Source organism: Sesamum indicum, linkage group LG10 (genome assembly GCF_026168435.1).
Source record: "Sesamum indicum cultivar Baizhima isolate 11 linkage group LG10, ASM2616843v1, whole genome shotgun sequence".
In the NCBI taxonomy this organism is placed as follows: Eukaryota; Viridiplantae; Streptophyta; class Magnoliopsida; order Lamiales; family Pedaliaceae; genus Sesamum; species Sesamum indicum.
Window position 1 is genome coordinate 1481338 of NC_142666.1, and position 53096 is coordinate 1534433.

Sequence of the window (53096 nt, forward strand, 5' to 3'; positions counted from 1 at the left end):
AGCTTAAAATAACAGTTGTCAAATCAAAAGGAAAAAAAAAGGAATAGCAGCCATGAACTGCAGACCGTGGTTGCAAAATACTTTACATGGCAACTGTAGCACACTTGGCTTGCTTAGCCACCGAAGTTATGCTGGACTAGGAAATTTCAATCTTGCAGATCCTAGCCACAATTCAGACACCTTAATGGTCTCATATTCTAAATATATGAATGCAGACACCTTTATTGTCTCATATTGTAAGTACACGTTACAGCTGTGCCAGGAGAAAGAATGCTACTTTGACAAGATGAGGGCAAGTCATTAAAAACTGTCTGAAAGATGATGCAAATCTGATAAAAGTCTAGTTGGATGAAATCAAAATTGAGAAAGAAGTGGAAACCATCAAAGACCCCTACAAAAAATCAATTAAAAAAGCAACTGCTCTGTACCTATAAGAAAAGCAGAGTGCTGCTTGGGTAGTCAAAGATACAAAAGAGTACCTGCACATAGAAACTGTCAGAACTACACAAAGGCGAACAAAGAAACTGAACCCAGCAAAAGATATTACTGAAGATACGTATTGAAATTTACTTTCTCATTTCCGTAAGTTAGGCTTATTCAGAAAGTACAGACTTATCCAAAATGTTATGTCTTAAACAACCCAAGTTCAGGTATTGCCCATGAAACCATAAATTCTGCCCCCCAAAAAAGTGTTATTATTATTGTTGTTTTTGTTACTATTATCAGCACAACTACTACTTTGCTCGTTTCAGTTGTAAGTTTTATCTCCCATAGCTCGTTCTTTATTTTGTTTCTCATAATCTCCAGAACCAAAATGACAACCTTAGTGTCAATACAATACAACTTCTCCCATCCCATTAAAAGGCAAGTACTAACTGTTGATAATGAGCGACTTTCAGGAGCTTTTTTGTCTGCAAAAGAACCAGAAAAATCCAGTGCCCAACTTCGTGGTTTACTTCTGATAAAAAAGATATGATTATTTTTGGTTGTTAGTTCCTCATCAACGACGTAAATACCCCTAGAAAGTATCATAAGACATCAAAAGCAGGACCAAAGCAATGATGTTGCTCACCAAGGTGATGACTTACCTATGATATGGGGCTAAATTCCTGGAGATAGAGGCAGGTAATAACCAACAAGGTAACTCTCAAACACCAGCACTGTAATTATGCTGTTCATCCCTGGCCGGTAAAGATCAACAAACTAATTCTTCATAAATGGGATACTAAGAGTTCCTCCATATTTTTCACCTACCAACGCCTGTAAGGAAGTGCAAAAGAACACAAGCCAAATTTACGACAGTGTATAAACCAGAAGAACTCTCCCTCTCAATCCCAGAAAAATAAAATGATAATTAATCCTGAAAATCTGGAAAAGCACCATTGCTATCAAATTTGCTTCTTTTCTTTCCTTTTTTCTTTTGGGGCGGGGTTGGGGTTGGGGTGGGTGGGGGAATAATGAAGGAGAGGAATGCAAGGAGCTAATTTAACCTGCAAGTAAGGAAGTATGTCATTGTAGACTTGAAAGAACAATTCAGACCTCACAGTTAACCTGGTACAACAAGAAATAATTAGTCATCAACATAAACTGAACAAAGGGATACAAAAAATGAGGTCTAAACAACAAGAATCAACATGGGTGAGGAATCATATATTCGACAGTACATAAACTAAAGATTTTGGTATGGATCAACCAGAGCACTCATACATAATATACCAACAAGGAGCAATAAAACAGAACATATCACCACCGCTGCATCATTGTAATAATAAGCAATTTGTTCATCTCACTTACCTTCTCAAATGGCATATACAAAAATAGATCTCCTCAATATCTGTTGAAATTTTCAGATCTACGTATTGCTTCAAAAGCTCAGATAGCCAACTAACAGCATCATCAAATTCGTGGGTCGCCACCTCTGTTGGTAGAGTTAACCTAGAGATCATATGCTGCAGTAGAGAAGACAAACCATCCCCACAGACAAGGCGATACATCTCCGCAAAATTGTTCAATATGCTGCAAGGGCTGATTCTGAACTTCTCAACCCACTTTGGAGGACTTCCAATCCAAAGGTCACTCAAATCAGAAGCTCCAAATTCATTCTGTTCATCAACCACATTACTGAAAGCACCTTGAACAAATTCTTGTTCTCTGTGCAGTGGAAGGAGCTCAATTATGTCTTTTCTCAACTCATCCGGAAGTTGTTGCAACACTGAGCAATCTACTTGACTCAGAGATGAGGGCATTACATTTCCAGAGGAAAATGAAGCAGACACAGCAACAGCAGCAGGTGCTTCCTCGCGACATTGCATTTCCTTAAAAAACATGAAAAACCACATTTAATAAGCAGATAAAAAGAAAGGACTATGCTTGCACCCAAATAATCCACCTGAAGTGAAATAAATGGAAAAATATAGTATACAAGATACTCCTTTTAAAACAATTGTCCCAAATCACAGTAAGACCGTAGAGTGCACCAATACCTCAGTGGCAGCAGCAACTGTATCAGGTTCTACACTATGGGCCAGAAGAAGTTCTGTTCCCTCAACTGCTGCAGTTAAATCTACATGAAGCATTTACATAGTGAAATAATAACATTGACAAGAACAAGAAGCAATTACAAAAAAGATCACCTTCACCACTTCTGGGCGGTACAGCGTAGGTGGTATCGACGGTCTTGCTTTTATGTTTGGAAATGAAACCTAATAACCTCCCGCCATACATGTCATTAATTTCTGAAACCACTTCTGGAGGAAGAGATTCAATAACAGCGACATCCAGATCTTGAAGAGGAGGGAGGTTTGCAGTCTGGGAAACACCAATTACAGATCTGGACAAACCAGCACCTACTTCAACAGAAGATCCTGTAATATCTGAGCACGGTTGACCGGAAGCTTCATCATCTCTCATCTCCCCGGTACCTAAAATAAAGTGAACAGCCAATACTTGGAATGTAAGCAATACATGGAGCAGATGTACTACCTATATGCAAAATCATGTAAAATCTACGAGCAAGCATCTAGTACACTTCTTAGTTGACTCGGAACAATGGTTCAACTTATCGGCTTCCATAGGCGCAATGCATTCAAACCATAGAACCAGGAATATGACATCTTCAGACCCCTTCTAATTATAAATGCAGCACTTATCAAAAGCAACAAAACCTCAATCATGTTCCTGAAATCTCTGGCAAACCACATGAGGCCGGTGCATATAGGATATTAGGGGGAAGAAACTATAATAAACTTTGCATGGAGTTGATAGCTGGAAAAGAGAAATTCCCCAACAAAAGAAGATACGGTGATCATTTTTCACAGCAATCTTGCTATGTGAAGTTCCATATTACACCATATAAAGATCAAACTAAAAGAAGAAAGCAAAGGAAAAATAGATCCACAAGCTTAATAATATGCTCATTGGAAGTACTATTCGCAAATTCAAAATTCTGCTCTGGGGCTATTAAAACCTGAAAGTGTTTTCTCGCCAGCTGCATCACCATGGTTGGGGGGATCATTAACTTGGTTTTGGTCTCTGGTCTTTGTCGAAGCGAGCCAAGGAAGGATGGTGTTTCTTTTGTGAACTTCAAGGCCGAATTAAGGAATTAATTAGTAAATGCAACAAGAAGCAACCAAAATGTTTGAAAAACAGTAGATATCTAGTTTATAACTCGAGACCTGGTTTGCTATCTTCAGCACCTTCAAGTTTCGAGACCTGCAAGCCCATACCTCGAATATCTTTCACATCTGATCATAAGAATTCACCAATTTCAGTACACTCCAACATAAAAGAGATGAGATATGATATCATCTAGTGGTTTATTCCAACCCACTAGCTCATAAGCTGATCACACCCTTGCTACCTCATAGCATCTGTACAGACATTTCATCCACCCCTAAAAGTGCTGACATCCAACTTCAAATGGCAATCTCAAAGCATTATAATCTCACCTTATGCAAGAGAAGAACATCAAGGAGATCGAGAAAAGAAATGCAAACACACGCCCAATCAAGATGATGATAACAACCAAAGAACAGCAACAGTAAAATTAGGAAAAGGGGAATAACAACAGCAGCAAAATTCATGGTAGTGAAAAGAGAACTGAAATAACAGAACCATCGATAATGTCCAAATACACATAACCGGAAAACATATAATATAATATGCATAAGAGCACATCAACAAAGCACAAGCACAGTATGCACCTTCACACCTGACATGCTGATTCCCACTAAAAACTACATCCGAAGTACCATGTTAACAGAGCATCAACTACCCCCCCCCCCCCCAAAAAAAAAAAAAAAAGAATGTTGACAGAGCATCCAGGCAGAGTGAGCATCATAAAAATTAAATGGGGTGAAATGAGACATTTCAATAAAACAATCTTATCAAAGGAGACAAGATGTCAAATAAAAATGGAGTTCAGTGAGCAGACTCCAGCTTATTATTTCATCAAAATGGATCCAACCTCAGACCAAATATCAGAAGATAAAATTTAATTTCAGGTATATACAGGAATCCCATAATGTTCAAGTTAATACCAATCAAAATAAGACATAAAAGAAAACATTTGATGGAAAAATAGAGTTGTAAATAGATTTGATTGACTACCTATGCGGAAATACCCAAAAAGCTGATTGGCCAACCTTTGAAGCACATCTACATGATCTGTGGCCATCGGGATCTGTTATTTAGGAAAGCTCTTATCTGTAAGACCGAGTGCACGGATTTCTCGCATGAGTCCACTATACAAGCAAAGGTGGACGGGAGTTCTATATTACCGTTATTGTATGGCTAAGATTCTCGCAGTCTCCACAGCCCATATACTTCACTGGCTCTCCAGCGTCACTTCTCTTCTTCTTTATCTAGAATAAAGATTGAGCAATTGTTTAAGCGTCTAAGATAAAAATGGATGGCCTGAATAATCCAAAAATTGTATAAGGTTCGAAATGGCAGCAGCATTATGCCCACTGCTGCATGCAAACAGATACTTAAGGTACTGAGAAAACACCTTCAGAGTAAATGACCGCCCTTGCATTCCACACCCCTGCAACCGAAGTGCAACCTCCTTGCATATATTTATCAGAAAATGCTGAGTCTGAAACCAGAAAAAACAGACGACAAAAAATCAATTTTCAGATGTAAGAAATGAATATTAATTCTAAAATGGATCACTAACATCATTTAGATTCCTGAACCTCACTCCCCAATTTACTTCAGCACCAATGGACTTGCTTTCCTGCAAAAGAAGCAGACAACATATGCACAAGGTACAATAACAAAGATGACAAAACGAAATATGATAAAGCAGGGAAATTTAGATCTGATGAAATACTTGCAGATAACATCTGAATACACGTGTTGCCAATTCTTTAACAAATAGGAAGTACGAAGTGGCACCAAAATGATTTAAGTAGACCGAGTGAATAAGACCTCACAATTCACTGAAACCTTATGAAGAGACACTTCTTGAGCAACATTTATCTACTCAATGGTTCTGTCAGATTGTGTAATGAACTGAAGTATGAAGCAGACTAATACAACTGCTAAACCATGAGGAAGGATACATGTAAAATAAAGACCTTAAAAGTCCATCCGCAGTCTGCATCAACCAGTTTGACGATGCAACAGAGAGGAATACAACTTCCTCATTACGAATGTAATCCTACACTATCACACTCATTTAGACAGGCCTAGCTAACGCTGCATGACAATTTCTGATTGAACATATTAGCCATCATATCTCATACACAGTATACCACCACCAGCAAAGGCTCCATATTCCTGATATCGACTGCAACAGGCATGCAACACGACATAGAGTTGTAGAAACATTACCTCAGCAAAAACCAAAGATCAAATATCAAGGCTACTCCATAAGACAATGAAGCTTCAACCTTTTCTTATAAACTGACTGAGAGCAAGCCAAAGCATAGTACTATTGCCCACTCACCTGAATCACTCCAACCAGTCGGTTGTCTATCCCTCTACTATAGTTCCATAGCATCTCTCCAGTTTTCATTCCAAAATCATTCTGAAGAGACTCCTGCCAATGTCAGGAAGTGGAAAATCAGGAAGACAGAAAACTTATATTTGTTCTTTGGAGTAATGATTTCTTTTCTTCACTGCATATTTGAAACATAAACTAAAAAGAAATCAATGATGGGACACATGCAGATCAATTTAGATTTTAAACGTAGCCAATAAACATGAGAAGTGGAGGTAATGGGATGTAAGAACAATGGAAGTCTGAAATAAACAACACATTTCACTATTGCATGAGCAAATGCTGCATGAGTCACTTACAATCTCAAAGGAAAATTTATACAACAAATTTTGAAGGAACTAATAAAAACATAGTCATGTTTATCTATATTCTGCTAGCCTGCTCGGGGAGTGAATAACTACTATAGCTTAGTTCCATAGCATCTTCCAATTTCACCTGCTTGGGGAGTGTAACTACTATAGTTGCATAGCATCTTCCAATTTCCATTTCAAAATCCTTCCGAAGAAACCCTGGCCAACGTAAGGAAGTGGCAAATTTATTTATTTTTTGGTAGGTAATGATTTCTTTTCTTCATCATATATTTGAAACAGAAACTAAAAAACAGTCAATGATGGGACACATACAGATCAATTCAGATCTTAAAAGTAGCAAATAGAATGTAAGAACAATGGAACAAAGAACACATTCTATTGCATGACCAAATACTTCCTGAGTCACTTACAATCTCACAGGAATATTCATACAAGCAAATTTTGAAGGAAACTTATAAACATAATCATGTTCAAATTATATCCCATTAGCCTGTTTGGGAGCAAATGATTCCATGCTGAGAAAAACGATAAGACATTTCTCCATCTGGGACAATACACAGTGCAAAGCCAAGACATTGTATGTGTCCACCCCAGGGAAAACAAAAAATGCGACTAACTATGATGACCTGAATTCAAGTATATTTGTCTTCAACAATCATGATACTTTGAAAAGAAAACCTGCTTGCAAAGCCTTCACAATTTAGAAGCATAAACTCACTAAGTCAGCTAAAACTTGTTCTACGCTCTGGACTACTATTTAGTAATCCGTTATCTTCTTAAATGCATATGACATATTTCTTAAGAATGTAAAGTATCTTTAATAATTAAATATGTACAGATCTAAAATATGTAATATGTTCCATGCACACATGTATAAATACAGGCAGCACTGGAATCTGTACTACATATAGTTGGGCATGTTTTTATCTTTTTTGTTTCACCTACTAATTTCCACATTTGTTCCCACTATTCCACGTAATAAAACTACCTTTTTAAATAATTATTTATTTTAGCTAATTTTATTTTTTTCTCTCTCTTTTCCATCATATTTTCTCTTTCAAAATTATTTATTCCTATGTCAATGCCTTTCATATTATTATTTTCTCAATTCTCATAGATCTTGTTTTCTCTATCTATTTCAAATACTATATCCATTCTTCTTCATTTATGGAAAGTTAATACGTACAGCAAAAAGTAGTGAACACATTCATTTCAAATATTTTTGGACACACATTGAGTGTGCCACGTACAGCTAGTTCTAGAACTATGACAATCAACAAGATTATGGTCAATTTCCACTAGAAAGTAGTGAACTAAGGGGGGGTTTGAATCAGAGTACATGTAGGAAATTTTATATTTGTCACTCCCAGTCTTCAGCATTATAGTAATAACTTTGCTATCTGAAATGTATATGATATATAGCTTTGGAATATAAATTATACTCAATATTTCAATATTAAACAAGTAAATGAGATTATATTTTATTTCGAGTAGGTACGATCACAATTCAATTGTTTCTGAGCATCTGGGTTAGCTGTCAACAACTAAAAATAGTAGTACTTAGTGAACTGAGGGTGCCTTTGAGTCAGAGTATAAACTAGAACAAAAACTAAACAGATATACAAATCATCAGCGACATGTTGGGTTACAACATATAAATACTAATCAAAGCAATATTTACCAAACCAATAACCACAGTGCAAATCCGTGGTACAACTCTTACATGTATGTATGCGCAGGTGTATAACTATATATCCAGCCTTCTAGGGTTTCCTGCAAGCAATATCCAACTTGCTATAACTTTTTGAGATTTGACCAGGAAATTGACAAGAATTCTGCATTATTGAGGGTGAAATAGAATGCAACGGTATTCTTATGGGCAATGTACTAAGCCACAGATATTGGACAGGAGGAATATGAAAAATCCATTGTCTAAAATTTCCACCAAAGTTATCCTTGCCAGAAGTTTGTATCTTAGATCAAGCAAAACCCTGCCATCCACATGAGCAAGTGAGAGGGACAGCAAGCCGCAAATATTTTTTTCATGTAAATCGAGTGCCAGTTAACTTCCTAAAAGGAACCTTATATTGATTTGGAGTCATCATATCCATATCAATGAACGTGCAGAAGTAACCTAAGATCTGTCGCTCAGAAGGACAAGGCAGTAAATATTTTAATAGAGTCAAAGAATAACTAGGTATAAATTTACTCTGAAAAAATAATAATTCTGTGAGAAAGAGATGTAACAAACAATACGACAGCATCAAACCAAGACAAAGTATGATAAAAGATCACCTTGCTGATCAAACGCAACTGGCCACAAGTTTTAATTTGCCTTTTCTTCAATTTTGCTTCCAGAACATGCCCAATACCTGGAAGTGCCTTAACGGGAAGTGCACACAAATAATCATCAATCTGAAATATCAACAACATTGGGTCGTCAGCAAGTTATCCAAAATCGAAGTGAACATTAAATTACAAATTCCTGGAAGTTTCATAAATTGATTGCAACTTTAGAACCTTTTCTGAGCAAATACTATTTCAAATATTGCACAGAGAACTTCATCATTTAGTAACATATTCCGAAACAATAAAATGAAATATATACCTTTTCAGGAGGTATGTAACACTGGCCATCTGGTTTTGCAGTTTTGGTAGCAAGGCGGGCCATAAGCATATTTACTGCAATTCCTGCACTTGCAGTGCATCCTGTAGTGTCTAAAATCTCCTTTCTGATTATTGAGGCTAAAAGCTGAGGGTCCCCCACTTCTGATTCTGAGACATCCAAAAATGCTTCATCACAGCTGACAGCCTGCAAGGAGAATTATCATTTTAAAAACCACGAGAGTTAGCAAACCACAGCTCTTCATTTCCAAGGCCAGACCTGCACTTTGTTGCAATGCTTGTGCAAAATGTCATAAAATTGATCTGCCACCTGCAAATGGAGAAATCATAGTGCACCAAGTGCCCACATGAACAATGATACGACATAACGGAATTATTAACAATTAAAAACTCAAATTAGCAAAAACTGAAGAGATACCTTCTCATAAGCCTCAAAATCATATGGGACTATTACAAGCTGAGGGCACAGAATCTTGGCATCTTTGACGAACATTCCTGCCTTCACTCCTGGGAGCAGACAAGGTATCAACTAAAGCGCGTATGGAAATAACTAAAATTTAATTAAGGAGATGAGGCCAACCATGATCTCGAGCAGGATAATTGGCAGATGAAATTTCGGCAGTACCACGGGGATTATCTGAGTGACAAACGGCAACAGGTTTGTCCAGTAACTCAGTACGGTTCCTGATGACCACGGAAACAAAGAAGGAATCCTGGAAACATTTGAAAATTTAACATTTTCTTGGCAATCAATTGATAAGAATTAAGAATATTAATAACTAGGTCAACCAACTGAGATAAAATTACTATTTAACTTAATATAAAATAATGAAGCGGATCAGAGGAGAAATAGAACAACTAGATTCATCGAGGCAAGAACATGGAGTTACCAACAAACCACAATAGTTGCAAGCACAGACTTACCATGTCTATGTGTATTATGGCAGTCTTCTCATTCACTGCAGCACTACTGACACTAGAACTTTTGTAACCAAACCCATTAGACGAGCTGGGAAAGCGCTTACGGTAACGGTTTCTCCAAGTACCAATAAAATGCAGCCTAGAACTCTGAAATGGATCAAAGATAGTTAGGACGCTATGGATGCCCCATCCAGAGGCCAATATCATTTGGCTACTGTGAATGTTGCATAAAAAGACTAGATCATTACAAGACAGCAAGAACTGTTATCTGAATTAGAAAATTATGTCTCAACAGATAAAACAAAATTAAAGTTCATTCTGAACCAGTGTCAGCAAACAAGATCATGACTTTCAAATTTAAAATAGACATCCAATGGCAACATGTGATACTGCCTCCCTACTACTTTGGAGATGAGATATGCATGCTTGTCCGAACTCACCTATTAAGTAGATAGGAAGAGGCAAAACGATATACTAAATTGAAACATATATTATATAGAAAGGGCATTAGTCCATTAACAAATTGAACGATGAGTCTCATTGTAACATATAACCATGAGAATCAGGTTAGTACCTAGTCCACCCCTCTGGGAACCACAAGTTAGCAGGCAGAACATACCATTCAACACTTTCGAATCAATCAAACAATGGTAGCTATTCTTCAAAAACAATGAAAAGAAAGCGCACTCAACATAAATTATGGAGGGGGTGGGGGGGAATAAACATATCTGGAGAAGCAAACAAGGACTTAAAATCTAAAAGAGAAGAAAATGCTATCCCATTAAGCTCCTATATCATACATGGAAAGAAAAGCTCAACTATTGTTCATTTTCGGGCAATAGTCAAGTGGGCAAGAAATAGTGAAACCTGCTTCTTGTTGTCTTCAGATTATATGAGCATCTTCAAAAGCTTACATATATAAGATCTTCAATTTTGTATGAACCAAAGAACAAAAAACAACAGCTCACAAACTATTACCAAGAATTTCAGAGTATTTACCTTAAAATAATTTTCTACAAAATTGGGATCCGCAAGAGTTGAGTGGTGCTTTTTGGGAGGACAACTGATTCTTGAGCTCGAAGCTTCACTGGGATTATGATTATCCAGAGTATTATTGCCAAGTGAAACTGAAGACTGACATGTATCATAACTTTGCTTAAGATCTGGATCCTTCCCATCCGAAGATAAAGAATCTCTCAATTCAATCCCTTTTGATTCACATGAACTTTCCACACAGCATGCTGCCTCTTCAAACATCACTTTATCAATGTTCCGCTGCAAAGGATCATTAAATTCTACACTGCATCTATCTGCTTGGTCTAAAGATGCATAATCCTCAGATAAACTTGAATCCACCTTGACCATTGATTGATCATTATTTTCAGAATGTACTTGACCACCAACAATTGGATTTGCAATTTCAGATGCTACACCAATTTTTGGAGTAAAGAACGTGGATAGTTTTGGTTGGTTGTCATTTTCAGTTGCAAGTTGATCAAGCTGATACGGAATCCCTGGCAAAACAGAAGGATCAAAGTCCCACAATGGGTTACATAATATTTATTGCGAAACACAAACTTCTCCCTAAAGTTACAATGCATTCAATTGACGTAACTCATAAGAAAAGGTGAACTAAATAGAACCTTACGACATAAGAGTCATAAAGAACATTATCCATATCATGGATCTCTTGGATCGAGAATGACCACTTTGAATGAAACTGTTAGTGTACTAGGCAAATTGTCCAATAGGTGCATTTGCGACCATGGCATCATAATCAAAAGAAACAAAGAAAAAGAAAATTAAATGAATTCCTACTATGCTCTATAATGTTACATTTCATTTTTTTATACACTACAATGAAAGGACAAAATGGAAGGACAAGTATACAATTAATAAAAAGAACCATATTCATAGGAGACACTACAATCCACTTAAGACAGTGATAAGTGTACAAATGCTAAAACATCGATACTTCTAAAATGAAATATTTATTTTAAAATTGTAGCTCAAAAAGTGTCATGTCAGATTAAGAAATTTAATCTTCTGACAACTTACTTGGTGCTGGTAACACTTTTAGAAGTCATCCAATGTTTTCATCAAGAAAATAGGCACCAGTACTGCATTGATCTAAAACTTCCTTTTACATAGTGACTACAGAGATGAATAAGAAATGCACTATTAAACAAACCAAAAGAACCAAAATGCCTCCTAAAGCGCTTACAACTAAGAAGTTTATTGGCAGCAACAGAATCCAGCACCCATGCGGGTTTAACCACTGGAAGCCCACCACTGAATGCCCTATATCAAGGACAAATAATGTTCAGTATGCAAAATGAAAACTATTTTGACAAGATAACTCTTCAAAATGGTAGAAACGAACCTCAAATTCTTGATTTTACTATCAGGGAGATTACTGCATATTATATGTGTCACATGATGCCTTGAAAAATAATTTTCAAATCGTCCCCCATGCTTCAACATGTATCCTCGAAGCTCCTGGAAAAGATTGCATCCAAAAACACAGAAACATAACAATGTCTCTTAAAAGGAAAGCAGCTATAGAAGCAGAAAAAATTGAAAAAAGTATATATCATATACTTAAGATATCATACATTGACTGATTGTTTCATTCCAGACAAGAAAATTATAACACGCTGGAAATTAGGTAGAAAGGTCAACTCATCTTCGAAGTGAGAATTAAAGGCCATTAGAGCATCAGAATTCAGAATAAACCTGACTTGAAGGAACGGTATATCCATCAACAAAAATGGAAACCCCGCAAAATATAGAATTCCCAGAACTGGACCCACTGTGCGAAGAGCTTGAAGCAGCCGCATCAAACTGTTCGTGTAGTTTCTGATTCTTCACAACCATGTAACTAAAGCAAGTAGGCAGAACCATCAAAAATAGAGGAAAAAGTTAATTTTGATAATAACGAACCACCAACAGGAGCGAAAACTGGTTGAACCTTTGACAACAACAAATACCTAAATGCATCAAATTCAAGAGAAAAGCAACCAATAGATAAATAAATAAATATATATTCCAAGATAATATTTCAGAATCCTCTGATTCTTGAATTTCATCCTCTCACTGATACTTTCACTCACCTCATATCACATACATCACAACAGAAGTGCAACGCCAGAGAATTATACATATATTCAAGAAAGCAAACGTATATCTACTACAGATGTAACAAGAGAAAATCAGACACCTGCCAAAATCAGAGAATGGCGAGTTGCGGAAGGCGGAGCGAGAGGAAGAACGTGAATTTGAGCCCCAAGCCATGCCTTGGGGTTTCTGAGCTGTCTTCTTCTTCTTATTCGAGTTTCTACCATCACTGCTGTAATTGCTAGAAGAAGAAGGGTTTGAGGATATCGACTTGGAACTCCTTTTCGATTTCGAATCCGAATTGAAACTCATCTCTCTAGAGAAAATACTTGATTCCTTGAAGAAATCAGAATGAGAATTCAGTAGAATTATGATCGGTAGATTAAATTGTGCGAGAAACGTGCACAGGAATAATTTGAACGAAGCGCCAAAAGGACGCTCCTCCGGCTTGACCAGTCTGCGATATTTGATTCCGGTTCCCGTGCCTAAACTTCTCTCCGTTGGTAATTTTTCGACTAAAGTCGCTATTACTTTATTATATAACCGCCTTGGAGTAATGACGACTCTAGGTCAAATTGGCCTAGTAGAGCTTGCCAACTACTGTACAGTTTAGTGAGATAAAATTTACATCTCACTTTTCCAGGTAAAATTCATAAAACTCTACTGTGCTTTTAATGAAAATGCGAAAAATTCTGATATGGAAATGGTCTAAAATCTCATTTGTATTAAAACAAATTGCAAAAAGATACATTTTTTTCACTACATTTAAAAATAATTACACCGTCCTCTCTTAAAATGTGACGAAGTTATACGTATGCAATTATAAGTCAATTTCTTGCTATTTGAAAATTTATATTTAATATTTTTGTATTTGTTTTTTTAATAAAAAGTTTTATTATTATTAAAATTTATTGAATTTACTAATATTAATAAAAAATTAAGTAAAAGTATATTTTTACTCTTTATTGACTTATTACTAACTTATTATCAACTAAATAAATATTTTCTTATCAAATTACATATATACATATTCACAGTGCTAACGCATGTGAAGTTCACCCTTATAAGAGTATTTTTGCTAGAAAATATTTGTTGGATCGAGTAATAAGTTAATTAAAAATAAATATAAATATTCGTTCAGAGAAATATATTTGCTAGACAATTAATTAATAATTCAAAATAATAAAGGTATTATTTATTAATATTTGATTAATAAACTATTATCTATTAAAGATATAATTTACTTTACAAATATATATTAAACAAAAAATAAATTCTTTTGGTAATATAAAATCATCTATACAAATCAAATAAATTTATTACAATGAATTTAAAATTCTTAACATAAAATCACAAAAAACAATCCAAGTATGATTACATTGTGCTTGAATTATGCATTTAAAAATACGTATTTTAGTTTAATGACAAATCATATAAATATGTTTGAATAATTTTATATTAAAAAGAGTAAGTCTTTGCCGATCATTCTAAACCGGATTATATTGATAAATTTAAAATTCTTTTTTCATATCCAAATCATTTAAACTTTGCCAAAAAGTTCAGTGAAATTATACATATATTCCCATTCTTGTTGTACCCCAAACCACTTCCTCCTCTCCTTCCTTGCACACAAAATTTAAATGGGGCCAAAATACCAAAAACACTAAACAACTAACTCCTTTTTTCTCCTACTTACATCTAATATTTACCACTATTTTTTTTTTTCTTTTCTTTTCAACATTACAGCCCCTGCAACTTTCTTTCAGCACACTGCAAAATTGGAGTAAATTTTAAGAACTAGAAGAGATGGGCCGATCAGTTTAAGGAAACACTGTCGACCATGGCAGCCGACGACCACAAATCAGCACCGTTAGAGTCTGCCACATGTAGGGTGAGCTCCACGGGAACCAGGCACAATCCTCGGCTCCTCAGGTCGTCTCTTTTCTGCTCGCCCTCCTTGCTCTCTCCGTCGTCCTATCAAGTCCGCGAATGATGAGTCATGTGAAAAACTATTACAAATTCACATTACATATATCTCGTATTGCACTTGATAAATACACAACATATCACTTGACAAATATTTTCTAAATTAGAGATGACGAAAATTTTGTATAAATATAATTAACTGCAGCTATCACATGACTAAGATATGAGAAGACGCCGTCTAAGTCCCTTGCTAGGTTCGGATAATACTTACGAATATTGGAGAATTATATGCAAATCCACAATATGGGAGAATTATATGCAAATCCACAAACAAGGATACGTGGAAGAAAAGAACTTACCGGCCCCTGGAGGGCCTCAGAGGAAGACGTCGAACGTTGCAAGTAAGGAGAACACAAGACCTGCACCTGATCATGCAAAAATCTGATATACCCTAATGCTTCGTGAAGCACAGATGCCGTATCCGTCTGCACCATCCACGAACCCAAGTTAAATTTCATGGGGTCCAAATTTATTTACGGAACAATAGCTTTATCCCGAAAATTATCCATGTAAGACCCAGATTGAATTTTCTATTCTAAATCCTATTGTGTCATTTATTCCATTCAATATCCACACATTACATGTGTAAAGATTGCATCGTCTGTTTTATTTAAGGCATTAGTATGTATGTATTAAATTAAATAAAATATGCAACAGAATATAAAATAAAGGGTATTCAACCTAGCGAAACGCAAGACAACCACATCCCAGTATCTACGAATAATGATTTTGGAGCTTAAATTTTGTGATTTTATTGTATTCTAAAATTCAAAATTTAGAAGATTTTAAAATTCCGATTTTATAATTTTAATATTCATTTTGGAGCTTGTATGATATTAGAATTTTATTGTTAGGTCTTAATTAATTTATTAAAATTAAGCAAAAAATAACTTAGAAACTCTTTTTTTTTTTTTCAAATGAATTTATGAGCATTTAATATTTTATTTCAAAAAATTATTAAATATTCCATGATGCTTTATAAATTCTAAAATATATGGTAAAAATTATAAGCAGAACAAAATTTTCAGACATAGTTGTTAAGGGAAATTTGGCAATTCAATTTTTTACCCCAAAACTCATCATAACATATAATCAAAAACCCATTTTACAATTTTTTCAGTACATCAAATTATCGATTATGATACATAAGCAAAAAGCCCTTAACTGCTTAAGTGAAATGAAAAGTGGGAAAATTCTAACACAGTCGTGTTTGGTCGAATCTAAATAACTTAAATTATATAGTAAATGCAATATACTTGTAGTATAATGAATGTACAAGAAAATTGAACAATCAAATGACAAGCATATTACATTTGTTCTATAATTGATTTAATTCGACCACACATGATTTAGACGAGAACTTTCATTTCCACTTTCAGGGAAGGGTAAAAGAGTAAAATCCAAATTTTATTACCTTGCCAAAGGGGGAAACAAGCTGCTGCAACGCTGTGATTCTTTCCCCGAGCTTCTCTTTCTTCACAACCTAAATACAATTAATTATCAAAAATCCCTTTAAAATACAATTAATTACCAAAAATCACTTAGAATATTATTATTAACAAAAATCAAAACAAGGATCGTCGAAAATCAAACATGCAAATTCACCTTTGCATGGCCGCCCACGGTAAAACTATTTGACTTTGACTTTTTACTGTTCCTCTGGCTTCCCGCCGGAGCTCCCGCACAGCCATCCGGGTTCTGAATACCCGACCCGTTTCTCTTTCTCTGCACCATAAAGAAGAAAAAATAATATATTAGCAAATAAACACTTGAACAAGCGAAATTAAAAAAAAAAAAATGATTCTGATTATTACTGACAGTGGAGTTATGCAGAGAGTTCCTAATCTTGGTGGTGTTGGTTGAAGAAACTGAGGAAGGATCCGAGCATGAAGCGGGTCCGGATCTCTGACCCGTTTTCCTGGCATTTTCCCCCACCACCTTGGCATTACTTTGCTTAGCATAATCACCAAAACACAGCATTTTCGGAGTGTGGATGTTGCTATTATTACTATTACTATCGTCAGAGGGAAATGAGGAGGTGAAACCGAAACACCCATCCGGGTCATCAAGACCCGAAATGTCATCGCTGAAAAGAAGCTGCGAGTAGCACCCGGGAGCCATCGGGTCGTCCTCGAACCCGGCGCCATTACCCGCCATTGTTGGGTCCGGATAGTGAAAAGGGAAGAGGAAAAGAATTATGGGAGTAAACGACGGAACCTTCTTCTTATTCGGATTTTGGAGCGTTAAAAAAGGAAAAGACAAAGGCTATAAGCAGCTAATCTAAGGCTAAGCTATTCTATTTATGTGTTGTGTTTTTCAACTGCTGCTGCATGGCCTCTCTCTGTCTCTCTCTTCAAGCCCAGTTCTCTTTCTCTCTCTATATGTATATGTATATATATTTATGAAACTGTGGTTTCTCTCTCTCTATCTTCACACACCGACACAGTGTCTTTCTCTCTCTCTCTATATATATGTTTATGTATATAGATATGAAAGTGTGGATTTTCTCAATCAGTTACTGCATTTCAAGAAGAAGAAGAGACGACAGAGAGACAGAATTATAGAGAGAGAAAGAGAGAGAGAGAAGGCTTTGGTATTGTCGTCGTCTCTCGGTCAAAGTTTCAAAGCCACCCGAGAAAACCGTGCTTTATTTGTCCAAAGCAAGCAAAATGGCGGACCGTACCCGATAACCCGACTTGGAGACCCGGTTGGGGTGGAGGGCGTGGCAGAAGCTGTGGCCGGATCCAGTGAATGTGGCCCATTCGTCCTGCATGCATGCCATGACTCATCAACGCCCATATATGTGTTGCTGCTGCTTCATTCTTACATGACATTACATGCTCTCTTCTCCATCTCTTAGTTCAACCATATTCAATTTCATTAATTTGGTACAAAATCGTACAGAAAATAGTATAAATAATAATAGTTTTTAAATGTTTTATGTTGTTGTTATTAAATGTATTAAATTGAATAGATTCAAATAATTGTTTTAAATGAAATTCATTTAGGTCGAAAATCGCAATAACCTTAAAGATAGACCAATTCGAATAAGTGTTTGGCCTGAGATGCAAGTTAGTTTTGTTTGAAAATCTCCATCTATGACCTTCTGATACTTAAATTAGTCGAGTGTAAGATTGAGGGGAAAAAAATTAATATTTTCTTAATAAATAACGTACTTTAGCCTCCCAAAATAGCACATAAATATTTATAAGATAAAAAAATCAGTACTTGCAGGGGTTCTCATATCGTGATTTTAGTCTTTTAGGTGTTGGGTGACCTGTGATGTTGATTTCGGTGATCAAATCAGGTCAAATTGGTACAGCCTAAACGGGGTAAAAGTACGCAGAACTCAATCCTATTCGAGCATTTTAAATCTTATATTTTAGACTTGAAAATAAAGGTTGTGTCTTGTTTCATTTTTTGGTTTTCATATTTATTTTCATGTGAAAATAGAATAAAAATATGTTTGAATGGACTATTGAATACTTTTAACAATCTCATAATTATATTTATTTTTATCTCTTGATTATCCACTACTCCCACATTCCTTTTTCACCTTACTTCTCCATATTTATTATAATTTGTTCTTTTTATAATTTTTTTCCCGCATCATGTAACACCAAGGTTTTTTTTATATGCTCGCGCGGACCGCGTACGGTAATAACTATTTAATATAAAAAGAAAATGGCATCCGCACTCACAAACGGCGGTTAATGATATTGTCGCATCAATTTTTTTATAAAATTAAGAATGTCCTTCAACTAATAAGATATCTAACTTATATAATTTTTCAAATTTTACATTAACTGATAATTAATTTTCTTTACTTTTTTTTTTGGATATAATGTATTAATTTATATATTTCACTATTATTTATAAATATATAGAGAGAGAGGAATGACGTGGTATAATGAATAATAAGTATTAATTAGTGGTGGTGATGAGTAGTAATTAAATGGTAAAAAGCATTAGCAGACATCTTTGCAGCTCCATGCCCCTATGTCTATTTCTCCACCACCCCACAACCACACGCACTCCTCCTCGTCCTGCGTTCTTCTTCTCTCCAACTCCAACTTCCAATGCAATTACCATTTGACCACATTTCTAATTTTTTATTATATCTTAAGTATTTAAACAATTATTTATTTTACATAATATAATTTTAATTAATATATACCTCAAATGTATTTGTGGGTATAAGGAAAAAAATCCCTTTATAACAGTTTCATAAGGTAATTAGAGTGGACCACATTTTATTTTATTTTTTCTAATTCATCTTGATAGGATTGATGTTCGAAGTGCACGATGAGTCGGGCCGACCTAATATTAGCACGAACTATTTTGAAAAAATTCGATTCAAGATCAACCCATCATCGCTTTAGGCCTGTCCTAAATTTTTAAATGAGTCTTAATTGGATTTATTGGGTTCATTTTAAATCCAATTTCGACCCAATTGAGGTCTGGTCTAGGCCAACGTCAAACCCAAATGTGCATGTCTTTTATTTATTAAAGTTCAGATTTTTTTTTGAATAATTATTCAGATTTATGGTTGTAGCATAAAACAAATAATAAATTAAATCACAAAAATTTTGTAACTAGAAAAGTTAATAGTTAAGATTACATAATGAATTTAAATAATAATTTAACTAACAAGTTTATAATAATAAACTTAGATGACAATAAATTCAAAAAGAGTTAAAATAAACCTTGAAAAAATAGAAGAAGAAAGTATTGATAATTTAGAAGTAAAAAAATAAAATCAATAATTTATAGAGTTTCAAAAGTACATAAAAAGCTATTAAAATAGTCAGTTTAAAATAATAAAATAAAATAAAATTTATATTACCATGCATTATTAAAAAAAAAATTCAATCTAGGACCAGGTGGTTCTAGGTCACCGAATTAGGCTGGTTCCAGGTTTCAATACTTGAGACCAGCTCAATCCCAAGCAGGGTTGGGCCAAACCAACCCACTTTTTTATTTATTTAATCAAACTCTGAAATGGACTTGCCTACCCCGATCCTCGTGCATTTTCAGTTGATGGGGTCTTGAATCGATGCTCTAATTCATGTTGCATCTTCCACTCTATTTAACATATGCAATTATGTATTTTACGTATGGAAAAAATTTATACATGTATGGAAATCTATGTTAAATGACACAGAAGATACAACAAATTTGTAATCGAAAATCCAATCAAAAGTTAAGGTTAGGGGAATTTAGGTTTGAACCTACGACTTCTCCTGCAAATAATGATGTCAATTCAACCAATACATTATTGCCAGAGCAATTATCTTTATGATTAAAAAGATTTCATTAAGAGCAAACTAATAATTCATAAAAGCAAATCTACAGCGTTCAGTATTAATGATATTTCAAAATACAATCAACACTATAGTACCATTCTAATAATCTTATAACTTTGCATTCAGTTGCATTCCATAAATGATTGCCGAGGTCTAGTCGCTTTAGCTTATGCTTTAACCCAACAATCCTCCTCAAATTATCTAACTATTTAAATGAGTTTGATATAAGTTATATTTTGTCTCCAACATATTATCTGTTTATCCACTTATCAAAATATGAATAAATTTATATTTTTTTTAAATCAAGATTTTGTCTAGATGTGATGCCTACAACAATTATTTCTTCGACCAAAAAGACAAATCCGGTACTTGTTTGCATAAGCAAGTCATGCACAACTTACTCAAACTTCGACAAGCCCAAATCTTGCTAGCCCAATTGCAATTAATCATGGCAAACCAGCCTACAAACTACGATCTCGCTGATAAAGCAACACTCAAAACCAGGTTAAGTACCAGTAGGTCCATTGCCATTCACCTTAGCCGCCACGTTAGCTACATTCTATACATCTTGGACCACATCATCCCAAAAGGGTGTCAATTGGATCCAATTAGTTAATAGATGCCAAGAACTAACATTCCTAGTTTTTGGCTAACTTGATATAATCTCTTATCAATGGCATATCTCCTAAACGATATGTCAACGACTCGATTACACTCACGAAAAATAGAAATCTCAATAATTTCACGGATATGTTAACTCACACCCAACCGATTCATAGATCTTTCATAACCTATTTATATAAGTAGGGGTACAACCGTACAAGCAAGTCAACAAGGTAACTATGCTCACTTAGCAAGTCTGTACGAGTTATTTCTATTTACCACTTGTCTAACGAATTTTCACATCCCCCCCAACATTTCGGCACTCAATTTTGAAATGCATAATGTATTTCGTTCAGTTTCATATTTTTTTTACTTAAGTTCCTTATTTTATTTTATCGAATCATTTACTAATTTAAGATTAGAATGTTAACTCCTATTTTATATCTAAGTCCTCCGATAACTTTAGAATTATTTTGAAGTTCCTTTAACAAACACAGTGCTACTAAACTTTGGTGTACATCAAAATGCATTAATTGATAAAAACTATAAATAAAATTAAAACTAAAGTAAATTGATTACAAATATATTATCTTCATTATGAAAATCAACTATATGTCATTTTGTAGCTGACATAGTTTAAATATTTATTTAAAATTTTAAAATTCGATTTTAACTTTAACATTTTCCCAATTTTGAAAAGATGGATCAAATTGGAAATAATATTATATTTTTCTTAATTAAATGGGGGGAAAATGTGAACTCTTTTAACTTAAGGGGTCTACGTGTTATATGTGTATAGTTGAGAGGCCAAAGGGAAAAGGAAAAAACACCCTTGCTATTCTCTCCTGCGTAGCAGCTAATCCTCAAAACCCTTGTCAAAACCCCAAAATCAACAAACAATAACAATGGCTTGGCGAGGTTCGCTTTCTAGATCTCTCATGTCCACCGCAAGGGCTTCCGCCTTCCGCTCTTCGCCGTCACTCTCCGCGCCCAGTCGTCTCCGGCGTCCGCTGTCCGCCCCTCGCCCCCAACCCCGCCGCCTCTCCTTCTCCAACCCCAGGTCCTAAATTTTAAATCTCATGTTCCCAACTTTACTTCTCTCCACAGCAGCTAGCTTTCATAATCTTTGTTTTCGATGAATACTAAAAAATGCTGCAATTTACTCTGTCTCCATCATTGGCTCAGTGTTATAATTGGATTGTTGTTATATCGGATCAGCGTTGACAGGCTTGTAGAAATTGCATTCTCTTCATAAGAGTCATGTAAATTATGGCTGACTTATTGAGTTCTAATAATACAGGACAATGGGGGAGCTCGGATGCGCTCAGTCACTTATGCCGCTGTTGGCCGGAGCACGGCTGACTTCGCACCTGGCCGTCAACGTTCGGGCGTGCTGTGAGCTGTCGCACGGTACCTTCCGACGTACTTGTCAGGATCGCTAGTAGTTTCTTTGTGAGTCTGTTACTGTTGTTCTGAGGAAGTTTGGTGGTAAAATCTCGTAATGAAACTGAAAACTTTATGTTGTAGATATATATTCTCTAATTATTAAAATTAACTAAGTGCGGAGACCTGTGAGCTATTCTGATGAGTTCAAGGGTTAGAGGTAATTGAAATTCTTATTTGGCTTTGTCAAATTCGGTTGATGAAAAAGAGTTGAAATTATTGGGATTGATAGGGTGGAATGGAAAAGATGGGTGATGTCTGCAGCGCTACCAACGACCAAAGGCAGGATCCTGTTACTGAATTGTAGGTTGATCTTTCCACCTTTAAATTTGTGGTAGTCCGACTTTTTTTAAACTAGTAGAATTGATTTATGTGCTTTAGGAGGGATAATTGCAAATTTGGTCCTCATACAAAGCCACTTATGCAATTTTGGTCCTCAAACAATTTAAGGTTGCACTTTTGCTCCTTGCTATTATTTTGGCATATTTAATCCTTCCGTTAATAAAACCGTTGAAGTTAATGGAAGATTAATTTCAAGGGAAAAAATTAGCCATTTTGGTGGTATTTTTCAAGTTTTGGTCAAATGCACCCATTTCTGCCGCTCTTCTTCAAGCTTCAAGAGAGTAAAAAACCAAAAAAATGAATCTAAGCAATAACTTTTTTGTATAATCTCAACAAATTTTCTATTAATCTTAGCTTTAACTTTCCCTCATTTATTTTGTCTTTTTTTCTGAATTTTTCTAGTCTATGGATAAAAAATATATAATAAAAGCTTATAAAGACAATAAAATAAATACAATAAATCCAATATTTTATATGTTGCAGGTATTGCATTATACATAAAATAGGTTATTGACAATGTTTTGTTAAGATTAGATAGAAAATTTGTTGCTTAAATTAATCTTCTTAGATTTTTTGTCTCTTGAAACTTGAAGAAAAATGGGTGCATTCGACCAAAGCTTGAAAAATACCTCAAAATGGGAGGAAAAGTCATTAACATTAACGGTTTTATTAACGGAAGGACTGAAAAAAAAAACAACAATTTGAGAACCAAAACTGCATAAGTAACTTTGTTTGAGGACAGAATTGTATTTATCCTTGCTTTAGGATAAAGATAAACTTTATGCTGGGAGATCTGAACATCATAGCGGAGTAAATATTACAATTGTTCTTTTCTAAACCATGAATATCTCCAGATAACTATATCGATGGTTTGAGGTTATAAATGTTAAGACCTTTATGTGCAAATGAGAAATATAATGCGAGGTTAATCCATTATTCTTTTATCGTATGATTGTGTTTTCATACTTTGCCTTTTTCAGCAAAATATTGAAGAGATCAATGGAATAATTAAATAAGGTAGATGATGTAGCCGTTATCTTCTTTCTTCTCTGGTCAACTTAAAATATTTCCTAGAAAAAAGATTGAAGGGCGTTTTGCTTATTTGACTTGCAGACCTATTCACAGTGGCTTATACATTTTAGGACATTGGTTCCTGGAAATGAGGATGAATATGCTTGCTCTAAGATGGGAAGTCAATGTTATATGAGACTTGTTATTTAGATGGGATTTCTGTTGTTACTTTTCACATGTGTGTTTGGCTCCATTATACTGGTGCTCTGCAAACAAGTGCTCTACGTGCTAATGCCCCTTGAAGTGATCGACAGCTCATAGAGCATATCATGAGTAGATTCATTTAATGGTTGTCGAACACAGTTCCATTCCAATATGTAAAGATAAACAGTTTCAATTGTTCTTTTTGCAATTGTTATGCACCGGTTTCAGATGATAATGCTCATTGTACATGGCGGCAGGTACTTGAACATATTGTTGGATTTGGGAGAGCGGATGCTCAAAGATCTGGTTCTTGGCCACTAGGTGTATCTTGCAGGAACTTTCACATTGGAAAATTATTTTAGAAAACAAGAAATAGTAGATCAGTCAGTTTTCATGCTTTTATGGACGAGTTTGGAATTTGATAGTTTTTATGTCTAAATTTCACATTTGAAGGCAATTTCAGTATCCATGTGGTGCATGCTTGATGATTTGTGTATGGAACTTGATCTGTAATGCCTTTTCCTCTTTTATGTTCACAATTTAGCGTACTGTTGGTCTTGTCGGTCATGTTCAACATCATGTTCTTCACGTTTAACAAGGTGAACGATGGGATTTGTCCACTCACACAGCCTACAACTAAAGGTTAGTTTAAACTTCAATTTTAGGGATTTCGAAGTTGTGTTGTGTGGCGCCCCATCCGTTGCTTATAGACTTTCAGGAACACATATAGAGGTTCAGATGTATCCAGAGTCTCATTGGCATACGTGCTTCTTCAGTAGCCATTTTATGAAGCCTAATATTTCATGTTGATGTTAAATTAGTGTAGGCATATCAACTAAAGCATGTCAGTGATGCACCGTCATCTTGGATCATCACACCATCGAACTAAGTCACTCTTTAGAGCGTTTTGGGATGTTAGATGTTCCATGATGTGAAATTGTTACCTGAAGAACTGATAACAATTCCCGCAAAAAGTTAAAAATGGACAAAACATGTTTCTGGCATCTTTTATTAAAGGATACTCAATTATTGTGGTCCAAATAATGGATTTCACCATGTATATTGGATGGTAATCAAGACTGTTGTAGACATCGTCGATGTGATTGTTGTTGCACAATGTAGTGGTGAAGAAGAATGGCTTCAAATGGGCTCATTGGTAAGTTCATGGAATATCCCTTGAAATGGGGAAGGATTGTGAAATTTTAAGACCCTGGTTCAAGATCTTAGAAATACTCTTCCATTCATACTCGAAACACCTCTCGCTAATTCTCACAGTGATTGATTTTGTAAAAATGTATATAAAATTGTAATTATCCAAAAACGTATTATTTGTAAAAAAAAATAAATTTGAATCTAAATTAGCAAAGATTACGGCCAAAAATAGTTCTGAAAGTGCCAATTCTAACAAACTTGTTTCTGTCTAGAAGAGGGAAGAAGAATTCCATTCACAGGATCTGACGAGACCACCTGTGCGATGTTGTCGTCTTGTTTCAATAACAAGGACAAAACTGAAAATCTATCAACATCATAAAACGTTGTAGCGTTTTAGTTTATCGTAAACGGAACCAGACAGCTGATTTTTTGGCTAATGAAGCGTGTCCACAGAAAAGGTGTGCGGTGCCGAGTCGTCAATGGTATTCTTGCTGCTACAGTCACAGCAATTGAATTTATTTATTTATTTTTAATCTTCTCTGTATGGGTCCAATTTTACCGAATGTCTTTGAAGGGCCGTTACACATAGAATTCATTTGCCTTGCTCTAAATTCTGTTAATGTAAAATAGTAGCACTCCTCACATTTTCTTTTGGGAAGAAGGCTGATATGGATTCTCATCCAAATTTTTTAATACACTGGTTGGGTTTTGACTATATACTTAAATGAAGCTTTTAGATCTTACCAAACCAAACTATCATGTAAATGCTTAAGAAATTATAGCAAATCCAAAACTCAATTATAAATATTTATTTCGTATTATATTTGAATTGATGAATTTGAACTTAGTTACAGATTTCAAATTCCTAAGTACAAATAGTTTGAATTTGCTTGAATACTTCTCAATTCCAAGGATTTCAAATGCTACACCTTTAGATTTAAACTAGATTTTGTTAAATATTGATAGATATGAAATTATTATGTTTATTTCTAAATAATTCCCTCAAATTTGAATTCGTCAATTCAAATATAACATTAATGGACTCTGCAATCAGATGAGATTATGATAATTTCTCCTCTAATAAACAGTAGCTATCATTCAAATTGAACATTCCACGTTAACTAAGGCCTTTTATGGTCACATCGAAAGACGACTGCTACACTGGTTGTCCTTCTTCTGTTTTCTTAAGTATAAAAGGAAAAACTCCCATGTAAATTATTTATTATAAAAAGCGAAAAACTACTACGTAAAATGCAGTTCTTTGTAAACCACACATAGTAGTCCACTTATCACCACTACTCACACCGAATCTTGTTTTAGAAAAGTTGCGGGCCTACTCTCTATCTCTCCTCAGCACTGGAGATTCTCCTATCCCAATCTTTCCTTTTCGTTCTTTGCTCTTTGACGAGAAGTAGTTCTCAAACAACCAGTTAGCTCAGAAAGTGGTTGGCTAAGTGCCAGTTGCAAAGTTTGCAGTATTATCCTCACCTTCCTTGCCCACATCATGCTTCCAAAAATCAACATCATTGCATCTTGTACTACCACATGGGATTCTAATTTGGACCAGCCGTTCTATCATTGCACATACTTTTATTCTATGTTAAAGGAACATGAAGTACGAATTTTGGGTTTTTTTTGTATTAAAATCCGATATCTAAATATAAGCACAAATCTTTTAAGTACATATTATGAGAGGAAGTTAAATATAAAATAAGGCACAAAATTACAAGTTAAAGATCCTTAGTACTCATAAACATCATCATGAATATGCCGACATTTCAAATATGAACACTAGCCACTTGCAATAACAAATCACAAATACATAAACGGACAAGCAAGTGAAAGATGCAGGAGATCGATGAAATAATATATACAAGGACATCTCACCAGTAAACCAATGATGTAGGACAAATAATCAAAGAAATGAAAGTAAAAGACGAACAAATGAAAAGGGTTCAAGACGAATTAAATAGAATCTATTAGACTAGAAAATATCCATGAATTCATCGTTAATATAGAATAAGAGCCTAGCCCATATAATGCGTCACAATGAAAATAGAACTCCATAATGAAAACAAACCAACGGAAATACGAAACCTCATCAAATCAAAATCCTAACACAGTAAAATTATTAATGGCCTAGACTTGTACGTTTCCTTCTTATTCCCTATCACCCAAATCTGCTCAACTTGCAGTTTTCAATTTTAGGTGAGACCTCTTAGCAAGGCGCATTTGAACAAATACAAATAACTCAAGAAATAAAGCTTCAGTAAAGGCGTCAAAATCTGTTGCAGAGGGTGTCAGCCAGCTATGTTTGTTCTAGCATAGGGACATTTGTGCATTTTCAGTAACCATTTATGGCATAGACCTTGAATTTTGGTCGGGACAAAGAGAAAACTATAACAGGATAAAACATGAAGTATAATCATTTGAAATGAGAAAAAATTTCCTTAGTGTGTTGTTACTAACATTCAGAGACCAAATATAGCCTTAGTACCACTAACTACAGAAGAAAGCTGATAATCCATTGGTGTAGTGGAGATGAGATAACCCATAGTGGACAACTAGATCTCTTCTCTTCTTATCTTAGCATATAATATGAGAAGAAATTCAGATAAAATAATGCCCATTACACGCCAGAAAGGCAGAATGCCAATAAGGTCCAACATGAAGACACCCACGTAGATCCTCATGTTTTCACAAAAGACCTAAAGAAAACTGGCTAAGATACCCCACAGTTCTTTTTTTCCTAACTTTATCACCATTATTGCCTAGTCTCAAGACCCCACCACTTTCAACAAAACTTTTTTGTTTGTATCACACCAATATGATATAATTCTGCAACCACTATGTCCAAAGTCTATATTCTGAATTGAAGCATATCATTCACTCACATATTTATTTACAGGGAAACTCTTTCTAGATGGGTTCCATCTTCATTAAATATAATACCTACCTGACTTGAGAGCATTCACAATCCTCTATCAGTCCAAGGGAAAAAAAAGAAATTAATAGTTTCAATACCAGATTTCTTCCTGGAATAGTTACAGAGATCAGGCTTTAAAAGCATAGAATAGATAAGTTGACATAGAAAAGCTTTGTACATAAAGTGATTATATATACTTTTAAGTAGGCTGAAAGCAATGGCAGGCAATATAAACAAACCTTGAGATTTTGATTTGACTGCAAATGGATTTGTCGATTGTCAACCTTTCTTTACTTTTAACTACTACAATGAAAAGCAGGAAATGTTAATGTGGTTTCCACATACAAGGAGAAATACGATGAGTGGGGAATCCCAAGCTTGACAGAGGCAACAATGAAATATGACGTAAGCGTTCTCCCTTGGGAAAACCAAGCATCACTGAGTGGGGACACTGAACAGACATATGATAGATCTAAATATGTCTTATATCTTCACCTTGTCAGTCTCAATTGATTCCATTCCTCATAAAGAACTGATTTTAAGAGCAAAGAGAAGGATTCAGCAGAGTACCTTCATCCAGTCACTGTAGTTTCCGCACCAAGAGGTGAACCAAGTATCAACAAGAGAAGGCCTTAAGTACGGAAGAAACTTCGCAGCTGCAAATAAAAAGATGCAAGGAGAAGGGTGTAGTGAACAAGGAACACAAGAGCAAAATCCAGGAGAGTGGTTGAATTTGAGCCTCGGCAGAAGTCCACCTGAAGCATCCAAAGAGTCAGAGTCACAATCAGAATCAAGACCCGTTTCAGCCAAGGTTTTCTCATGCAACTTCTGCATGCGTAAGTTCTACAGTTCACAAGCATTGGGGGGGCACCAGAATGCTCACAAAAGGGAAAGAGGTGCAGTAAGACATTACCAGTCACACAAGATGATGACAATGATGAGTCTGCCTATCCATACTTCCATGTTCAGATCACTTGGGGTGCAACCGCACTCCCTCATACATAAAGCAAGCAGAGATGCTATGGCAATTGGTGCAAGATTTAGTGAGGCTAATACCAGATTTGGGGTACCACAGCAAAACATCACCCTCGAGGAAGCACGAGATTTCATGTGGCCTGGAAGTTTCCGATTCAATCCACAACAACCAGAGCAAAATCCATCAAATTCAAATACGATTGACCTGAATCTCAAACTTTAGTTAGTACTTATCTGTCATCCCAAATTGGAACTTTTCATTGTAGCCTACTCTTATGACTTTCAGTGATTTGCCGATCATTTAACGCTGCCAAATCATTATTTAAAGGGCATGACCACTGTAGCATCAGTTTCAATTTTGCAATCTCAATAATAAGGAGCAAGTTTATCATATTTCAGTTCTTAACTTGCTCAAAAGAACTTCCAGGATCATGATTTATACAGTAGTGCATCAAATCTGAAGTCTATTTGCAGTTCATAGATACTCTAACCAGCTAAATGATACCATTTGACAATTTGTGCACTGAGTATATGAACATTAAACAACGAGAAGTTGCCAAAAGAAGATCACATGCTTATCTTCACAATGTTTTTGTTTCTCTTTCTTTTTTTCGCCCGCAATAATCATAAAGAAAAGGAAGGAAGTTGTGAGGAGCATCTATTTCAAGGGGGCGATCTAACTCTAAAGGCTTTACAAGAATCTCCAATAAAAATTTTCCAGACACTCGTATCAAGCTTCCAGAAGATATGAGTAGCATCAGACATGTCTTTACCCACACTCTCCAAAACCAGTAAAACCAAACATGGTATAATCTTCCATCACTCTTAATCCAAGAAGATTGCAAATAAGCATTGTGCTCCAACCTTTGATTTTTCACCCAGTTCAATTTTCACCTTCAGTTGGTTTCCTTACTGTACCCCTCTTAGTCAAATAAGCATGCATATAATATTAGCAGTAATTGATTTTTCCATGTTCTGGAAACTTAACACTAGAAATTGCTTTTATCTTTAGAAGAAGCAGCAGTGAGACAAGCGTCATTTACCAGTGTGATGGTGAAATGTGAAATATTAGTGGATAAAGGCACTGAAGGGTCAAAGTTAAAAGATAATGGTGGAATTGATTGTCGGTCAGTTAAAGTGTTGCAAATAGAGGGCAGTCTGGACATTTAAAGTTGAATATGCTTAACCTTATCTAGAGTACACTGCTTCTGGGCCATATTTAAGCTCCTGGCTTCAGCTGAATGTGATTTCATTTTCTGGAAGAGCAAATAAGATCAGACTGAATTTACTACTTTTCATACCATTTAATTGTCTTTATCAACCAAAACAACACACGGTGGACCTTCATATGACTAAAAACTGATACAGGATCCCACATGACTGGGATATCATGTCACTTAAATAGCATGTGTGCAAGTCAATGTTGGCTCCACAAATCACAGTTATCCTTGTATCTTTCATTTGTTAACTAGGAAGTTGTCAACAGCCTACCATCAAGATACATCTGATGCACCATAAGAGATATTTCTAGTGATAGTGTATACACTAAAAAGCTCACCTCTCAATTATTGTTTCTTCAAGCCCTTACAATTTCAAGCAAAGCCTTTTCACTGCAATATCTAAAACTATAGATGTTTTCAGTTATTCACCGGAGGCCACTTTTTCTCATATATGGCTGCTTGTGAACCTATCCGGACTCCCAGTTGCTGGAGGCTCTCACCACATTTACCTTTTGCATTTTACCAGCAATTTTTAGAGGAAAAGTGTATTTTGAAGCATCAGACACAGTGCAAATAAATTTCAGTCAGCTTATGGTTTCCTTGAAATTTTAGCAAATCAGAATTGAAATAACAAACATTAAAGAATAATAAGTCGAAAGTCTCTAGCTGTAGTATCACATCATGAACGAGTCTTCTTTTTCCTCCCCTAGGTTATGGTTTCTTAAAATGTAAATAGATTATAACATCATTTGCTTTTCTAATTCTTCAAGAAAATGGGTTATGGTTTCTACAGCCATAAAATTATCTTGAGGCTTACTTCTTACAGGATTTTCATTATGATTAAACTTTTTGGGCCTTGCAATTGATGACAGGTAGCCTTGCGATTTGATGAGACTAGGTTCACAATATTCAGCAGATCGGTAGCATATCCTTTCTGCAGCAATTATTTAGAGGAATGAAGATACAAATTTTGATTCAAGTGGATAGGGTTCAAATTTCCAAGATTAAATTAATTTATAGCAATTGAAACAATCAATGATGCAGCAAGAGTATATTGGCAACCAAAATCTAACAGTATCTTGAGTTGCAAAAATGCAGATCGCTTGAGAGTATTTAGGAAACACTACTAAATTTTAATAGGTCACGCGAAAGATGAAATTTATGCACTGATATAAGAGAAAATTAGAACATTACTTCCGATAATAGGGCTGAAACGTCACTTCTCTCCAGCCGCTTTCTCGAAGAATAAACAGTTTCACACTCTCAGGGAGAGTGCACTAAGTTCAGTGTCCCTCAATCTCATAAGCAACCCATCAACTTTGACCTGTCAAATGGCACAAAAGCAATGAATAACTAGCAAAGCAACAACAGAATATGAGCATATAGTTGTTCATAACAATACACCATGCTCGTACAGTTATATTTTTTGAGTTATATATAAAGGAAATCATTCAGGATGTAAACTAAGTCTAATATTCAGTTATGAGAAAATAAGTTTTTTGAAGGCCTCTTGTCAAGGAAATATCTTACAAGAAATTTGCAAAAGACTCATCCAGAAATGTATGAGAAGAGGGCATGCCCCTCTGAAAAATCCCCCAATAAAGAGAAATAATTTGCTTTAGTGCTTCCATCCAGGAAAACTAATGGAAATAAATGATACAAAGATCATGATTTTACCGCTTTAATGGTCGATACTGAGATCTTCGCCAGGAAAGAAGTGTACAAGTCAAGATGATCCAGGAATCACATATGAATTGACTGCATACCCCTACCTCATCATAGAAAAGGATTGATTCTTTTGATGGAGATGCAATCATATCAACCTGATATTGGCAGTTTTCCCAAATCCCAATGAGGATGGCAGTTGCCTTCGTTAGGTGCTCTTTTCCCAGACTATTAAATCATTAAATGGGTAAAGCCAAATCTTAGGAACTCAAATAAACAGAAATTAGGATCTACGTATAGTATAATGATAATATAAATGAATGAGAATAGATTTTTTTAACTTAATCATAGACTCTTAGTAACATTTGAAGTAAACTAAAATGACTTTCGACTGAGATTAAGCTTCTTCTTCCATGTTTCCTGAATCTGGTGATAACTGATAAATAAGTTGGTCTCACCATTTAAAATCATCCTATCATTCAGTCTCACAGATGGCAGGATCATTAGCTTGGACATTTCATTATCCCTCAACCTCCCTCCCTCCAAGAATTTTCAAAGCTAGTGTTTAGCGAAGAATTTTTCCATTGTAAGCTACAATTAAAGCAGAAATAACTTTTCTCCTCCATACCATTTGAGTTTGGAGTAGATGCACATGTGTACTTTTCTCGGTTCTTGCACGCAAATGAAAATTCTCTCTGATTTGGTGGCAACATTTTCAAAATCCTTGAGTGTGTTCCAAAAGTTTCTGAAGAGTACTCACGACATCGAGAAAACTGAAATACTCTGCGATGCTATTGTACATGTCTAACTAAATTCCGAGCATAACTACCATGTGTCTTAGTGAATTAAGCCAACTATAAATGATGCTTCTGAGTCTCCACCAAGCAATGCCTCCTAGGCTCCTACGATATACAAAATTGAATTATTTACATTTAGAATATGTTTATTCCGTATCTCACATTTAAAATATGTTTGTCTCCATATCTCAGTACCTTCAAAATTTCCATCTACAGCGGCTGGAACTTCAAAGACACTTTCCGCTCGAGCCACATTCAGCATCAAATGCATCAAAAAAGTTCTTATGCCACAACTTGCGTGCTTAAGGACCAATGAATTCTACCAGAAATCATCTGTAGCAAGTCGTATGTCTCAAGCTTCTCTTCCCACCTGCAAGTACATAATGCAGGTAATATCTACAGGCATAGTAATATATATTGCATAAGAAGAACTATCTGTTTCTCAATTACTGGGGAGCAAAAGTTTCAAACTAGTAAGCCACAACAGAGCCAGATTCCGGATGAACTCAGAAATTTGCGAAAGAGGAATCCGCAAAAGTGATGCACTGCAATCTGCAATCAGAAAATAACTAACCAGATCAATGTGAGTGAAGACATTTGAGAAAGAGCATGATAACTGAAAGAAAGTATGAGACTCAGAGATAATTTAATCTAATTATGCAAATCGTTTTGGCTAAGGTCTAGAAGCAGAACAACCAACTAAAATCGAAATCGCACTTCTTCGTCTAATAATCGGAAACTGATTTTTAATTCCCGGAGGTACAGATAAAGAGGATCAGTTAAAATGATTAATAAACCAGTACGAGATTCAGTATAACTTTGTTCTTTTACGATACCACTTATCAACTTGTTTTGGAGACAGAAAATCGGCATAGTTCAGTTATACAAATTAAACATCAAAGTCCAAACACACTTCAATTCCATTATACACACACATACACGGAGAGAAGGCATAAAGCAGTACTACTAGAGAAGAAAAAAGTTCAGTATAGAGCGCTCGCCATTTTCGATCTCACGACGCCGCCGATGCAATGTCTTATGCGCCAGCCGACGAGCGCCTCCGGTACCGCCGGCGAGAGTTCCTTCTTGTCGCTCTCTAGTTTCCACGTGCAGTTAATTTAATCAGACAAATTATATTATAGGTAAGGGTTGATTACACTTAAAATTGTGAAATTACACCTCCTCCAAAAACAAGTTGCCGAAATTACACTTATACCCATTAAAAAATTCACCATTTACATTTATCAATTTTATTGAGATTCGAACAAAAAATACTGACATTAAAACAAAATTACATAACTTTTTTATCCATTATCAAACATATAATAATTTTATATAAATAAGAAAAAAATATAATAATATTAACTTCGTTCAGTATATATATACACTAATTATTCCTATACGTATATAATAAATAAATTTTTTATATATTTAAAATATATTATAAATATTTTTTTATGTAGTATAGATATGGATATAGTATATATTATATTTATCTTTTTATAAGTATAAAAATATATATAAAAATAATAAATAAGAGACAAAATAAAAGAAATTATATATTTTTACTGATGTCAACCTTTAAAGAGGATTGTACGTTTAACTATGAATTTTTTTTATAAAAATATAATTTTATATTTTCAGAGAAGTTGAATTGAAATTAGCCCAATCTAAAGGTCTCAACTCCCAGCAAATTTGGGAGTTTCGAGATTGAAGTCTACAAAATGCAATTTCCAACAATCGGCTCTTGAATTTATTTTTTTTAGAGGTCTTTAAAAGTTTTTGGTATTAATAAAGTATTTATCAAAAAATTGAGATATAATTTTAGGAGAGCAGAAGAAATAAAATACACAAATACCTTCCGCTTCATTCATATTAATTACAAAATTCAATTATTAAGAATATTAATATTTTATAAGTTTAATAATTTTATTTTATTGAATAGTTTTAACAACTTGATTTTAAAATATAACATAACTCAAAAAAAATTATAAAATATATGTGCTTATATAAATAGTTTTATTATTTACATAAATACGCTATTATCTTTATTCGAGGATATCTCATATATTTTTTAATTTTGTTTAATACATATACGTTAAACATTATTTCAGAAAATAAAAATTGAAGCCCGAAAACTTGAATTTGATTGCCACTCGTAGGGTTGTGAGTGGTCCGAGCTGAGGCGAATACATAATTATTCAAGTTTATTTGAATTAATATCTCATTTGAATAATTGAATTTGAATTTAATTTTTATTATTACTCTAATCTAGCTCAAATGAGTTTTAGTTTGATTAAACATGAATTGAGCTGACGTATTTGATATTATTGAGATATATGTTATTATTTTTGCACTAATGAAATTGAGTTTGAGTGCTTATTGAACAAAATACTTTGTTTAAGTTTGATTTTTTAAGTTTAACAAATCAAATTCAAATAATTTTATTTAATTAATTTCAATCGAGTATTGAATAATTTGATTTAAGAGTCTCAGCTCGAGAACGGTAGAAACCAATTTGACTTAAAAAAAAAAAAAAACTACCAAAAGAGTTAAGCTTAATTTGATCTTATAATTTTTGTAGCTAAATTGCAAAACTCATCATTCTTATGATAGAAACTATAAAAAAGAAAAGTATTATATACTCATAAACGACGGTTAATGATATATATTAAATATTATAATTTTAAAAATTAATTATAATTACTATTATTTTTACAATAAAAGTGACTACATGTCGGTTTAACAGTACTAAACCAATTCTTTTATTATATCAATAATATCTTAAGTTGGTTTTATTTTATTATTTTTTAAATATGATTTATTGGTTTATATATATTTTATTTTTATTTATGATATAATTTAAAATATAAAAAATTAATTATTATATTATCACGACAACTAGTGTTCAAAAAATTAAAACCTACAAGTTAAAAACATTTATTAAAAATCATTAAAAGTAAATTATTGGTTAATGAAGTGAATTAAAATATTTAAGAAACATAATCAACAATCAAGTAAGAAATAATTATTTGGGATTAAAAACAATAGATTTTAGCTTTTTACACAACATACTGGAATTTTAAAAATGATTATTAAAAAAAAATAGTTTGAAAATTTGATTTGCAATTCAAAATGAATATTCAGAATATTAATTTATTGCAAGTTAAATATGCGCTTAATTGTATGTGTTTGATTTCATATTTTTAAAAACGATGAATGTAGTTTGCGCTTAACAAGTAAAACAAGAAAACGTGAGGAAAGCGAATTTGAAGTGTCCTTCATAGCTTCTGTGCCTCCACGTTTGTCCCATCTTTCACAGAGTAGATGCCAAATTGACAGCTATGTCGGTGCAGGACCGCCATTTTCCCTGAGGGATCAATTCATCAATAGAAAAGAAAGAATAAAAGTGCAACTTCTTTTTGAAATTTGATAGACCCCAACCTTTGGGTCACAGTCACAAAACCTAACCGTCGGTTACAACTTATATTCTACTGTTTTTGAATGAAGAAAATGTCCCATCATGTTTTCTTTTAGCATTTAAGATTAAAGTTTTACGAACCTTCAAAATTATGAATTCAAATTTTATTGAACTATCGCTATTTATCTCACTTTTATATGAATGTATTGTAATTTATTCCACAATTCTTTATTATATTTATTGAATTAATATATTGCTCAATTATTTGATATATTGAATTATTGATGTAATTGTATATTTATGGCTCAATTGTTTTTTGTTTACTTTGGTCAGAAATTTTTTTTGTTTGTTTGCAATTAGTCAGTAGTTGTCAATCGATGGTAAATATGAATTTTAATTTTAATTTTTTTCTAATAATAGAAATTTGCATTAACTTTGATCAATTTGTTGGAAGAGAACAAATGTTTGAGGCATTCGATGTAATTTTTTAAACTATAGAAAATTTATGTGTAATTACACCAAATTCTAAACTGTAATTATCCCAAATAATTATGTCGCCCTTAGATGGTGGAATGAAAATTAATGGGGATATATGCAATTTACTCCCCTTGTTAATGAAAAAGTGCAATAAAGTTCCCGTGAAAAAATAAAGTGCAATTCACCCCCTTGTAACGGAATTGTATTTTGTTTTTTCACAGAAATTCTTTTGCACTTTTTCATTAATACAAGGGGTAAATTGTATTTAATGCAAATTACAGCTTTACCCTTGCATTTTTTAAAGAAATGTTTGAAACCTATTAAAAAAAGTATAAATAATAATATACAATTCAATAAATTTTTTTTTGATCAAATCACTACAAAAATTATTTAAAAATCCAATAAAATTTAATAAAGAATTCGTTGTTAGATAAATATTAAAATAAAAAAAATACCTATAAAATTTTCAATAATAAAAAAGATATTTACAATTATGAAAAAACAATGTGCTAGCTAGCTATAATTAGCCAACGGAAAAAGAAGGAAAAGTACAACTGGGTTTTGCTATAATTCAGCTTTGACCGGTAACGGAATTTAGGAGATGAATGTGAAGATTGTTGGGCAAAAAATAGATGTTTGATGTGGACAACAAAGTATTAATTTGCGTGCATAATGTGATACGTAATGCTCTCAAATATGCATACTTTAATTAGTTTTCCACGAGGAAAAGTCCCTGTCGTATAATATGGGGACCCTAGTTAAATTGTTTAATTGTTTTCCAATACTATTAAAATAATAATATTTAATTATGATTAATTATCATAATTAGATAAATAATTATAATACATGGAAAATTTTATATTATGTGGGCCCACTTAGCTCAGAGGTTATTATTTAATTTTTGAAAAAATCGGTCTATCAAATCCTCTGATTTTTTTATGGAAAAGGTCTCCAGAAAAGGTTTTATTTTAAATTCGATATTTTTTTTCCTCTCCACTTTGATGAATAATCCTTGTTACAGACGTGTAACGATTGTTGGTTGTGATTTTTACAAGTATAATGATTCTTAATACTTTTAAGTTGATTAATTTACGTACCGAGTAATTATAACCAGGACTTACATGAAGCTGTTTAGACCGATTTTGTGACCACAAATAAATCGGGTGACTTGACTTGGATGCTAAACCTAACTCCCAACTCAGGCCTCAAACCATTATGTACAGGGAGAAATTCTAATTCATATCAGGTTTGCTCAATTTGAACAAAGTACAAGACAAACAAATATACTTATCGCATAATTAAAGTAAAAATGATAAATTATATGACAAATGTATTTCACACATTGTACGATAAATTTAGTTCTCAACCAAATGTGATTTGGATAAAATGATTTCGAATAATTGTTGCAGTACTTATTTATATATACACATATATATGGAACATAGACTTAATGTTTTTGAAATATGTCGGACTCCCAAATATTCAATTTGAGAAAGTCAACTGGGATAAAAACGCACACAGACACAGACACACGCACACGAACAATCTATTCAGAGATTTGATTGGTAGGTGAAGAGTCAAGACAGACAGAAGGCAGGAAGTGCGCTGGAAATGAGCAAAACCACCTTGTTGCTATAGCTTCAGACATTGAGCATGCATGGATGATTTACCACTACTCTACTTCCTTAAATTCTTACAACTATTATTGCTTCCCTACCTACAACTTAATTATTACAATTTCATAATAAGTTTATAATAATCACAGTAGCATTTTGCAACCTAAATTCAGAATTATATTTACTCCGCTATAAGAAAACACGTTTTCATTCAGAGACGAAAATCAACTTAAGAGTATATTAGAAGAAGTATATATTTAACCATGCTACATAGTTAATTACAATAGTTAAAAATAAATAATTATAGTAAGTAATAATTGATCATGACCATACAATAATTTTTTATCGTGATTTTGTGGGTGCAGTTAAAATATTTAGTCATGACAAAAATATTTTTCATAATAACAATAATTTTTATGGTGGATAAACTAAAATTTTGTATTATTTTTTTTATTATGGTTAAAAATAGCTATTTACCGTGGCTTTAGTATATAGGTAATGGTAGCAAAACTTGTACTTGCTGCATGGAATGTTGTATTTATAGGTGTTTTGCACTTGCACAATTTTATTTGAACAATATATATCAAAATAATTGAATAATTACGATAAATTTATACATATTAAAATTTTAAATGGACAATGGTAAAAACTCTAAAATAATAAAATAAATTGAGGAGTTGTCTAAATGTGGTGAATATAGTGGGATAGGTAAAAAAACTTCATAAAATAGGCTAAATACCCGGGGGCCGGTCACATCTATTATACAAGGGGCAATTGATTAATACGTAGTCAGTCAAACTATGTTAATGTAGTCAAAGAACTAAACTTGAAAAACAACGTAAGCATGTTGTTATTCCCCGTAAGATACGAATACGTAGTTGAATACGGCATTATTACCCACATGCTGCCTCAAATACGTATTCCTCCTGCTATTCTGATGCGTATACAAGTCTTGCAACAGTAGGAATTGCCTGCCCCGTCGCCTGCCAATCGCTGTCGTAGACCAACAAGTTGACCCAAGAAAAGCTTGCTGGTTGGGTGGGCGTATGCTGACGTGGAACAGAGCTGGGTCCACATGCACCGTCTTGTTGGAGCAAAGCTTCCATCTCTGGGCCATCCTTGTCCTTCTTTCGCCCGACAATCTGAATTTACCATATTACCCCCGCTTTGTCGCGTCTGACTTTCCTTCTCTCTTTTCGTAATGTGGGCCCACCATGACGTGTCACATGACGTTGTGCCCTTGTTTTACTTCCCCTCGTTCCTTGTATAAGTGCTGCTCTTCCCCTTCTCCACTCCTCACCACTCACCAATCACCACCTTTTTCTCTCTCTCTCTAGAAATCAGACGAACACAATTTTCTGCACTCAATGGAGATTGACCCGATATCTTCCACTCAAATGGGTACTCCAGCCCGCCAAAAAGACGCGAAAGCCCTTCAGTTCATCGAAGAGATGACCCGAAATGCCGACTCGGTTCAGCAAAATGTCTTGGCCCAGATCCTGACCCGAAATGCAGAGACCGAATATCTAAAGGGTTTCAGTCTCGACGGGGCAACAGACCGGGAGACATTCAAATCTAAAGTCCCCATAGTCACCTACGAAGATCTCCAGCCGTTGATCCAAAGAATAGCTAATGGCGATCGTTCTCCCATTCTATCTTCTCACCCCATCTCTGAATTCCTTACCAGGTGATTAATTATCTACAAATTAAGCTACAATATTCTAAGAACGTCGGTATACTATTAACGACATTATGACGTAGAAAATTATTTTATTTATTTATTTATTATTTGCATTACAGCTCTGGAACTTCAGCTGGAGAAAGAAAGCTCATGCCCACTATCAAAGAAGAACTGGATCGTCGTCAGCTTCTTTACAGTCTTCTCATGCCTGTTATGAACCTGTAAGTACATTAGAATAGATATGTGTGTGTATGTATATATATATATATATAGAGAGAGAGAGAGAGAGAGAGAGAGAGAGATTTTCTTATATATTGAGTGCATGGTTTTTGTATGGAACAGTTACGTGAAGGGGCTGGACAAGGGAAAAGCGCTTTACTTCTTGTTTATAAAGTCCGAGACAAGGACTCCGGGAGGGCTGGTAGCCCGACCCGTACTCACCAGCTACTACAAAAGCGACCACTTCAAGACCCGACCCTACGACCCGTACAATGTCTACACCAGTCCGAATGAAGCCATCCTCTGTCCTGACTCCTTCCAAAGCATGTACGCTCAAATGCTGTGCGGACTTTATGAGCGTGAACAAGTGCTCCGGGTCGGGGCAGTGTTCGCCTCCGGCCTCCTCCGGGCGATCCGGTTCCTCCAGCTCAACTGGCAACAACTCACACATGATATCCGAACAGGGTCGCTCAACCCGAAAGTGACGGACATTTCACTCCGTGAATGCATGACCCGGGTTCTTCGGCCCGACCCGGACTTGGCGGATTTCATCGCCCGGGAGTGCGAGAAGGACAATTGGGAGAGAATTATTACAAGAATTTGGCCCAACACGAAATATCTTGAGGTGATTGTTACCGGCGCAATGGCCCAATACATCCCGACCCTTGATTACTACAGCGGCGGATTGCCAAAGGCGTGTACGATGTACGCATCCTCGGAGTGCTATTTTGGGCTCAATCTCAACCCCATGTGCAGTCCATCCGAAGTTTCCTACACAATCATGCCAAACATGGCCTACTTCGAGTTCTTGCCACATGAACCCAACTCACCCGGGCTTGGTCTCCCGGTTCAGCCGGTTGACCTAGCGAACGTGGAAATTGGCAAGGAATACGAGCTAGTTATCACCACATACGCCGGTTTGTATCGATACCGAGTAGGAGACATCCTTCGTGTCACTAGATTCCATAACTCGGCCCCACAATTCCAGTTCGTAAGACGAAAAAACGTGCTCCTCAGTATTGACTCAGATAAAACAGACGAGGCCGAACTGCAAGCAGCAATCGAAAATGCTTCCCAACTGCTCCAAAAATTCAATACGAGTGTGGTCGAGTACACGAGCTATGCAGACACGAAAACTATCCCAGGCCACTACGTGATATATTGGGAGCTATTAGCAAAGGACTCGGAGACCTCGGCTAGTGATGAGGTTTTAGATCAATGTTGTCTAGCCATGGAGGAGTCGCTCAACTCGGTCTATCGTCAATGTCGGGTCTCAGACAACTCAATTGGGCCATTGGAGATCCGCGTCGTGAAAAATGGGACGTTTGAAGAGTTAATGGACTATGCAATCTCAAGGGGAGCTTCCATAAATCAGTACAAGGTGCCGAGGTGTGTTAACTTTACGCCTATAATGGAACTTCTGGACTCGCGAGTCGTCTCGACTCATTTTAGCCCATTGTTGCCACATTGGATTCCAGAACGATAATTACCCATCCACTATCTCATAATTTTTATTATTAGATAGGAGTACTAGTACGTGGAATTAAATGACATGTCAAAGAAATTAAGACATTGGTAATATTGTTCAATTAAGCTATGAAAGCGATGTTGTATTAATCAATGATTCAAATTGCTTGTATTAACTTATATTATGGGCGAAACTATATTTTTTAGTCTCATAGTATAGGGTGTTATACATTAGTTATCTGTGTTGTGATATTTTTAATTGGTCCTAAATGTGTCGAATTTTTTTAATTTTAATATTATTTTAAAATTTCATAAAATAAAAAATTAAATATATTAAACTCTTATTTCATGGATCAAAAGTGCAATAATGCCGAAATTATAAGATAGTTGACGAGGTTTGAGGCTGTCTTAGTCATTGTTTCACGTCAACAAACTCATAATTCCTAGGCCAACAATATAATTAATGTCGTCAGATAACGGAAAACATTGACCATTTCGTCACTCTTATGCATTTATAACCTGTGAAATTTTATTTGTACCTAATTTTTAAAAATAGCATACATTTTTAATTGGTTTGGGTGTTCTTATAAAATCTTTAAGAAAACAAAACCTTTATATATATATATTGCGCCTCATTTATACAGATTCTAATATATGACTGATTAAATCGTTTTCTAAGTGGTTAAACAATGCAAACACTAATGCAATAGCAGTTTTCATTCTATTTTAGCGTCACTCGTTTTATTAGTTATAATAATCTCAATAATGGTCTCATAAATTACAAAACAAATATTACTATTAGTCATTTATTAGATTCCGTCAAAGTGTCATGTGCTAAGCACGTGACTGTTATCCAAAAGGTGGTTGTGCGGTTTTTCGTCAAAAAACTAACAAAATATAATTAAAAAAGTAAATGTGAGAATTTTTTGACGCATAGGACCATCAATGAGAATCTTATAACTAATGGGACGAAAGTTGTACTGACCCTAAGATACTGAATGAGATATTAATTTCTCCAAACTTAACTTCAGATATGTTATTACAGTATAAAATTTTCGATTCATGCGTATTCAATATTAATTTATTTTGTCAGTTTTAACTAATTATTTATTTTATCTTGAATTTGTTTTATTTAACTGAACTAAAAAATAAACAAGATTTTGAATTATACACATATGTATCACATGTGCTTCGACTGCTAATTTAATACAACACTTACCATACATATATAAGTCAAGCGTATAAGATTTATGTTATTTGTATACTTAAAAAGGAACGTTAACTATATATGTGCCTCACATGTATATAAGGCGCGCAAGTATATATGCATTTATTTATAATGTAATATATAATTTTAAATAATAAAAAAAAATTATAACTTTAATCCTGTAAACATGGAGTAGTAATTTTAAGGCAATATTGCATTTTTCGTCCTGTATGTATAGGGGTATGGCAAATTTGGTCCTCTAACTATCGCGGTGGCAATTTTGGTCCTGTATCTTTCGTATTTTTGCAATTTTGGTCCTTCAGCCCATTTTAGGACCATTTTGCCCTTCTAGCGAAAAATGAACCTTAGCCCCTATCATGCTTCAAGTTTGGCCCAACATGCTTCCGAAATAAACTAAGCCCTCATAAATTCATACCTTTTTTCGACCGCCTTGTTCCCGGGTATTCCAAGTCCTCGATTTTATGGACTTCTTCCAACCACACTATCGCAGTAGATGGTTCGCAGGTACTTGACTCCTTCAGCAACAAACAGCACAGCCCTATTTCGTTTCCTACCTTCGGGCGTGAAAGGGACTCCAATATTGGGACTTAATAAAGTTTTGGATAAACAAATTGAACAGAAGCCTAACTTTTTATTGAAGAAATATAGAAAATATTACATATATATTATTCCTCCATTGGAGGAGACAACTGTTTTAGCCTCTCATAGGATAGAGGACTATACTCATTGGGGAAACCCCCATAAACTGAAAGATTGAAAACACTCAGAATAATGCTTTGAAGAGTAGGAGAAGTTTTTCTGATGATCCCCTTCTGCTTCATTGCCACATTATTTATAGGCGTCCGCGGACTTCAAACTCGGACTCCAACTTGATTTTTTGACGTCGTCATTGCTTCCGTCATTACCTTGTCTTTTTCAAATGACGTCATTGCATACGTCATCGCCCCGTCCTTTCCAGCTATTGGTCATTATGGTTTGTCGGCTATGTGACTTCCAGCTGTCTTCCTTGCTTTGTTGACTGTTGGCTTTTGTTGTTTTCTACCGACAGTCTTATCCTTTTATCCTTTTCCATCGTTTAACTTTTACCTCTCTTGGTAAAATTTTTCTCTTTCCCTTGTCTTGGTCCGGTTCGGGTTTATTTTTCGTGATCCGTATATTTGTCCCGAATAGGGGCTTTTCTTGTTTCTCGCAGCAAGGGCACAGATGGTTATGCCATTGCCCAACATGCAACATGTTGCACGTCTTCATCCTTGTGGCTTCGGTTGTCGGCAGCTTATTTTCCCAGATTAACATCCTCTTCTTTTCGAATAAGCTTTCAGCAAACTCCGTGTTTTTTCCTGTCATGGAATTTAACAGGAATGATCCATTCACTTTGTTTGAGAAAATCTTGAATGGATACTTGACTTTATCCATCTCTGTGAGACAGACCCATAGTCACCAAGCTCTCCTGGTAGAGATATTATCTTCACTAATGGCTGATACTCTGATACCATTCTTGGCGAGCATGAATGGAAAATATGCATTAGAATGCAAAATAATTGAAACTGAACTAAACTGCACATTTTAAAGCTGGAAAAGGGTAAAATTGTCCAAAAATTGGCCAGATTTGTGCGGAGGACTAAAATTGCGAACTTTTTGAAACTTACGGGACTAAAATTGCCAGTCCTATAGTTACGGGACCGAGAACGCCACCCCCCCTTACTTACAGGACTATTTTTGCAATTACGCCTAATTTTAATTTTATATGAATTTATTATCCTGTAATCTTAAAAATTTTCATATATGGAGGACAAAAATGGTCGAAACTGTTAATATAACCTGAAAATGCATTCAATTAAACTGATAACGTGTATTTTTTTCAATTATTTCATACATGCTTTATATGTGTGTGTATATTATTTTTTTGTATAAATTTTTAACAATGTTGTCCCCTCCTTTAGGCCGCTAACCGGACATAAGGCAGCCAACTTTAACATTGCCGGATATGTTTCCTTTACATCATCACAACCCCCCAAAAGCATTCAAATTAAAGTCATTTTTCATGTCAACATTTCCTTTTTTGGGCTCTTTCCGTCTATCTATGTTCATGCATGCATCTAGACAAAAAGGGTTGTGTTAGAAATTAATGATCATCATCAACTAATTTCTTATGAAAGATTTCCGTTCAAATTGGATTGAATGAAGACTGCACTAATAGCATAATAAGCTAATATATATTATAGTTGTCATATAATTAAAGTGTCAGCACGTTAATTGCACTGACACAATAAGGGTGATAGAGGAATGAAAATGGGGGCAAAAATTTCGTCCAAGACTTGTAGGGTAAATAAAAAAGAACAAAAAATAAAGGGAGAGGCAACCCATTGGCCACCAAGATTAGAATCCGAGCAGTATTGGTGGGATTTAGTTTTTGGTACAATATAGCTCAATATTGGGCCCTAAAAAATGATAGCAGGCCAGATCCGAAAGTTGTAAACGACACATAGGCTCGATTAATATGGATATCCAACCCAATCTTGCCCGCTAAATATGGCCTTAAAAATAAAGAGATGCCCTAAATTTTTGTGAATGGGTCAGGATATGTTGGTATATAGAGCACGGACATGCATATAAGGTTTTGGATGGGGTGTCAATTTTTGGTCCTTTAATTTAGGTTGTTTATTATTTTTGTTCTTTAATTTTCTAAAATAGCATTTTGGTCCTATATTTTTTTAATTTTTATAATTTCAATCTTTTTTTTTTCCCCATCTTCTCACCGAAAAATGCATGTGTTTTCACAGTGACGTTTTAAAATTGAGGCTACTATTTCTATTGGCCTATTTTCAAATATTTTTATCCTTTGACTTTCAAGAATAGTATTTTTGTTCTACATCTTTTTTATTCAGTTATTTCTTTTGTTAGAGTTCCCCTTCTTGGGTGCGGAGGTGAATTTCGAAGAAAAAAGATGACTGAATTGCAAAAATTAAGAAAACAATGTAGAAAAATACTATCCTGTAAAATTAGTGGACAAAAATATCAAATGACCTAAGTTACAATTTAATAATAAAAAAAAGACATTTATGTTAGCTAGTTATTCATGTGTTGTTTCTTTTATTTGAAAATGTCAAGAAGTTCATTATATTCACAAACATTGCATAGTGTTCATATGCCATTAATCAAGTTATTATTTAAGTTACCTATCTAACTATAAATGCTTTCAATTAAAAATATTTATAAATTTTTAAAATTTATCTGCAAGAGACTAAATTGCAATTAAGAATGAAAAGTAAGGGAGTAAAATAGCTTTTCATAAATGAAGAAATAGAAAAAGGTTTTATTAATATGGAAAAAAAAATCACCCAAAAACGAAACTAATTTAAAGTGAACTGAAAAGATAATTGAATTATTTTAAAGTTGAATTCAAATAATATTGGTGACTAAAATGAATTTTTAAAAGATGTTATTATATGTATAATAACATTATACTATTCCATAAATAACCATATATATATGTAATTTACCTCCCTATGATATTGTAAATGAGCAAATTATCCTCCTATAAAAAAAAATAATAATTTATCCTCCTATATTTTTTAAAGTGCAACAATGTACCTCCGTGTTGTATCAATTTCCCACTAAAGAACATTAATTCATTCATATTATAACTAATTATGATGTAAGATGAAGAGAAAAAAAATTATGATAAAAAAGAAAAAAGTTCTGTGAGAAGAAAGAAACGTGGGCTGAGCTGATAGAAAAAAAAAATATTATAATTATAATTTTATTAAAATATAGGAGTTTGTAAGAAAAACAAATGTGAAGGAGTTTGCAGGGAGAGAAACATGGAATAGTGGGTGAGAGAAAAAAAAATTATAAAATTGTGAGATTATTAATAATTTTGAAAATTGCTATTCTAACTAAATTTGTTTTGAAGGGAAGAAAATAATTTAAGAGTACTTTTGAATATTCAAAAATTGATACGACAAAAGATTTTTTCTTATCGATGTGCAAATGCACCTAATATTCTTTAAAATTAATAATTAATCACCCTACAACCCTCTACTTAATTACTAATAATTGGTAAGTGAATCTTAAAAAAAATTAAATAAAAAAACAGTGAATTTAGTCGAAATTTGATGTGTGAATTTATGATGATGAAGTTGAATTGCATGCATGAGATATATGTGTATATATATATACCATGAAAGTTTGACTATCTTTCCCCTCATAAAAGTTACCTTATTTTGTGCTAACACAGCTACATGTTTTCATCGTTGGAGACTCTTTCTGTCTTGCAACTAAAATCCTTAAAAATCTCCTTAAAAACCCTACAACATCCTTAAAACCTCATCATGACCTATCCCCCCAAATCAAATCAGTTACCAATTCTCACCAGATTTCCAAGATTCTTAATGGAGAAAAACCACCATGCCCCGCCGCCCGCTGCTCTCTCCGATCTCTATGATCAGTGGAAGAATCACCATCTGAATGCTGCTACCGCAAACGAAAACCCTACTTTACCTGAAACCCTTTACGATTTTGCCCTCGAATCTGAACTCAATCGCCTCTACAGATTCTCTCCGCCGCCACCCACCTCCGACGTCAACGCGATCTCGCCGGTTCACGGCGGCGGTGGTGGTTCTATTCTCAGAATGAGGGTTCAGTCCGCCGCCAGAGGGCAGAATATGGAAATCTACATGCAGCCCCAAGATTATCCTGTGAATTTGGATCTGCTGTCTGTGAATGGAGTTTCTGATTACAATTTGGGTATTGCGAATAACAGTCGACGGAGATTTACTGAATATAATTATGTGAATTCAAGAATGAGAAATTACACGACAATGCTGCCGACATATGGAATTCATGAGCCCAGCAATTTTTCGTTGATGCTGCAGTGTCTCAGGGGGAACAACATACTGCTCGTTGCCAAGGATCAGAAACGTCGACAGTTGTTGCAGAGGAGGTTGGAGGAAGGGAGTCCGGAAGAAATCGAACTGATTTTCGAAGAGATTAAGGATCATGTTGCTGAGTTGATGATGGATCAATCTGGGAGTTACTTCGTTAAGAAGCTTTTCGAGGTTTGTAACCAAGAACAGATGAAAGCGTTGCTTCTGCTGGTGATCAGAGATGAGCTAAACCTCGTACCGATCTGTCTGGACAATCATGGGTACGTATACGTATCGATGTGTTGTACTCAAACTGTGTGGTCTTTTGTCATCTGAATTGTGGGAGAGTGCATTAACTAATGTTGTAATAATTCTGGGTTGTGTTTGAATATTAATTAACTTGCAGTAGTAGAGCTATGCTGAAATTGCTTGAGCATCTGAGGACTCGAGAGCAAAGGTCGCTGCTTATGTCGGGTTTGAGGCGGATTGTAGTTCCTCTTACCAGAAACACCAATGGCCATAATGTCATTCAACACTGCTTCAAGCTTTTCTCTACTGAAGACAACAAGGTATGTGTGTGTGTGATTGCTAATTAAGAACAGCTAGCTTGCCTCATATTGAGTAAAATAAGGCTGTCTAATTCACTTTAATCATATGTTTATATATGGAGAATTAATGTTAACGTGCTGTTTCATACTTACATTGTCATGAAACTGAGGCAGTACTTCTGTATGTCATGAGATATTTGCCATCCTTGTTAACTCGTTTGGTGGGCCTAATTAAATATACCAACTAGTCTATACATTGTTTACTAAATATTAGATTTTAGTTCCTTTTGGGACATTAAATCTGTTATAGATCTAGACCGATAGACATGATACCGATACAATTTTTTTTTACTAGTTTGTGCGGATGATATTGAGTATTTTTCTAAAGAATTTACCCCTAGAGTAGATTTGGTAATTTTATACTTATTTTTTAAGACAAAATTGTACATTTAATCCCATAGTATAATAGGTTAAATATTTTTAGTGCTCTACTTTATGAAAAAATTTCAAAATAATATAAAAATTGAAAAGATTCGATACATTTAGTCTTCTGTTTTACAGGATTAATATATCTGAGTCTTTTCGATTTTAAAAATTCAATTTTGGGGTTAGTTGAAAATTCCGAGGACTAAAAGTACTGGTTAATCCCTATCCTTGTAGTTTCGCCTATTTTTAAATACAATGTCTTTTTGTATTATTAATGTGTTGTTTCTACACAGTAGTTATTTGTGGGTGTAGTATATATAAATGAATGTATGCATATAATGTCTGATTGCATATTAATCCCTTATTTTGACAGGATATTCTGGACGTGGTGGCTGATAATTGTCTTAGCATTGCCACTGACAGAAACGGATGTTGTATTCTACAACAATGCTTAGCCCACTCTCATGGCCAAGCACGCGACTGTCTCATGGCAAAGATAAAAGCAAATGCACTGGTTTTGTCTCAAGATCCATATGGGTAACCCTTGCTTTTATCCACTTGCAAATATGTGAATGAATATCAAATCTACATTGATCCCCCCACAAATTTCGATCCTTTTCATTTCAGGAAGGGAAAAGTATTATTTTAGTCCGTTAAATATGCCTAATTTAAATTTTAATCCGATAGTTATATCCATTTTTGTTTAGGTCCAGTAACTTACGGAATTATTTACTTTTAATCCTCTGACAGATATTACCGCTATGCAACTTTTGAAAAACAGTTTTAGTCCATATGCACTCATAGGGATAAAATTGTTCGAAAATTTGTATGAAAACTAAAAGTAAGCAATTTCGTAAATTACTGGACCTAAACAAAAATGGACATAAGTTATCGAACTAAAATTAAAATTAGGCATACTTAGCGGACTAAAATAATACTTTTCTCTTTCAGGAATTACGTTGTGCAGTATATAGTGGGCCTGAAAATACCGCACGTAGCAGCAAAGCTAGTGGCAGAACTCGCTGGGAACTACGTGTTGCTCTCCATAAATAAGTATGGAAGCAACGTCGTAGAAAAATGTCTGAGAGAATTGGACCAGCATTTTTGGCTACCGATAGTTGAGGAGATCATTAACAGTCCATACTTCCTGATGGTTCTTCAAGATCCCTACGGGAACTATGTTGCACAGTCTGCACTGAAAACCTGCAAGGTAACGATAAAATAGCCTCCTTATAAGTAACTTTTACTTACAATGTATATAGCATTTGTTATCTGTTCTGCTTCTTTCTTGAACAGCTTGATTGATTATACTATATATACCACCTTGCAGGGTGAAATTCGCCATAAAATGATTAAACACATTCATGCTCACTACGCTTTTCTGCATAGCCATCCCTATGGAAAGAGGGTTCTTGCAAGGACCAAGTGGAGCAAGCAGTGTGTGTAATTATGCAGACAATTACCACTACTTCCAAGACCAAGTGAATCATAACATCGATGCTGTCTTCCCCACCCACCCTATCCCACAATTTTGTATCCTGATCAGTACATTTGTGCAGGTTAGTTCTTAGTAGGTTTAAATGTATTTTTTGTTCCGTAATTATTTTTTTTTGACATTTTGATTCAATAACTTATCAAAATAGCAATTAGTCATGTATGTTTTACATTTTTCTAATTTCAGGACAAAATTGGCCCGATTTTAAAATCTGCCAGAAAATGATGTCACTTTCTGGCCAACTTTTTGAAAAGTCCGGCCAATTTTGTTCTGAAATCGTGAAAATTAAAAACATATATGACTAATTATTATTTTGATAAGTTATTGAATCGAAATGCCAAATGACAATGATTATAGAACTAAAAATGCAATTAAACCTCCTTAGTAATTAGTTGTCTGTACTTATCTTGCAACAGTATCACCTCTTTTTGTTGTTTAATTTGTTGGTAGATTAAGTATAAGTAAAATGTACTATTTTCTTTTGCGAGAAGTTTACTCTTTTGGTGATTTATGGAGTTATGACTGACTTTAAGGAATAGATATAAGCCTTGAATATGTGTGTAGAAGGAAGCACTTTATATGCAAGTTCAACCATCAATGTTAAGCTTAATTTAGAGATACTCCCTCTTTAGCACAAACTTTAGAATACTGCTAGAAGAGATGAAATGGGAGGATGCACAGTCAAAATACCACCACCTATAGCAGTAATTGCATCAAATAGACAAGAAATAAACCAAAATTTACCACCATCGTTGGATTAAAAGTAGAGAACAAGTTTTCTATATTCATGATTTATGGCTATATGTTGTAAGTTTGTAACAAATTGCCATCCAGAAGATCACCACGAGCGATGGATTGCCATGTATTTTTAGTCAGAGTCGGATGAATATGAAGTTGAGCTTTGCCGAACACTCCTTGATGGAACTTTAGATTTGGATGCCCTCAATGATGATTCACCATCATAAACAATAACTTGGGATTTAGCTAACCTTTACTCTAGCTCCTCTGTGCTGAAGTCATCCGTCCCACCAAGCTCACCAAATCCAACCTAATGTTCATGCAGCAAAAATCTTGATTTTCAGACAGCTATATAAGTTAATGTGTAAACCTCAATATGATCGACATTAGCTCATAACTTACCACATAATCCTCTACTTCAGCATTTTTCACAAGGGCAAGAGTTGGAAGAACAACAATCCTGAGTTTCTCAGACAAATACAGACTTTCCTCAGCATTGATTTTCACAAAACGCGTCTCTATATGTTGCTTTGCCAATATACTCAAATGCTTGTCCATAACCTGCAATAAGCTACATCAGAAAATTACTTTCATCTACTCAATACCCAAAGGAAATATACTCGAGTCTCCAGCTTACGCTACATTCTTCAGACACTTCAACATTTTACAACAACAAACACTTCCGTTAAATAGAGAACCCAATGTTATTACAAGTTCTTGTCATGGTATCAGCAAATATTGGTTGGCAAAAGGAAATAACCATCGCAGATCCTTGCTGCATTACAAAATACAGGAGTTCATAGCCAGTAAAAATTTATGTACTATTGGCTGCATTATAGCATTATACAAGTCTTTCTAGTTACAAACCGACTGATTATAAACTCACCAAGTATCATGGTATACAAATTTACAGCCTTAAACTCATAATTTTAAACTGTCTCTCAACATTGATGCTCACTGCAATCTATTTTGCCTGTGTTTAACATAGACCATGAGCAAAAGGTTATTCCAATGGAAGAGAAGCAGCTGCAGTTTGAAATATTCAAGAACATCAACCAATCATTATAACAACAAGAATTACATGAACTACGGAATCGTACACACACGCACGTATAGGTACAAATATTGAAGCAAATATACCTTGCAAGGCCAATTCTCACGGTAAAATGGCAGACGACACGCTCGCTAGCCTTAACCACAGAGAAGAATTCCTTCTCGTGGGGAATCTCCGAATAGTCGCCATGCCGGAGTGCGATCCAACGGCTCCTCTTCTCCGCCATTTTCTTCATATGCTGTAATCTCCGCTCCCTCAAAACCTCCAAATCGTCCACATCCAGCCGATCCAACGCCGCGATCTCATCGTCTATCTTTTCCTCCACCGCCTTCGCCACCGTCAGCACTTGCTTCTCTACTATCTGCAACAAAATTCCCCCCAAAAAAGTTTTTGAAAAAGAAAAAAACAAAGATAGTCATATCAGACAATTCATTTTCGTAATCTTCTGCATCTGCACCTCTATAACATTTTGAGTATCCATTGATGAATTGAGAGAACAGTAATTGAATCTTCGCAGAACGAACTGATTTGATGGGAAACAAGAACAACTTACAAATTCAAATGAGAGGAGATATTTCTGTCGCTTGGTTTTGAGTTTCGATTCTCGTTGCAATGAATGCATCAGTACCAAACTGGGAATGGAGCCCAACCGTTTTCGGGCCAAGTAAATTATTATTGGGCCTATAGAATTTTAGTCGCTCCGGTTTGGATCTAAGTAACCATATTTAGAAAATTTGCGTTTTTAGTCCCATATGTTATGACCTTTTTTTAATTTAGTCCCATTTATTTTAATTTTATCACATTGCATCTCATAAATTTTAATTTTTTTCAATTTTAACCCCCACATTTATTTTCATTTAATAATTAATAAAAATGTATAGAAATGCATATGAGATTGCTAATGGATCTATTAATTACTGGACGAAAAATATACATGGAGATTAAAATTGCGAAAATTTTCAACTTATGAGATATAAAGTGAGAAAATCACAAAAATAAAATTAAATTAAAAAATATTTTAGAGATAATTACACTTCCCTCCAATTTTGTGCAATTATATGTAAACTTCTAATTGTTTGAAAAATTATATTTAGCACTAGCCATCCATTAAGTTCATCTATTAGTCAAAATTTACTGATATTAACAAAAAATTGAATAAAAATTGATTACCATCTATTGACTTATTACTAACTTATTACTGGTCAAAAAAAATTTTCCGACTAAATTATTCTTATAACAATTAAGAAATATCT

General features: G+C 34.6%; 7 protein-coding genes across 22 annotated transcripts; 4 read left to right on the forward strand and 3 right to left on the reverse strand.

The window, feature by feature from the left end:
* Nucleotides 1–423: 423 nt before the first annotated feature.
* On the reverse strand, nt 424–13435 carry REV1 (DNA-directed DNA polymerase). The gene is made up of 24 exons (XM_088885598.1): nt 13082–13435; nt 12598–12742; nt 12245–12360; nt 12086–12162; nt 10861–11375; nt 9865–10008; nt 9521–9653; nt 9359–9447; nt 9200–9250; nt 8924–9127; nt 8611–8730; nt 5951–6043; nt 5177–5236; nt 5009–5095; nt 4779–4862; nt 4609–4681; nt 3675–3743; nt 3467–3580; nt 2634–2921; nt 2484–2563; nt 1795–2315; nt 1491–1551; nt 1089–1260; nt 424–479 (listed from the first exon to the last, which is right to left on the reverse strand). Exons 1-23 carry the CDS (start codon nt 13288–13290, stop codon nt 1204–1206), a joined length of 3390 nt encoding a protein of 1129 aa, XP_088741724.1. The 5' UTR covers nt 13291–13435; the 3' UTR covers nt 424–479; nt 1089–1203.
* A 1040-nt stretch (nt 13436–14475) lies between these two features.
* On the reverse strand, nt 14476–17592 carry LOC105172690 (basic helix-loop-helix (bHLH) DNA-binding superfamily protein). Its single transcript, XM_011094227.3, has 5 exons — nt 16783–17592; nt 16570–16689; nt 16379–16447; nt 15264–15389; nt 14476–14952 (listed from the first exon to the last, which is right to left on the reverse strand). The coding sequence occupies exons 1-5, from the start codon at nt 17119–17121 to the stop codon at nt 14794–14796; spliced, it is 813 nt and encodes a 270-aa protein (XP_011092529.1). The 5' UTR covers nt 17122–17592; the 3' UTR covers nt 14476–14793.
* Nucleotides 17593–21716: 4124 nt separating this feature from the next.
* On the forward strand, nt 21717–24421 carry LOC110012675 (uncharacterized). Of its 16 annotated transcripts, none has more exons than XR_016067709.1 (5): nt 21718–21933; nt 22174–22325; nt 22549–22623; nt 23639–23675; nt 23772–24108. XR_016067709.1 is itself a non-coding variant. In XM_088885589.1 (4 exons), the coding sequence occupies exons 1-3, from the start codon at nt 21779–21781 to the stop codon at nt 22569–22571; spliced, it is 288 nt and encodes a 95-aa protein (XP_088741715.1). In that variant the 5' UTR covers nt 21719–21778; the 3' UTR covers nt 22572–22619; nt 24131–24421. The 16 variants fall into 16 exon arrangements, 6 of the variants coding, with proteins under 6 accessions (XP_020552762.1, XP_088741713.1, XP_088741714.1 ...); XR_016067707.1 differs by having other exon boundaries at nt 22549–22619; XR_016067715.1 differs by having other exon boundaries at nt 21719–21933; nt 22174–22283.
* A 3863-nt stretch (nt 24422–28284) lies between these two features.
* LOC148785175 (zinc finger protein 7-like) lies at nt 28285–29319 on the forward strand. The gene has a single exon (XM_088886059.1). It carries the CDS (start codon nt 28622–28624, stop codon nt 29147–29149), a length of 528 nt encoding a protein of 175 aa, XP_088742185.1. The 5' UTR covers nt 28285–28621; the 3' UTR covers nt 29150–29319.
* A 9632-nt stretch (nt 29320–38951) lies between these two features.
* On the forward strand, nt 38952–41777 carry LOC105172687 (putative indole-3-acetic acid-amido synthetase GH3.1). Its single transcript, XM_088885561.1, has 3 exons — nt 38952–39809; nt 39923–40024; nt 40146–41777. Exons 1-3 carry the CDS (start codon nt 39490–39492, stop codon nt 41506–41508), a joined length of 1785 nt encoding a protein of 594 aa, XP_088741687.1. The 5' UTR covers nt 38952–39489; the 3' UTR covers nt 41509–41777.
* Nucleotides 41778–46980: 5203 nt separating this feature from the next.
* On the forward strand, nt 46981–50531 carry LOC105172833 (pumilio homolog 12). The gene is made up of 5 exons (XM_020697421.2): nt 46981–47863; nt 47989–48151; nt 48930–49093; nt 49508–49766; nt 49887–50531. The coding sequence occupies exons 1-5, from the start codon at nt 47049–47051 to the stop codon at nt 50001–50003; spliced, it is 1518 nt and encodes a 505-aa protein (XP_020553080.2). The 5' UTR covers nt 46981–47048; the 3' UTR covers nt 50004–50531.
* A 183-nt stretch (nt 50532–50714) lies between these two features.
* Nucleotides 50715–52444, reverse strand: LOC105172686 (thioredoxin domain-containing protein 9 homolog). The gene is made up of 4 exons (XM_020697451.2): nt 52301–52444; nt 51930–52204; nt 51192–51360; nt 50715–51099 (listed from the first exon to the last, which is right to left on the reverse strand). The coding sequence occupies exons 1-4, from the start codon at nt 52322–52324 to the stop codon at nt 51043–51045; spliced, it is 525 nt and encodes a 174-aa protein (XP_020553110.1). The 5' UTR covers nt 52325–52444; the 3' UTR covers nt 50715–51042.
* Between the last annotated feature and the right edge of the window lie 652 nt (nt 52445–53096).

Coding starts and splice junctions, on each gene's coding strand:
- LOC105172833 (XM_020697421.2), top strand. CDS start 47,049: ATGACCTATCCCCCCAAATCAAATCAGTTACCAATTCTCACCAGATTT. Junction 48,152..48,929: donor TCTCTACTGAAGACAACAAG/GTATGTGTGTGT, acceptor TTATTTTGACAG/GATATTCTGGACGTGGTGGC. Junction 49,094..49,507: donor TTGTCTCAAGATCCATATGG/GTAACCCTTGCT, acceptor TTTCTCTTTCAG/GAATTACGTTGTGCAGTATA.
- LOC105172690 (XM_011094227.3), bottom strand. CDS start 17,121: ATGGCGGGTAATGGCGCCGGGTTCGAGGACGACCCGATGGCTCCCGGG. Junction 16,448..16,569: donor CCGTGGGCGGCCATGCAAAG/GTGAATTTGCAT, acceptor AATTGTATTTAG/GTTGTGAAGAAAGAGAAGCT. Junction 15,390..16,378: donor TTGTTTCCCCCTTTGGCAAG/GTAATAAAATTT, acceptor TGGATGGTGCAG/ACGGATACGGCATCTGTGCT.
- LOC148785175 (XM_088886059.1), top strand. CDS start 28,622: ATGCAAGGAGAAGGGTGTAGTGAACAAGGAACACAAGAGCAAAATCCA.
- LOC105172686 (XM_020697451.2), bottom strand. CDS start 52,324: ATGGATACTCAAAATGTTATAGAG. Junction 51,361..51,929: donor GTGAGAATTGGCCTTGCAAG/GTATATTTGCTT, acceptor TTTCTGATGTAG/CTTATTGCAGGTTATGGACA. Junction 51,100..51,191: donor CTGAAGTAGAGGATTATGTG/GTAAGTTATGAG, acceptor CATGAACATTAG/GTTGGATTTGGTGAGCTTGG.
- REV1 (XM_088885598.1), bottom strand. CDS start 13,290: ATGAGTTTCAATTCGGATTCGAAATCGAAAAGGAGTTCCAAGTCGATA. Junction 8,731..8,923: donor GTTACATACCTCCTGAAAAG/GTATATATTTCA, acceptor TTGATATTTCAG/ATTGATGATTATTTGTGTGC. Junction 2,922..3,466: donor TGGCGAGAAAACACTTTCAG/GTTTTAATAGCC, acceptor ACTTTATTTTAG/GTACCGGGGAGATGAGAGAT.
- LOC105172687 (XM_088885561.1), top strand. CDS start 39,490: ATGGAGATTGACCCGATATCTTCCACTCAAATGGGTACTCCAGCCCGC. Junction 39,810..39,922: donor ATCTCTGAATTCCTTACCAG/GTGATTAATTAT, acceptor TTTGCATTACAG/CTCTGGAACTTCAGCTGGAG. Junction 40,025..40,145: donor CTCATGCCTGTTATGAACCT/GTAAGTACATTA, acceptor TGTATGGAACAG/TTACGTGAAGGGGCTGGACA.
- LOC110012675 (XM_088885587.1), top strand. CDS start 21,779: ATGGCTTGGCGAGGTTCGCTTTCTAGATCTCTCATGTCCACCGCAAGG. Junction 21,934..22,173: donor CTCTCCTTCTCCAACCCCAG/GTCCTAAATTTT, acceptor CTAATAATACAG/GACAATGGGGGAGCTCGGAT.